General features: G+C 34.8%; 3 protein-coding genes and 2 long non-coding RNA genes across 6 annotated transcripts; 2 read left to right on the top strand and 3 right to left on the bottom strand.

Moving 5' to 3' along the window:
* Positions 1-614: 614 nt before the first annotated feature.
* Positions 615-2,725, bottom strand: AHP2 (Tat-binding protein 1(Tbp-1)-interacting protein (TBPIP)). The gene is made up of 6 exons (XM_079068150.1): positions 2,620-2,725; positions 2,503-2,528; positions 1,411-1,678; positions 1,256-1,326; positions 981-1,169; positions 615-901 (listed from the first exon to the last, which is right to left on the bottom strand). Exons 1-6 carry the CDS (start codon positions 2,645-2,647, stop codon positions 806-808), a joined length of 678 nt encoding a protein of 225 aa, XP_078924276.1. The 5' UTR covers positions 2,648-2,725; the 3' UTR covers positions 615-805.
* Positions 2,726-14,393: 11,668 nt separating this feature from the next.
* Positions 14,394-18,473, top strand: LOC145129368 (uncharacterized). 2 transcript variants are annotated; one of them, XM_079064065.1, is made up of 13 exons: positions 14,394-14,535; positions 15,080-15,488; positions 15,578-15,824; positions 15,914-16,026; positions 16,117-16,196; positions 16,288-16,429; positions 16,503-16,583; positions 16,670-16,774; positions 16,849-17,031; positions 17,293-17,385; positions 17,628-17,767; positions 17,849-17,915; positions 18,268-18,473. In XM_079064065.1, exons 2-13 carry the CDS (start codon positions 15,096-15,098, stop codon positions 18,373-18,375), a joined length of 1,752 nt encoding a protein of 583 aa, XP_078920191.1. In that variant the 5' UTR covers positions 14,394-14,535; positions 15,080-15,095; the 3' UTR covers positions 18,376-18,473. The 2 variants fall into 2 exon arrangements, with proteins under 2 accessions (XP_078920191.1, XP_078920192.1); XM_079064066.1 differs by having other exon boundaries at positions 14,405-14,535; positions 15,075-15,488.
* Positions 18,474-42,048: 23,575 nt separating this feature from the next.
* Positions 42,049-43,175, bottom strand: LOC145133284 (uncharacterized). The gene is made up of 2 exons (XR_013718521.1): positions 42,802-43,175; positions 42,049-42,335 (listed from the first exon to the last, which is right to left on the bottom strand). It is a non-coding gene; the product is annotated as an uncharacterized LOC145133284 (long non-coding RNA).
* A 944-nt stretch (positions 43,176-44,119) lies between these two features.
* Positions 44,120-49,397, top strand: LOC145131199 (RNA polymerase II C-terminal domain phosphatase-like 4). The gene is made up of 9 exons (XM_079065925.1): positions 44,120-44,335; positions 44,737-44,987; positions 45,213-45,298; positions 45,383-45,501; positions 45,592-45,772; positions 45,845-46,134; positions 46,221-46,406; positions 48,678-48,716; positions 48,814-49,397. Exons 2-9 carry the CDS (start codon positions 44,749-44,751, stop codon positions 49,129-49,131), a joined length of 1,458 nt encoding a protein of 485 aa, XP_078922051.1. The 5' UTR covers positions 44,120-44,335; positions 44,737-44,748; the 3' UTR covers positions 49,132-49,397.
* On the bottom strand, positions 46,952-47,809 carry LOC145131200 (uncharacterized). The gene is made up of 3 exons (XR_013717775.1): positions 47,720-47,809; positions 47,450-47,630; positions 46,952-47,380 (listed from the first exon to the last, which is right to left on the bottom strand). It is a non-coding gene; the product is annotated as an uncharacterized LOC145131200 (long non-coding RNA).
* Positions 49,398-72,089: the final 22,692 nt, after the last annotated feature.

Below are 72,089 nucleotides of genomic sequence, written 5' to 3'. Positions count from 1 at the left end.
TTATTATTATTATTATTATTATTATTATTATTATTTAGGTTTATAATATTTAATTTTTCATCAAGACAATAAAACAAGATACATAAATCCAATACTATAAAAGTTAAATTCAAAACCAAAACTGAAATTATGTACGTAATTTATCTTTCATATTTAAATATATATTAGTTTGTTTATACTCAATAAAAGACAAGGACATTTGATCGGGTCTTTTTCCAATACTCTTATGACCATAATTTTGCATTTTGATCTTATCTTCGAGACACAAAGGAATCAATACAAGGAGCAAAATTTTGCAGAAATGGTCCCTGTGGTTTGCTTAGAATCGCAAGTTTGGTCCAATCTTAAAAAAGTTGATATAGATCATGTCTTTGTGGTTTAAAAAATTTACAGTTTTGGTCCCTAGTCCATATCAAAAGACTATTTTACCCTTTAAAATTGAATTAGTGTTAGGAATGGAACCCGCTGTCAGTTTCTGAAGGGGTCCAATCTTTTTAAAGTTGATAGATCATGTCCTTGTGCTTTCAAAAAATGGCAGTTTTGGTCCCTGGCCAATATCACCACTGCAATGTAGGAATAAGTGGACTACAAGATTGAAAATGAACAAAAAGGGGTTTCAAACTTTTAATATAAAATGTTTACTCTTTTCTGTGTTTTTCAAATTATCCTGGGGACCATTTATATATTTATATAATACTAAATGTCAAAAAGTCAAGATCATTAACAAATAACAATTAACAATACTAACAAAACTACTAATTTATAAATCTGATTACCTCATAAGCATGCAATACTGGATAGGATATTAGCCTCTAAGACGTTTCTTTCCATGTGGCATTAAAGTAGAATATGTCTGCAAACTCACACCAATATCTTCATCATATTCAACACCAAGTTCCTCCTACACAAAAATAAAAACCACATTAATAAATAATATTTAGGCTATTATTTAATATCTATATTTTTTAAAGAAACAAAACCTTGAATTCGTTTGGGGTTTTGGGTGAATTTTCAGTAATTGTATCCCACACATCTTTAAACATTCTCTTCCTTTTTCTCCAATGACTTATTGCATCTGAGAAAGTTTTCTCAACAGCTTTTCGTTCTTCTGGACTCACTAAAGTTACCCCTCCCCGTAATTTTGCCAATCTTTCTTCCATTTCTTTAACCTAATACAATTATAAGTATTAAAATCCAAATTTATATAAAAGTTTATCGGATAAGAAAAAGGTCAAATTAGTCATTTAAAGAAAACCTGGTTTCTTAGTTTTTTATCATTGGAAAGTATCTCTTCCAGTGTTAAGTTTGACTGCAAAGACTTTATTTCTGCAATAAAAAAGATTATCATGTAAATTAAATATACCAAATTATTAATTTAGAAGGTGTGGAATTGGAAAGATAAAAGATTACCTCCTTCAAGCTGACTGTTTGCTTTCTTTTGTTCTTCCAAGATTTGTTGTAATTTGGAATTTTCTTCCTTCATTTGATTAAGTTCTTCAGTGTTTGGAATCTGAAACTGATCTTGCCTAGCAAGGTATATTTTCTGTTTTCCATATTCTTTAAATGTTATTTTTCCACTATCAGCAAGAGTGTCAAGAGCTTTCTGTATTGCAGTCTTTTTCAGGTTGAATTTTTGCAAGAAATCAGCAACAGTTTGAGAGTTCAGTGGTCTATTTTGCTGTAGAAATCAACATCATAAAAAGATATGAGAGAAAGAATCAAGAAATCAACATAACAGTTTGAGAGTTCAGTAGTCTATCATTTCATCAGTCAATGCTATCCTATTTTAAATGCCCTTTTGAACAATTCTTTTGGATATTCTCATAGATTCTTACATGTGATGTGACACGGTTGAAATGCAAATTGTCAATTCATAGAGTTCCAATGTTAACAAAATTACACTGATATCAGACCTTAGTTTGCATAAACTATATTGACCAAATTGGATTATCCATTTAGATAACTTTTTCCTTGAGTCTGTACGTTAATGCCCTTGAAGCTAGGAAAGTAAAATGGTTAAACATCAAATTCATGTAGGGAAAACGCCTTGTATTTTATATGAAACGGATCTACAAGCTAGATTGAAGAAATCTTAATTGATATCATCTAAAACAAACTTGTGAAACACTGCCATGTTTGCAGTTCTGAACGTTAATGGAAAACATGATTATGTATTCATGTCCACTATTGTAAATGGTTCTTCGCAATCTAGAAGAACATCTATGCATCAAAAGATCATGACAAATCACAAAAATGTTGTAGCTAGAAAAATTCAACCGATAGTATAATATATCCGCAATACTTGCACCTCATGTCAGAAAGTTGAAGATATCCATATGGAAACTAAAACATTTTGTGTTAGTTGCAAAAGCTCTGAAGCAATTGTAAGGGAAAATACTTATTTTAGAACATGCAGATTGAAGGGATCCGTTGCAGTGCTTATAAAAACCTCGATTAACGAAGTTGTAGCTACAAAAATTAAGCTCGGATATTGAATTTTACCTCGTTGACGAAGTTAAGCACGATTCCTGCAAATTATACAACGGCGCAGGGTTTAAAAACAAATGGATGAAAATATGAACTCGAAGATTGAATTAAAAGAGATGAGATGTAATTAACCTTCGGCACTATCAGATTTGGGAGCCATCGGATCGATGTAGGGTTTAGAGTTTAGAGTATCGAAGAAGATGGAATAGCGCGGGAAAGTTTTTTGGGACACCTTAAATAGCACATCCGAAAATGGAAATGAAGGCGATATGGATTCGGGTGGATGGGGCTCCAAGGATGGAAACCATTTCTTCTAGGGTACACTGATTTTTTATTTATTTTTATTTTTTTATTGTTTGTTAGGACATGACTTTTTTTTTTTTTTTGAACAGCGGGGGTTAGTGATTAGCAGTTAATGGCACGGAATTGTTCACGTCAGAGTTAGAACTCGAGACCTCCAATCTAAGAGGCAAAGTCTCTACCAAGTGGACTAGTCCCACATTGGCTTGTTCGGACATTACTTGTTTTTATTGCAACTAAAATATTATTTTTCTACAATAATAAATTTTTTTATATAATAAAAATTAGTTATTATCGGGATGGCAAATAGACAACAATATGAAATTTGATGAAGTATTTATGTATATGAATCAAAATAAGTGGGATAGTAAGTGTTTCATCAAATTTCATATTTTAAATAGTTTATGGAAAATATCAAATATTCTAATTAATTATGCTTGTTGTCTTAAATTAGTCATGAGAAAAAAAAAATTAAGTTCTTATGACATATCATAAAAAATTTACCGGTTAGATTAAGTATTTGTGTTCTTGTTTTATTGGTCAATAAACTGTTTTGGTGCACTTTAGATCATCTTCAAGGCTACAACTAAAAATTACCGTATTTTTGTATAAAAATTCCAGAAAAATTATTTTTATCTCCAACTCCATACTAAACTTTACATAAAAACATAATTTAATATTATAATATTTATAAAATAATCTTATTTTTTATATTATATGATTTCATTATGATTATTATAATATATAATTTATTAATAATAATAGCATTAATTGATTAAATAATTAAATTTACAATATAAATATGGTGAAAATTAAAATTTAAAAATAAATTGAAAATATATAAACTATAAATAATAAAAGAAAAAAAAACATTAAATATAACATTAATATAAATTAGTTGTGTGAGTTAGTATGTTCATTCCACAAATATTAATTTAATGCATTTCAAAGTTCGTTATAAGCGTCCTTATCTTTGATGTTTTTATGTCGAATAAGAAATTCTTGAAATCGTACATCAATATCAACCACCATTTTAAACTCAATAGTTGGCATTTCACTTAGTTCTTCGATTGTTGCACTAACAACACGTTCATCTTTAATGATCATATTATGCATAAGGACACAAGTTGTCATTATATCATGCAATATTTATTTTCTCCATAAACGTGCAGTCGTACAAGTCCTGCAACAATTGTAAAACGTGATTGCAATACGGCAAAAATACGTTCTACATGATTCTTGTTTCATTGCAAAAAAAAATTTATTTGGGCCACGTAGATCATGAATAGTCGGAAGAGTATCCCATTTTGGATATATTTCGTCTGCTAAATAATAGCACATACCATTAGATTGATGGTATAAATAGGAGCATGTATATTACCTTCAATAAGATTGGCAAAAAGATCTGATGTCTCACGCACATTTATACCATTATTTGATACTAGTATACCACAATATGCATGTCATATCCAAATATCATAATCAGTTACTGTTTCACGAATAATATTCACACATCCACTACCCAACCCAAAGTCGTTGGACAATTCTTCCACTTCAAATGCATACAATCTAAACTGACCAACATTCTTAGGTCACCTCGTTGATCAAACAAAAATCTTATTAGCGCAAAATCCAAACTACAAGAAATGTTTTGTATTTGGACATGTGTGGAACATCCTCAAAGGTGTTGGAAAATTCATTGATGCCACTCCAACCCCAAGTACCGAAAAGGTGGTAATTTCTCTCGTTCTCAATCATCGTCATTTGCATCAAATATACTATCTTTGGATCTTAACGACAACGTAGATGTTAATCTTACCGAAATACCTATTGGTGTGAAAAAAAAAACAAAAAGCAGATCTTCATAATGATTAAAATATACATAATATATTGGAACCCAACAAAAAAATGCATGAAGTCTTAAGGATCGGAAATGAAATCACTTTAAAAAACCTTGAAGCTAAAAAAAATCAGGTAACAAATGAAAAAATCGTTTGGTAACATGACAAGTAGGAAAAACAATTATTTAACGATTTAAATAATATTTTTTATCCTAAGTTTCATGAGTATATTCAAAATGAGAAAAAACGAATAATGAGGAACAGACAAAAGAATATCAACAAGATGAACACGGTTAAAGATCTCAATGCCAACCACATCAATACTCATTTTAGCCTTCCAGGATGCGCTATCTTGATGCATTCTAGGTGGAGTAAATGTGTTCCATATATGTGTTGGTCCTTCTAAACGTGCTCTTGATGATGTCGAATGCGTTCTCAACAGCTCAAGAATGCACTATAGCATGGTAAATGAACTTCTTGCTTATGAATGTGTTGGTATAACCATTTTAGGAAGATGTTTGATTGTGCCAATGTGCACGGCATGTTTACATTCACATTCCCTCAATGTTGAGGATTCTAGAAGCGGTTCCATGGTGTCTTGTGATTGGTTGACATCCATTTTGGCGTAAGAATGGATGAGCCTAACGTAGATGCCTTTTATGGAGGATGCTCATTTTATAAATAGGGGCAGCTATGTAATGTCCCAAAATTCAAGACCAAAATTTTCATTTTAATAATAATAAAACCATATTTCAAAACGTATTCATAAAACCACAATAAAATCGGAGTATAACCAAAACATCCGAATACATCATAGTCAAATAAAATGCGGAACAATATGGGGTGTGTATGTGTGATGCGATCACCCCGAGCTCTTCCCCTTCGATCTGGATATACCTGAAACATAAACTGAAAACCGTAAACACGAAGTTCCCCAAAATACATCATACCATACACATATCAAACACATAATGGGCCCCACCCGACATCCCCCCCCCCCCCCGAATAGGATCTATCAGTAAATAATGGGCCCTTCCCGTCATCGGGCCCCACCCATAATACATACAAACACCTAAACACATGCAAGAATCACAAAGATAGATAGCATACAAGATAGTCATCAGGCCCTGCCTGGCATACATAACGTATATCATACATGCAGTGTCACACATACAACTAGCATCCTAAACATAATAACCCATGGGCCGGTATTGGTGCCTTCGACCCGCCAAACACAGTGAGGAAACTCACCTCAATCCGCTGATAATCAAATACCCATCGGGTCGCTGAACCAGATAATCTTGCACCAACTAACAAATAATACAACCTTAATTATTAAATAATCCAAAGTCTAAAATCCAAGGCCCAATCTATAATCCATCTTACTAAAGGGTAAAAGACCATTTTACCCTTCCCAAAACTGGTCCAACATCTCATGGCCTAATCCCTAAAAGGTGAGGGCACTTATAGAAGCTAAGTTATAACCTAGTAAAAACTTGGAAACAGATAGAAATAATGGATGGTGTACTTAGATTTCACATTGATATGTGAATTCTATAACTACTTAACTGTAGAGACTACCTATATTCGGGTCACTCTTTGACTCAAACACCTTTTCATGAATCATATACACACATTATGCACTTTACCTAGTAGTAGAAATTAGGTTGGAGCCTCATAGAAACTTAAGTCAAAGTTGAAAACTAGGACTAGTATACTTGATTCCTCAATTTCGCTTGAATCTCGAAACCACTACATAGAATGCCAATAAACCGATAAAATAAGTTACAAATATTATTTATAACTATAAAAGAGTTATAATACCATAAGATAAATTGAAGTCTCAAAGATTCTATTGATTTTGATATCTAAAGATTTACAAACTCTCAAAAACCCTAAATGCCCCAAAAACCTAAATTTATTAAATTTAACCCTAAAAATTCTATAAAATAGTTATGAACCTTATAATTTGATTTTATAATAATTAAAATTATGAAAATGCATTCAAGGAAAAAAAAAATTTAAGTCATTAACATTCACACTTAATTTATAAGTCAAAAAATCAAGGTTTCATGAATAAAAAGTAGGTTAGGGTGTATATTTTATAAAAAGATTAACATTTTTACAAAAGAATTGAAATTTTTATAAAAGTAAAAGAGAAAGAGGGTTTTATACCTCAAAAATTCGGATCCCTCTCTCCCCATATCTCTCTCTCACACTCAAAAGGCACACACTACTCATTTTCACTCACTCTTCACTCCACCTCTTTACATCCTTCAAGAACAAGTTTTTCTCTCAAACTCTCTCTTCCTCTCTCTATACCCACGAAATGTTATAGAAAAATGGCCCCAAGAACACACCTTAAACTCTAAATATTCATCATTTGAAGTAATCTTGAAGGTAATCCCGAATTTTCTTTCATTCTACTTCACTTTTCCTTCATGTTTTGCTATTTTCTTCCACTTTCTCCTTCTTCTACTCCATTCTATGGTGAAATCATGAACACTTGCTCATACTCACGGTTTTGATGATGATGGTGATAGGATTTCACCCAAAAACAACATGCATGTTGTAAATGGTGAAATCCAAGGACCAAAACCTAAGTTAAAATCAACATAATGCACTTTTCTACAAGTTTTGGGTACAAATCACCACATGCACCCTAAGCTTTCTATCAAAAACGATTTTTGAACATTTAAAACTCATTAATGGTCTTCAAAACAACATGCATGTGATGATCTTCAAGCTTAGATGCTTGATGATCAAAGTTTGTTGTTAAAAGCTTTCAAATATGTTCATAAAGGATTTATTCCCAAATAAATATCTAAAACAACTTTTCTGATCACATCCGATGTTTCCCAGTATTTCCATAACAAAATGAGATGTTCTACAAATTTTCAGAAAATAATTCATTTTTATCGAATTATTATAATTATTGCAAGAAAATAGGGCAATAATTAATATAAAACACTTTCTGAGGTCTATAAATCCTAGGTAAATTCTTGGACGACCCTTAACGTTAATGATGGCATCTCAGTGAGTTTCATCGTTATTTGTTACTGTTTGCTATGGTTTTGAATTTTCTATTTGTTTAGTTCAAATAAATCATAAAACCACTTTAAGGAATGTGAAAAGGCTATATACGATTTTTCTCAGATCCTACCTAATGTGGAGTACTCAGAAAAATATTTTCAGAATTTTTCATAATGCATTCCTATTTTTCCCTGATTTTTGTATTTATAATGGACTAAAAACGGGAAAAATAGTTCTACTTATCCAAAATTCATGAAAATTTACCAGAAGGCCTTATAATATATTAGAACTCTAAATAAAATTTTGGATGAATTTTATATTCATTATGCTATTTTTCTTCTATTTTCTAAAATTAAATACACTTAAATCCACAAAATCGGATTCCAGTAGATAAAAACCACCTTTGGTATTTTTCCCAGACTATTTACACTGTAAATGAAGTTTACAAAAATTTTGGTAATTTACTTTAACTGTTTAATAATTATTCTCCAATTAATGATTATTTAAGAGGATAAAACCAAAGAAAATAGCAAGACTAATTGAAAAATATCTTTTATATTTTTCACATCTTCTACATGTATAATAACAATGGTAAAAAAAGTTTGGTCAATTTTGGAAATAATTTTCTATTTATTTAAATTTTTATTAGAATAAATGAACAAAAATCATAAAATCGGGTTAAACAGTATATAAATCCATTTTTATATTTTTCGCAGCTTAAGTATGTCTAATGGCAGTATCATAAAAAGTTTGGGAATTTTTATCATTTGGATGATATTTTTTCACGAATTTATATTTTTATGAAGGCTTAAAATTTTGGAAAAATAGTTAATCACATCAAAAATTCAAAGGAAAATTCATGGAAGACCTCTACTGTATTTAGAATGAAAATGCAAAGTTTGACAATATTTGGAAACTGTTTGATAATATTTTTGATTTTTAGGAGCTTAAAACACCTTTAAATGTGTTGAAATACCCTCAGTTAATATTATAAAAATCTAGAAATTAATATCCAAAATTGTCTTAATCACATGAGTTATAAAATTTCACAATTTCAGAAAAATGTTTGTAACTTATCAATATTAAATTTTGACACAATATTGGCATAATTCTATTGTAGTAGTAAGTATACTAGTGTTAGATTTCGATTAGAGACTCACTAGCGAATACCATTATTGTAGGAATCGATAGTGGTACGAGTGGAGCGTAGTCAAGGCACCATTTGCATCATCTCAATGTATTTGAGTATTCACGCACTCCCCTATTTTCGGTTTTTATGTTTTGGGGTGGAAAAGAATGTCCGAAAATCTATTTATTGTTCGTTGTATTTAAATTGATTTGTATCAAAATTGATTGCTATATTTTGCTATGTATGTTTATGAAACTTGAAACATGAGGCCTTATCGTCTTAAGTCCCTTCCCTTATACTTTAATCCAACCATTAACTCTTTGAGCCAATGGTCATTATGGACAGCGCTATTAGGAATTGACAACTCCTCACTAGCCCGATTGCTTGAGTGCATGATACCATATTAATCTATGGAACGATAAGCATAGAGCTTGATAGGGCATCAGTCATAGGCTTGGTTGTGAACTCATTGTTTGCTCATGCACATACAATCTTGTTATTTATTATAGCAATAAACTTTGTTTCTTGTTATAGCAATGTTCTTGTATTTATGGAAAGTTTTATACCAAATCTTGATTTTGTAAATCTGTGAGTACTCACCAACTATTTTTATAGTTGACGCTCTTTTTACATGCTTTTTCAGGAATCATCTAGTAAGAGGCACGTAGAGACACATCACTTTTTGGAGCATCCGCATGTGTTGTATTTCAATTTTCATTGTAATTTCTTTTAAAAGTTGTTCAAACCCATTGTAAATTTGTAATGATTTTTAATACTATGGTTGGTGTTGTCTTTTAACTTTTGCTATGAAACCCTTTATACTGCCACACCTCGTGTTTCCGCTTTAGCGGGGTGTGCCAATAACCTAAACAGGTCATCCTATCATTGACTAATCAGTACTAGCATGCAAGTCTATAAGCTCATACAACAAGCATACAAAGGCATATCTCCTAGATATTTATCCGTAATCTAGCATGCGATTCACAAATTCACAAATCAAACATATCATAAAACATGTATGAGTATTTTGGGAAAACTTACTTGAGCTTGGTCGATTGCATACACCACACCCTTCCTTTTATTAGAAAAATCTATTTTTATAAAACATTTCCTTTTAAAATTCTACTAAATCCTCAGTTTAAGTTCAGACACACTCGAGAGTATGCCTTAATCCCTCAAACCAAGGCTCTGATACCAACTTGTAACGTCCCAAAATTCAAGACCAAAAATTTCATTTTAATAATAATAAAACCATCTTTTAAAACGTATTCATAAAACTACAATAAAATCGGAGTATAACCAAAACATCCAAATACATTAGAGTCAAATAAAATATGGAACAATATGGTGTGTGCGATGCGATCACCCCCAACTCTTCCCCTTCGATCCGGATATACCTGAAACATAAACTGAAAATCATAAGCACGAAGCTTAGTGAGTTCCCCAAAAATACTTCATACCATACATATCAAACACATAATGGGCCCCTCCCATCATCGGTCCTGGTTGGAACAGATCTGTTAGTAAATAATGGGCCCCGCCCGGAATATATACAAACACCTAAACACATGCAAGAATCACAAAGATAGATAGCATACAAGATAGTCATCAGGCCCCGCCTGACATACATAACATATATCATACATGCAGTGTCACACATACAACTAGCATCCTAAACATAATAACCCATGGGACGGTATTGGTGCCTTCGACCCGCCAAACACAGTGAGGAAACTCACCTCAATCCGTTGATAATCAAATACTCCTTGGGTCGCTGAACTAGATAATCTTGCACCAACTAACAAATAATACAACCTTAATTATTAAATAATCCAAAGTCCAAAATCCAAGGCCCAATCTATGATCCATCTTACTAAAGGGTAAAAGACCATTTTATCATTCCCAAAACTAGTCCAACATCTCATCGCCCAACCCCTAAAAGGCCCAAATTGGACTTTCTAGAAGTACACCCTGCGTGCCATAAGTGTACGCACCACGTACTCACCCCAAAGCACAGAGTACAAGTTGTTGATGCACGAAACAAGAATTACGTTGAGCGTACGCCCAACGTATTCATCAAAGGCCCAAAATCCATAATAAGCTCTTAATGGTTAAGACAAAAGCATCCAAACACATATATGACCCTTAAGGGGTGTCTTAACACGTAAAGCTGGCAACTTTACTCCTTTGCATGACTCAATGGGACACAATCCTTGTTTTTATCCATAATAAGAACACCAACTCATGCATGCATCAACAAAAACCCTCAAGATGATATTTTCATGACTTAACCACTCAACAAGGACTGAATACGAGGCTCAATGGCCCTGGAGTAGCTTCTACTCTCAAGATCAACAACGTTGGGACCAAAACATGATAACATACCACCTAATACTATATCTACACTAGAGAACCATAAAGTTTGAAGTTTTATACCTCCAGAAGGTAGATCAAGATGCACAAAGTCTGGATCCACAAGCTTCAAGCAATCCCACACTTCTCCGAGAAGCCCCTTCTTTTTCAGTGAGAACCAAAATGCATGAAATCACACTAAAAACTCAAGAATCACACCAATGGAGACTATGGGTTCGTTCCTAGGGTTTAATGGGATGTAGGCTGAAAGTATAAGGGTTTGGTGTTGAGTTAGGGCCATTAAATAGCGTCTAAGATCCTAAATTAGGGTTTGCACCAGGCTTAAGTACGCCCTGCGTACTCCTGGCATGCCCTGCGTACTCCTGGCACGCCCAACGTACTCAAGAGGGCATCTGCGATCCGACCGCCTAGTACCCCCCAACGTACTCCTATGTACGCCCCGCGTACTAGGCTTAACCCTAATACTACCAAACTTCCGAAGACAATAACTTCTTCGTTCTAAGTTCGTTTTCGACGATCCTTATATCCCCGAAAAGGTAATGAGAAGCTCTACACTTATATCAACTCTTCATTGCCTTAAAAAATTTCGAACTTAAATTCATAAAAGGACCAAACGGTTATTTTACCGATATACCCTTGGGAATCCACAACACAAATCGAACTCCCAGGTCATCTAATCTACATTTTCCACACCCAAAATGGGCTAATTCTCTCTATCCTAGAGGCGCTAAGCCTTATGAAAACTGATCTTCGGGTCACGACCCTGAATTAGGAAACGATTCGGAACAGGGTGTTACAAGCTAGCTAGGATTCTAACGATGTTTTTCTATTTATTGTACCAATTATCTTTGTTTGAGCTCACGAATAAGAATCATCATATTGTGTGGACGTAAGTCACATTGACCGAACCACATTGAACATTGTGTCTTTATGTGTGTTTCTTTCTTGTTTATTCCTGAAAATTATAATCATTTTTGAGTAACAAAACATACATTCATGAAGATCGTATATGTAGGAGGCATAGACATGACCTTAGACATGTCACAAGCAGCATGAGTAACCCCATACATATTTATCTTATAAGTACAATGCCATATCCGTATTGAAAATTTTGTTAAACTCTGAATAACAAGAGTAAAATTACATCTCTTCACCATTGTAACAAATATTATTTTTATTTAGGATATAAAAAACCTAATCAGTTGATCTATTTGTCAATTGATTTTTTTTTATGATAAGACCAAATCGTACAAAAATAATTACATTTTAGTTTTTTTTTTCAATCTCGACATCCAATGTCACGTCATCATGCTGCATCAAGGTCATTCCATCATGTTTTGTCAACGACACATCATCAAAAGTTTTATGTAAACGAGTAATTAGATTGACCGGTTAAATACTCAACATTGTAATAATTAAAAAACTTAATGACTATTAAAATAAAAAAATAATATAATATCAAAATCGAACTTTTTAGAAACTTAATAACCATCGTACAATTTACCCAAATCATATTTATCGTTTTGTTCACATTTAGACAATTTTTTTGTACATATTTGACCATTTAACTTGTTATATTTTGTTCACATATTACAATTATCACCTGCTATAGCCGGTGACAATTATAATATGTGAACACATTTAACAAGTTAAATGATCAAATGCGTATAAAAAAAGAAAATTGTTCAAATGTGAACAAAACGAAAAGTTAATTATCATGATAAGTCATTTTCTCCAAAATTAATAAAAATTTTATTTTACATATTTGTTTGTATTATTTTTTTTCAAATGATATTTTTAAGGTATCCATAATGTCCTAAGTATTAATTAAACATTGATCAATTCTAAATTTTACTTTTTAATTAATAACTATGTTTTTGTTTTGTAAAATATTTTATATAGCTTCTTATATATTTTTTTCTTTTGTTTTTAAGCATATACAATATTTTTAAAATAAATAGCATCTAACAATAAAATTAAATAAACTAAATATGGAGGGTCTTTTAAAAAAATAAAAAAATATTACGTAGCAAATAAAAAAACAAAAAATCCTATATAATATAGATGTTTTAAAATTATTACAACTTTTAATAATTTTTAATTAGAAGTTTATAAATTTAATTTTTTTAATACAACGTTTTAAACTAGTATTAACGAAAGTATTTTAAAATGTTATAAAAAATATTAAATTGTCATACAAAATTTGTGAAACACTTTAAAATGTTATAAAAAAATATTAAATTGTCATACAAAATTTGTGAAACACTTTAAAATATTAAAATGTTTTAAACTAGTATTAAAAATATTAAAATGTTTTAAACTAGTATTAACGAAAGTATTTTAAAATGTTATAAAAAAATATTAAATTGTCATACAAAATTTGTGAAACACTTTAAAAATGTTGTAAAAGAAAATTTAGAAACAATTTTATGAAAATTATAAAAAAAATTGTATGAAAATGTAAAAAAAAAAGTTAAAAACTTTTAAGAAAAATTTAAAATATTTCTAATGTATTTGGTTTAAAAATACTTTTATTAAAATTATATGAAAGTATAAAAAAAATTATAAGTAAAGTTTAAAACATTGTATTAGAAAAACCTATAGGAAAAAATATCATAAAATTGTTGTAAGAAATATAAAAAGTTTTAAGAAATTAAAAAAAATTGTTTACATTTAGGTAACTTTTTTTTTTTACATATTTAACTATTTAACTTGTTAAATGTATTCAAATATTATCATTGGCACCTATTATAATATGTAAACACATTTAACAAGTTAAATAATTAAACATATAAAAAAAAGAATAAACATAAACAAGACTAATAAATGTTAATTACCTCATTTTCACTTGAAAGAGGCGTCTTCAAATATTTTTTTTATAGATTTTAAGAGATTGTTTTTAAAACAATTTTTCACTTTTAACTTTTCTAAAAAGTTAAAAATTGGCCAAAAATGTTTGTCTAATGAAAAAGATATTTTAAAATAATTTTTTGTGTGAAGGAAAATCTGACATTCTATTTTTTTTTTGATTTTTGGGACTTTTTAACTGAAAAGTTGGTTTTTACCCTAAAAACAAATACAAATTTTCTTTTAGAAAAAATTCTCCTTAAAACAAATACAAATACAAATACATTTTAAAAATTTTCTTTTAAAAAAAATCTTTTTACAAAAGAACTTTTAACCTAAAAAATAATCCCACACACATCCTAAATCCAAAATTAATCAACATGAACAAAAATCTTTGCCAACAAGTTCCGTTTTGTCAAAAAAGGCGTTCGGTGCGTTTGATTCAATACGTTGACACCGGCTCTCTTTCCCCTTCGAGTCTTCGAATCTGACGAATCAAAGTGGGAAACACAGTCCTTTCCGCCGGTACGTTTCTCCGATATCTCTCGGTTACTTTCCTCACTCGTTACGTATATATCTGCTCTGTGGATTCATTCGAATTGAATCCCTTAAATTTTGATTTATTCGATTCAAACTATATGTAAATGAACACAACCTGGTAAGCCCTAGGTGTTAAGTGCTTGAAAGCTTGATTATGCAATTTCATTTACGTTCGATTATTTTCAGCTTCTCGATTTGTAATTCGAGATTATTTACGGATCTCACATGTCTTTACGTTTAATCTTTTTTCAAGTGTGGCAATTTAATTTAATGAACTCAACTAGCCAATCCGACATAGATTTTATGTCATTATATATTTATATGTCTGTATATAATCTCTTTGCTGTTGTATTCCATTTCAATTTTGAAGAACATACATTGGTTCCAGACTTCCATCGAACCTATATTTTTTGTCGAGTTACAAATTAAGAAAACCTAGATCATCCTTGTTGAATTTGGTACTGAATTTAACATGCTATCATGTGATGAATGACTTGTAATCCTATATGAATTTGGCTGAAAAGTGCAGTAGTTTTTGAACTACAATGTCGATGGTGGATGAACCTTTGTACCCCATAGCAATACTGATAGACGAGCTGAAGAATGATGACATCCAATTGCGCTTGAATTCCATTAGAAGGCTATCTACAATTGCTCGTGCTCTAGGAGAAGATCGGACACGAAAGGAGTTGATTCCTTTCTTAAGTGAAAACAATGATGATGATGATGAGGTTCTTCTAGCCATGGCAGAGGAGTTGGGTGTGTTTATCCCTTATGTTGGTGGAATAGAGCATGCCCCTGTGTTGCTTCCCCCTCTTGAAACCCTATGTACTGTCGAAGAGACATGTGTGAGGGACAAAGCTGTTGAGTCACTTTGCAGGATTGGATCACAAATGAGAGAGTCTGATTTGGTTGATTTCTTTGTACCTCTTGTTAAGGTTGGTTTATTTTTCAGTAATCTATCATTCTATCTCTTCTTCATTGGTGAACATCTGTTTCTTGACATGATTTTTGATCTATGGTTCAGAGGTTGGCAGCTGGTGAATGGTTTACTGCTAGAGTTTCTGCATGTGGGCTGTTTCACATTGCTTATCCTAGTGCCTCTGAGGCATTGAAGACAGAATTGAGATCAGTTTTTAATCAGTTATGTCAAGATGACATGCCCATGGTTAGAAGAGCAGCTGCAACAAATTTGGGAAAATTTTCTGCTACTGTGGAACCTTCACATCTCAAGACTCACATCATGGAGATCTTTCAGGATCTTACAAAAGATGGTAAGTTGTTTATCTCATATTTTATATAACTTACTCAAGTTCATGATGAAATTGAAAGCAACTAATTACTTTTTTTTTACTTTCTATAGATCAAGATTCTGTTCGTTTACTAGCTGTTGAGGGTTGTGCTGCTCTTGGGAAGTTGCTTCAACCCCAAGACTGTGTTGCACATATTCTTCCTGTCATTGTTAATTTTTCTCAGGTTAGTTTCCAACAAGTGATTTTTTTTTTTTTTTTTTAAACAAAATGAGAATTGAAAACAAAATTTGAATGTTTTCTCTTAAAAAAACAGGACAAGTCTTGGCGTGTTCGTTATATGGTTGCTAATCAATTGTATGAACTATGTGAAGCAGTGGGCCCTGAACCCACCAAGTATGTTCAATTTTCAAATCCAAAACAATTTGTTTTCTTTTTTCTATTTCTATTTCCATTTTTTTAACATTTTTGTTCTAAATTATAACAGGAGTGAGTTAGTTCCAGCATACGTGAGGCTACTTCGTGATAATGAAGCTGAAGTACGCATTGCAGCTGCTGGAAAAGTCACTAAATTTAGTCGTATTCTTACCCCACAACTTGCAATTCAACATATTCTTCCATGTGTAAAGGTATGATTTATAAAAGTTTATTTATTTATTTATTTATTTTTTTAATTCTAATTCTTCTAAGAAACATTTGTAGGAATTGTCATCGGATTCTTCTCAGCATGTTAGATCTGCTTTGGCTTCTGTTATAATGGGCATGGCTCCTGTTTTAGGAAAGGTAACAACTTTTTTTTCATTTAATTTTATAAAAAGATATAATATAAGTATATAACTATATAAGTGAGGTTTTATAATGAATTGCAGGAAGCAACAATTGAACAACTTCTTCCTATTTTTCTTTCACTTCTAAAAGACGAGTTTCCAGACGTACGTCTCAATATTATCAGCAAGCTAGATCAAGTAAATCAGGTAATAAGATTAGATGATACTTGTTACTTTCATTAATAAATAATAATTATTTTATAACACAAAATAAATGCCAGGTCATCGGGATCGATCTTTTATCTCAATCTTTACTTCCAGCAATTGTTGAGCTGGCAGAAGATAGACATTGGAGGGTTCGTTTGGCAATTATAGAATACATTCCACTATTGGCTAGTCAATTAGGTGTAGCCTTTTTTGATGATAAACTTGGTTCTCTTTGCATGCAATGGTTACAAGACAAGGTTACTCTTAGACTCTTTTGAATAAATTACGGTTTTGGTCCCTGAGTTTAGCTGATTTTTTCATATTGAACCCCAAAAGATTTTCTTTTCTCTTGCAATTTTGGTTTTTTGTAACGTTTTTGGTCTCTGTTCCAAGTGAAATGACTATAGACTTTGGGACCAAAATTGAAAAAGAAGTTATACTCAGGGACCAAAAATGTAACTTACTTTTTATTTTAAGAATGTTTTTTTTTTTTTTTTTTAATATTATTACTTTTTCAGGTTTACTCCATTAGAGATGCTGCTGCTAATAACTTAAAGCGATTAGCAGAGGAATTCGGTCCAGATTGGTCAATGCAACATATTGTCCCACAGGTTATTATTTGTTCAGTGCATAAAGTAAATTACATTTTTGTCCCTGAGTTAACTGATTTTTTTTTTCCAAAAAGTTTTCTCTTGCAATTTTGGTCTCAAACTGAATAAGTAATGACAATATATTACAAGAATCTCAAATAAGGACCAAAATTGTAAAAACAAGATATACTTGGGGACCAAAAGTGTAAATTAGTCTTGAATTTATTATGTTTTAATTTGGGTGTATCTTTTATTTGTGGCAGGTGTTGGAGATGATTAATAATCCGCATTATTTATATAGAATGACAGTTGTGCGTGCAATTTCTCTACTTGCTCCAGTTATGGGCTCAGAAATTACTTGTTCTAAACTTCTTCCAGCACTTATTACCTTATCCAAAGACAGGTAATTATTTAATTACATTTTTTTTAATGTCTTTTTATTCTCCTCTTTCTGTTTTCTATTTAATTTATTTGTTTTCTTCAGAGTGCCGAATATCAAGTTTAATGTCGCAAAGGTCTTGCAGTTGTTAATTCCTATAGTCGACCATTCAGTAAGTAACAATATGGCGTTCCAAGAAAATGGAGCAACTTACATTTCTAGTCCTTGAGTATAGGTGATTTTTTCAATTTTGGTCCCAAAACCATTACAAAAACCTCAAAGTTGCAAAATTCACCAATACACAAGGACTAAAATGTAATCGACTCAAGAAAATGATTACTTTTGGGACTAAAATTGCAAAAATCAGATATACTCAGAACCAGATATAGTCATTTTTTCGAAATAGGGACCAAAAATTTTGGAAGAACATCAAATGAGGACCAAAATTGCAAAAAATAGCTATACTCAAGGACCAAAAATGTAACTTACTCTAAATATTGTGGATTTACTTTTTTGTCCTTCAGGTGGTGGAGAAAAGTATTAGGCCGTGTTTGGTTGAGCTGGCGGAAGACCCAGATGTTGATGTCCGTTTTTTTGCAAATCAAGCTCTTCAGTCTCTGATGTCTAGCTAAAGAAACAGGTCAAGTATTATTATTAATATTATTATTTTTCATTAACTTGTCACTTTAATGTGAGTTATTGTAATGTGAAAATGCGTTTTTTTTTTTTTTTTTTTTTTTATAAATTAAAAACTAGATAGTGTTCACAAGTTTAGCATGATAATATTGTGTTAGAAATTGATGCTTGAATTTGGTTTTGTAGTTGTTTCAAAACCTTAAAAACACCTGAGATAACAGTTAGATCTTAAAACTTAAAACACGTAAAATGACACAAATCAATAAATATATTAGCCAATATATTTATATTCCACAGAATAAAAAGAAGGAATGGGTACACCTACACGATATAAGATATTAATTACATACCCTTGCTCTAAAAAGGTTATATTAATCTTGTATATACTTAACCATGTATCTTTTGTCCACCACCTCTATCATTATTTTTCCTTACTTTATTATTACGCCTTCTCCTACCGAACTTCTTTCCACCACCACTGTAGGCGGCAACAGCAACACCGCTAGGTATGAACACTCCGGTGCCACCGCCACCATTAGCCCACAAACTTTCCATCCAACCAGGGACCGGACTTCTCACACTCTCCGACCAACTATAGTAGTTCCTAGCCACCGGTCTTGATCCAACACCACCATGAACCACCGGTCTCCGCCGTGGCTCCACCGTATACCGATCATCATCTTCATCTGTAAGCATCAGTATCTGTCGAGTGAGTTCTTGATAAAGTGCGGTGTCTTCTGCATCAGCCGAACTTGAAGAATCCGAATATGAATCCATTTGTGTGTGACAAAAAAAAGATGTGTAAAAGTTTTGAGTGTGGTGTAAATGGTTTTAGAGGGGGTGTATATATAGTCAAAGTAAATGGGAATAAATGAATAATTGGTTTGGATATGATATGGTCAACGTGAGTGGTTTCATGGAAGGTAGATGTGGGTGAACGTTAAGTTTCCAAGTGGGGTCATTCGTTACTTAACGATATCAAAGTTGGTTGAACCAAATAACAAGTCCACAATACTTGGGCACGACCTAGACAATGCCACTTGTATCACGATATAATGTTTTGAATTATAAAATAAAGTCAACAATCTATACATCCAATCCAAATAAATAATATATACTATTGTAGAATGAGTTTGAAGGGTATAAGGACGGTTTTTTTCTATAGGTAGAATGAGTATATTTTTGGTAGAGATTTAGAGAAAAAATTAAATTCCAAACGTAGCAATAAATTAATTGAGAAAATAGCATGTTACTTGCGGAGTCACATTGAAGTTTTGTTTGGGAAACTAGTTTTACCAATAAACTAGTTTAAGCTAAGCTTATCAATAAACTAGTTTATATGAGCATTTTCAATGGGTTTTCCTATAGATTTTTTAACCGGCAAATTAACCTACTTCTAAATATCATTTATATCTTCTAGTGAGACTGGAATTAGGGATGAGATTTAGAACCGGAAAACTGGACCGGAACCGGAATCGGACCGGAACCGGAACCGTTAGAATCAGAATATATAGAATCGGTTCGGGTTTCGACTCCTTCGTGTAACGCCCGTAGATTCGGGCTGGTAAATTTAGAGATAATAAACGTTAAAAATGATTTTTTGATACAAGATTATTTAACATAAATAATCTTAAACAAAGTCATAGCATATGTCACAAGGATTTCGTACATATAAAGAATGCTGAAATCTGACTTATAACGAAGAAGTTATGACCCGTTGAAGTTTCACGATTGTTTGGCACGGCTCCATACGGATGTAAACGAACTGAACGTTCAACAAACTGTTCGTGAACCGTTCGGCGGGAAGTTCGTTTATTTAATAAATGAACGAACATGAACACAAATTATCGTTCGTTTAGTTAAATGAACGAATATGAACAATGATCTCGTTCGTTCAATTATGTTCGTGAATGTTCGTTTATGTTGTTCGTTTATGTTCATTTATGTTCATTCATATAAGTTCATTTTATGTTCACATATTCTTAATTGTGTTTGATTATATTAGTGTATTATATGTTCATTTATGTTCATATATCTTAAATTATGTATTTTTTATCTTTGTTTATTTATATTCGTTTGCTTATATTCGTTTAGCATGTTCACGAAAATAAACGAACGAACATGAACAATGTAATCTGTTAAACGAACGAACATGAACAAGAAAACTTGTTCGTTTATCTGTTCGTGTTCGTTCATTTATTCGGCTAACTTAAACAAACGAACATAAACAAGCCTCGTTCGTGTTCGTTCGGTTCGTTTACAGCCCTACGGCTCCGCGTATAGTAAAAAGTAAATTTTTGATAAACTACTTTTTAGCCTTAGCAATCTAAACGAAAGTCGTAGTATACATTAAACCGAGTTCGTGCATATAGAGAACGCCCAAATCTGACTTCCTTTGAGGAAGTTATAATTTTTCTAAAATTCAGCGTAGCAATGCACAATCCGGAAATCGAATTTTAGATCGATCGATTATTAGCCGACACAACCTAAACGAGAATTGAAGATCTCGTTAATAGGAGCTCAACGATATAAAGACAGTCGAAAACGTACATCGGATGACAAAGTTATGAATTTTTAACGGACTTTAACTGTCTAAATCTGTTAAAATATAACTTTAAAAATAAAGTCAAAATTAGCCGACGGAGTCTAAACGAAAGTTGTAGATCCCGTCGATACCTACGCGTGGATATAAAGAACGTAAAAAACGGAGCTGGTATGCGAAAGTTACGGATTTTAGAAGATACTATAATTAGTTTTTGGAATAACCAGCGAGTGACAAGTGACACGATCTGGGCCGCACCTTCTTCCCCACGGTTTGCCACCAGATGGCGATACGTGGCACATTACGCCCAACGTAATGTTGGAGTACGCCCAACGTACGTTGTTAGGTGCATTTTGTGCACCTTTTTGCACACCTTTTAGTCCCTTTTATGCATCTATTTAGCATAGTTGTTATTCATTTTTCGTGCATTTCATCAAGTTCATGCTAGTCTCTAGAACAACCTTATTTGCACGCTTTCATGTTTTTCTCAGGTAAACCGGAGGTTAGAACGCGCTTTAGGAGGTGCCAGGAAGCATTGGTGAAGATTTCGGGATGATCGGGCGAAGAACGGAAAAGTTGGAAAAATCAAGTTTGGATTCGGAGTCAGAGGAGTACACGGGTCGTGTTGGATTTACACTGAAAAGTGGACACGTGGCGTGTTTGACCAAGAAGAAGCTGTTGACCATGTTGAACACGACCCGTGTCAGTTTAGCCTATTTTAACACGGGCCGTGTTGACCATGCTGAATACGACCCGTGTCAGTTTAGCCTATTTTGACACGGGCCGTGTTCGACCCAAAAACTGCCTTTTGACAGTTTTTCCTATCTTTCATATTACGGGGTTAGGGTCATTTTTACACACACACATGATATCAGAGCACTATTGGTGAGGGGATTTCGAAGGTTTTGACCCTTTATCATTTGGAAACATTATTTCTCTTATTTGTAAGTTGTAATTACACATTATTTCCATCTTTTGATTTGTGATTTTGTTCTAGCTGTGTGTGGCTAGAACCCTAGTTTCTCCAACTTCATGTTTTGACTTCTTGGTTGTGATTTCAATCATATGACTTGATGTTTGCTTTTAATTTCTATCTAGTGAAATTGATTTTGCTTTAATCGAATGTTTGATTCTAATTGTGATTCTTATTGGCCATTTGAATTAGGGTTAGGTCATTCAAGTTATCCATTTTGCAAAATCCGTAATTGTTTTGTGAATTGGACTAAGTAACAAGCATTAATTGATTTCCATTGAATGAATTTAGTGTAAATCTTTTTCACACACTCTTACACTCCCGAGCTTGTGAGGAGTTTTGGGTGTTGTTGGGAACATTCACATAAATCTTAATGCAATCTTTTAATCTAATTCTAAGAGCTTGTTTATATTAGATTAGTAAGGTTAGGGTTAATCAAAGAGCTTGTTTTGGTTAATTAATGTGGTGAATGGGAAGTGTTAGAGCTTGTTAACACTTCTAAGTACCAACTTAGATAGAATTGAGCAAGTATCATGTCATTTTGGAATCGCATTGCTAAGTTGTCATACATAGAGTTCGAGTCCTTACAATTTCTGAATTTAATTCACTTATTTAGTCGCTTACTTTTGTTTTTAATTAGTTGTTCTAATCATTGCATCCAAAACCCCCCCTCTTTACTGTTGGTGACTAAAGTACCTTGCGCAAAGAGGTATAGACTGATTGTTCTGTGTCTCTGTGGGTCGACCCTACTTGCCTTGTACTACCTTTTAGTGCAATATTGTAGTGTTCTTTTGGAGTATATCGTACCCCTTTATTTTTTGGATTTGACACGCCTAACATACGTGCCTCTCACACCCTATAAATAGAAGGCGCAAATCACTCCATTCTTCACACCTTTCTCAACCATTCTCTCTCAAACACCCCCAAACCAAGCCTTTACCTAGCACCTCCTAGGTGTTAGTAGCGAGTCCCGGAGCGCCGAAAGGCTCCGAGAAGAAGAGCTTTCAGCTCAGAAGTTCTTCCCGCGCAGAGATCGGTTCCTCGCTAAACCTCATTGTAAGTGAGTTATGCTTACCATACTTTAAGTATAACTTATGTTTAAGTTCATTATCATTATTACGAACCTATAAACAAGATTTATAAGTGATTCCAAGTCGTTATACTGATTGATCTACTTACGGGGATGATGTATAGGCTGTGGTTTAGTGAGGTGTTTAAAGTGGAATTTCCAAACAGTATACTTCGTATACCAAACGGACCCTACATCCGATATGATCCTACCTGGTTGTACCTTACTTGATAGATCATGAAAGTAGACTTTGAGTTAATGATGAATCTAGACTAATAATTAGACGCAATAAATAATAAACTAAAACTTAGTAATAATGATACTAGGTTTCGTCAAAGGAAATGACAATTGCTAGAAGCGAAGCGTTGTTCAAATTTCAAGTCGTCACTTTAACAAGTGAGTGCATAGTTACTTTCATCTTACACATAGATATGAAGTATTTAATATTAATACATGCTATATGTGCTTATTATATGTGTTCCTGATATCTATGCTAAATGAACGATTTATACATGTTTTACTTGATTTAAACTGTATATGTATTTTTATACCTATAAATATATTTGGTAAAGATGGGTAAATGAATGATGAGAGATGAAAGATGATATAGATGATGAGAGGTGAAAGATGCTGAGAAGCCTTTGACTTTAACGATGATTCATTCATATAGCAGAGTATAGATGACGACCACAGACTATTGTAGACAATCCAGTGGAACGCTAGCAGGCTCGCAACCTGTAGGTGTTTGTGAACGATGTGTTCACCAGATGTACTCTAAAAACCCTGACAGCTATGGACTTAGTGCCTTACAAATGAACATTGGCTGTTGTGCCTAATAGATAACATTGGCAGCTATGGACTTAGTGCTTCATAGATAACATTTGCAGATATAGACTTAGTGCCTATTAGATAAACCCTGACAACGATGGACTTCGTGCCCATTCCTTAGGAATAAATATTGAAGAATAGATGATTCTTAAGGTAGATCCTTACAAATAAAAAAGATAATGGGGAAGGGTAATCAGGTTAATTGTTTGACATGAAGTATGTGAAGAAACAAATTAACTATATGATTGTGGGTTGAAAACCCTATGTACTCACCAGGTTTCCCAACCTGACCCACTCAATTTATTTGTATCACATGTATCGATGCGAAGATACATTACACCGAAAGATTAAAGGAGATATAGATCATTAGTATAAATTAATGTAAGGTCTGTTTATGCTTATGTTTCTGTATTGACGATGACATCCCAACGGTTTAATATAAATAAAATACATTTATTTGGAAATGCTTTGATAATATATTTATCATATTTTTGGGGACAAATTTTGCAATATTATTCTTCAAAAAGGATACTCTGATTTTAAAATAAGTATAAATAAATTTTTTAAAATGACCGTGAATTTGGGGATGTCACACTTCGGGTCCGGGTTAACCGGGTTTAAGAACCGGAACCGTGTTAGGAACCGGAACCGGTTTTAGGGGCTGCATCTGGTTTTTATGAAAAGTTTAAAACATGAATATCTCATTCGTTTGAATTCAGATTGACATGAGGTTTTTTCCAGAATGTAGGTTATAGTTTGTATATGATTTTACACTATAATTTTGTCATTCATGAGTTAATATTCATTGACTTACAGTCCCCCAAAGTCGGGATATCAAAGCTGTGAATTTTCTGTTTTTTCAGCTTTATTTTTATATTTTGTGAAATTTTAAAAATGCATATCTAACTCGTTTGAAGTCGGATTATCATGAGGTTTTTTTGCAATGTGTAGTCTAGAGTTTGTAAATGACTTTAGACTATAATTTTGTCATTTTTGGTTTCATATTCATTGACTTACAGTCCCCCAAAGCCAGGATATCAATGTTGTGAATATTCTGTTTTTCAGCTTTATTTTTATGTTTTGTGAAATTTTAAAAGTGCATATCTAATTCTTTTGAAGTCGGATTATCATGAGATTTTTTGCAACATGTATCTTAGAGTTTATAAATTATTTTAGACTATAATTTTGTCATTTTTGGTTTCATATTCATTGACTTACAGTCCCCAAAAGTTAGGATATCAATGCTGTGAATTTTCTGTTTTTCAGCTTTATTTTTATATTTTGTGAAATTTTAAAAATGCATATCTAATTCGTTTGAAGTCGGATTAGCATGAGGTTTTTTGCAACGTTTAGTTTAAGTTTGTACATGATTTTAGACTATAATTTTGTCATTTTTGATTTAATATTCAATGACTTACAATCCCCCGAAGTTGGGATATCAAAGTTGAAAATTTTCGAAGTTCAACCACTAAGTAATTACCAAAAAATTCCGGATTTCCCAGGTTTTCCGGTTGTAGACCTACTTTACCCGGTTCCACCTGACTCGTTTTAATGTTTCCGAGTTTTCTGGCTCTAGACCTACTTTACCCGGTACCTTACCATGAACCGAATCGGAACCGGTTCCTATATACCGGTCCGGTTTCCGGTCCTACAAAATCACGTTAACCGGTTCTCGGATTTTCCGGGTCCAGGTCTACCGGTCCGGGTTTGGACCACTCACATCCTTAACTGGAACCCATGACCTCTCATTTGAGAGAAACACTTTACCGCTAGGCGGAATGCCCTTTGGTTTTCTCATAGACTAGGGTGTGTTTGAGATTGTTTTTAAAACAACTTTTGACTTTTAACTTTTCCAAAAAAGTCAAAAAAATAACCAAAAGATGTTTGGCTAATGAAAAAGATCTTTTAAAATAACTTTTTGTGTAGAATGAAAAGATGAGTTTTCAAAAGTCACAAATCCCGTCTTTTTGTAACTTTTGAGACTTTTTAACTGAAAAGTTGGCTTTTACCCTAAAAGCAAATACAAATACATTTTAAAAATGTTCTTTTGGAAAAAGTCACTAATCAAAAAGTTCTTTCACAAAAAAAACTTTTAACCTTAAAAAGTAATCTCAAATACCCCTAGATAGTTTATTTGTTTTATAACCATTAAATATATATTGAATGGTTATATTTTAATAACTTGTACATATAATCCCTTCTAGTTTAACCATATTTCATTTTACATTTTTAATTATAATTTAGTTTTAAATATATATATATTTTTATTTCTTTACTAATTAATTATTCCTATTAAATATTTAATGACATATTATTTATAAAATATAAATTTTATGACGATATTATAATATTTTCAATGTTTTTATTTTATTTTTTGTAACTACAATATAATAATTTTTCATATTTTATATATATATATATATATATATAAATAATGAGCCGATATATTTGTATTTATACGTTTGTATTAAAATTTTATTTGAATTTAAACATGGACCAATTAAATGAGGAGGTTTTATATAAAAAAAATAGATATTTGTGGGTAAATTAGTTATATTTATATATAAAAAAAAACTATTCAAATAAGCTTTAACCATTTGAGTGATAATTTATTTAGATGTCAAGTTTAATGGAATGATGATGTGACATTTATTTTAAGTTATAACATAATATTACTAATTGGAGACATTTTAAGAGTATCTCCAATGAGAACTTATTTTATATCTTATTAATGTTTTCTTTGTCTTCTTTATTTTCTTTATAACTTATTATCATTGGAACTAATAGACTTTTTTTTTCTATTGACAACTCAATATATATTGAGTTGTCAATATACTTTAATATTTAGTATATTTATCCCTCGTATCTTCTAATCATATTTCATTTTATATTTTAATGATATTTTAATTTTAAATATTTTTAATTTATTTACTAGTTAATTATTGCTATCAAATATTTAATGAATAGTTATTTACGAAATATTAATTTATAATGATTATATAATATTTTCAATCACTTTTTATAACTATAACATTATTTTTTTTCTTATTTCATGTTTATAAAATAAAGACCCGACATAGTTTTTTTCGTTTGTTTGTGGCATTCAACGTCTACAAAATGTGATGTTTGTTTAAAAAATGACTAATTAAATGGAGGAGATTTAATAGAACATTTTAAATAGATAATGATAAATTATGTAAAATTAAAGAAAAAACTATTGGAAGAGGTTAAACATCGGAGGTGTTACTTAATTATAGGATAAACTTAATGGAATGATGAAATGACTATAGTTTTAAGTAATAGTATATGTTATGAACATCTCAAAAATCACAACAAATTTAAACTTTTCAAAAATAACCCATTTACTTAAAAAGTGTTTACATAACCATTGTTTCCAAAACATTATTCAAAATCAGAGTCTCCCAAGATCCAACAACATAAAACCAAGGATGTGTACGGTCACGCCTTCTCCTTGTCACGGTCCTCAGAAGTACCTGAAACAAAACTAAAACTGTAAGCCAACGCTTAGTGAGTTCCCCCAAAGTACCACCACATAAACATAACAAGCAACAACATGCATACAGAGCCTTCAACATGACTGGACCGCCTCACCGGGCCTTCAATCTATCTGGGCCTTCGGCCTGACTGGTCCGCCTCGCATGCCTTCAGTCTATCCGCACCGTCATGGGTGTCTTAGCCTTTAGTCTCTGTTGGTCCGCCTCAACCCACTAAACCATCACATATCAACATACACCATAACAATCAATAGCTAGCATATACATGTAGTCATACAGATCTAACAGATCACTACATCATAACAACATCCTATATACCAGGATACAGATCTAACAGATCACTACAGCATAACAACATCATATATACCATGATACAAATCTAACAGATCACTACAACATAACAATATATAGTAAACCAGGATATTAATCCAATGGGCCGGCCTTGGTGCCTTCGACCCGTAAGTACAGTGAGGAAAACTCACCTCTCAATCTGAACACAGTCTGAATGAATTTCTGCTCCGACAACCGGCATTACACGATTCCTAGTAATCAAAACATTTCCCATTATAGATTAATAACGATTCCTAAAATACCCTTGGTCAACCTTGGTCAAAGGTCAAAAGTCAAGTCAACACCCAGCCGAGTCAACTTAGCCGAGCTAACTCAGCCGAGTCGATCCAGCCGAGTACGTTGGCGTACTCATTGGTTGACAAGACGACGGGGCTCTGACCACGTACGCACAGCGTACCACCTGGTACGCCTAGCGTACGCACCTGATAAGCTCTTTTCCCATTAAGAGCTTATTACAGCAAGTCCTTACGTCTAAAGTCAGATCCAAGCCCCAAATAACGCTCTTAACCTTAAAGTTTCCAACTTTATGGTCTTGCATGGCAAAAAAGTGCTTAATACTAAATATCTCATATACTTAACCCATTAAGACCAGTAGCACTTGCATGGAAGGATATAAGTGATCAAGTCCACATTTTTATGCCTCTGGGCACCTCAAAATGTCTGAAAGGACATGTTAAATGGACTGGAGTAGCTTATACTCAAAATACCCAAATTAGGGGACCAAAAAGGACACAAACTCCATTGCTAACTAAGATCTATGCATAAAATCATCAAGTTCATAACTTTATATCTCAAAGTGGATCTTGAAGGTGAGATGTTCCTAGATCTAGAAGGTCTTGATCTGCCAAGATGATGCTTCTTTCTTCACCTTGCTTCAAAGGCACCTCAAACACACACTTTTAAGCTCAAAGGATCACACACAATGGATTAGGGTTGCAAATAACGAAATGAAGGTTGGAGTCTGGAGAGGGAATGAGAAATGAGGAGTTAATGATGCTTAAATATGGACCAAACCCTAAAAATTATGGTTTGAGGATTCTTCACGTATGCCCTGTGTACTGGGTGTACGCCCAACATACTCAGTCTCGTGCATGTACGCTCATCGTACACAACGTACGCCTAACGTACTAATCCTCAGCCCGAAATTATAAAAATGCCACTATGGACCATTTTGCGAACTTTCTTATACACAAGGGCTAAATACTATAAGTCTTGATAATAAAGGGGGAAATTTGAAAATACCTCAACGTCGGGATGTTACATGTTAACCATTAGAGATGCTCTAAGTTACTTTATAACCTATGATATATTACTTTTATGGTTTTACCAAACACTAAATTACAATAAGCTAGTTTTTTTTCTAAACAAGGACTAAGAATGAAATACTAAAAATCTGATGTTTTTCGTACGTTGCGACTCAAATTGTTGTTGCTGGAAAAATCGGCTAAGATGTCCATTTGAATTAGATGTCACAAGGGGTGGATGTGTTATATGCGGGTGTTGATTCCACAACTGAGGATTGTGGAGGCCGTTTTTGATATTGATGGGAGGTCGTTCAAATCAATATGCTCTTCATGGTATTTTTTTTTATCTTTGACGAGATCCTTCTGTTGGTGTGGCAAATTAGGACAACATGGATAATCTGTTCTAAAGAAAAGATGGTTGGACGGAGGTGGATAGGGGGAATGAGTGAAGGGATTATATATTTAATCGTGTGGGATCACTGAGTCATCCATTTGTTCAAGATTGAAGTAATGCTAAAACACTTTCTTTTACTCTTTATGTGTCAATTTTCCCTCTTGATAATGGGAGAAGAGAATTATGGAAATTGTTTGAGACATATAGGGTGGTAAGCGATGCGTTTCTTGCATCTAAGAAGAATAAGTTTGGATCGTTTGGTTCTTAAAGGCAGGGCCGGTCCAAACATATTTTGGGCTCGGGGTGAGAAGAAATAAAAATTCCCCTTAAAGACATAAATATAGCCAAACAACCCATAGAAGTCTAATAATCTAAAGAAAAAGAATGCTTCTTGTAGCTTTTTAGATACAAATCATTACTAATAGTATCGATGTAAGAAAATATTGGTTTAGTGGTTGTGTCGTGTGCCTTATATCCAATTGGTATGGAGTTCGAATTCAAGGAAGTCGATTTTCTTTTTTGTTCTAAAAAGTTATATCAAGATTAATCTCTACTAGCATATATTTATCCATATATAAAGTAGTAAAAAGATTTGACATTTCTTGTGACATCGGTGACCTTAAGTAATTCTTTAATAACTTCAACTTTGAAAATTTTATCTCTATGGATGCTATAGAGATACGAATGGTTAATAAGATTCTCTATGAAATGAGATTCTAACTGTTAAGACTTAGAAATTGAGGAGACATAATCGACTAATCCATTCTATCATTGCTTGATTCCTTCATAGGCTGTCAATTTACAATTCATCAATTTGATTTCCTCCATTTTGGTTGCACCTACCCACCTTCTTTATGAAGAAAGATAATTGTACGTATGCAATAGTTTCTTTGTTCTTCCACTAATTTTCTTTGTGTAATCCTCTGGGAACCTTTTATATGGTATTCCCGGACATATCTCTCGAGAATGTCCTCTTTTATGACACACACTACATCGTTTGTCTCCTAATGGTGGTCTTTGGTTGCATTTCCACATTCTATGTCCTTCTTGTCCATACTGAAATATAATGGTACGCTCCAACATGATATTCTCCAGATTGTTTCCCTGACCTTGTTCATCTTCTCCCCAGGATTCACTTTCCTCCTCGGGTTTGTTTTCCTCTCTTCCAAGATTTCCTAGGGACAAGGCTATTCTCATCACATCAATTAATGTAGAGGCTTGTCCTACAAATTGGAAACATTATTTTGGTAATCATTTCCTATAAGAATATACCTCCGCTTCCTCGGAGAAATGTATATTACTGAGTAAACCTACCAAAGTAGTGAACCTCTCAGTGTACTCGTAGAACGATACATCACCCCTTTTTTATATGAAGGATTTCCTTTACTTTTTTCTATACAACTGTGCAAGGGTTTCTTCCTAAGGAACCTCATGCCTATACCTTCTTTCGATATAATGATTGATAGGTGCATTTTATGCACCTATTTTGCATGTATATTTCTATCTTTTCATTGCATTCAGGGCCGATCCAAACGTATATGGGGTCCGGGGCGAAAAGAAAAAAAAAAGGCCCCTTAAAGACAAATATAATAAAGATTAAAAAAAATATCATTTATTCTTCACTATAAATGCGTTCAATTAGCAATAACAAGCAAACCAAAATTGTTTATCTTTTGAGAGAGTTTGAGTTTGAACAATCTTTAGGCCCTAAAAATCATTTAGGTAATAATTATATATATATATATATATATATATATATATATATATATATATATATATAGACACACACACACACACTACATAGCCAATAAATTTGGGGCCCCTGGAGACGTGGGTCTTGGGCGATCGCCCGGGTTGCCCACCGTCTGGACCGACCCTGATTGCATTTTACTTCATAATTCTTGCATTTAGTTAATTATTTGGGCACTTGCATGTTTTTTTCAGAATGCCTGGTATTTAACTACTTTTGATTAATTTTGTAGGAATTATGAAGCTTGGAGCATTGGAGCATGAAGAGAAGATAGGCCAGTCATGTCATGGAAGAAACAATGAAGACATAACCCAAGTCGTTGCATATCATCATAGCGAATGACTACGTTTGAAACGCGAGCTGTGTCACACCGACACATGTCGCGTTTGTCCTTTTTTATCACATATTGAGCAACATGACTCATGGTGAAGCTATACCGAAAACGGAGCCAAGTCTGAAGACTTATTAGAGTTTTAGCAAAAAGGCATGGTCATGGTCAAAACACATGGTCATGCTAAAAACACATGGGCAAAAAGGCATGGCCATGCTAAAAAGGCATGACCATGCTAAAAATGCATGGTCTTATGGCAAGCACGTGAGCAATTAATAAAATAAAATAAGGGAAGTCGCCATTTTTCATCAGAAACGGTTTTTGGGAGCAGTTTTGGGCGATTTTGCTAAATTTCTTGGAGCTTTTGAGGAGACCAAATCATTGCAAACATTTTTTATTTCCATTTGTAAGAATTAAACACTTCCATTTCCATCTTTTTGTTGGTTGATTTGTTCTTAGCCATGTGTGGCTAAGAAGCCCTAATTTCTAGTTCTTGTTCAAAACATGTTAATTGCTTGACTTGAAGCATATGGCTTGGTATTTGGTTTATGATTCTATTCTAGTGATTATGTTCTTGTTTAAACTAGAATCATTGAATTTGATTTATGTTTGATTGGCCACTTATATGAATTAAATTCTTGTGTAGTTAATTAACTTTTAGGAAACCTAATCATTTTATTAAATTAATGATTGGTAACAAACAATAGGTTTCCTTATTGTAGAACATATATCACATGTTTTCACACTTTCAAACATATGTGAAGAAATGAACATTGTAGGGAAGCTTGTACAAAACTTAATGCAGTTTTTCAATACAAGGAGATTGAAGTGATTTGTTTACTACAACAAATCAATTGTATGTAACCCTAATCCAATGATTTCGATTTCATTAGGGTTTATGGTAGTTTTGTTGTTCATAGTATGTTGCCTTCAAAGTGTTGTGACATAGATCTTGTATAGGATGCATGTACCCTATTAATTGTTAATTGTTTTTCTGCATTGTACATGATTCTGTTTTCTATAAAACCCATCAAGTATAAAATCGCACCGCACTGAAAAATTACAGTTTTTTGAAAATTAAAAAATGCACCATTGGTTTTATGTTCGGTTTCGGTTTGCGGTTCAGTTTTTGCTCACCCCTAGTATAGTGGAAAAAGTTTGACTTGATTATTCAACTGTGGCTATTTGGAACTATTTCTCAAAACCTTCTCAACATGATTTGGAAGGATAACTAATTCGCTAGGGATCTCTGGGTTAACCTTGAAAACCTTTTTCAATCAAACAAGTATTCTCGGGCAATGTAATTGGAAAAAGAATTGCGTAACATCACAATGGGATACCTCTCCGCGTTGGCTTACTTCTTAAGATCAAGACCTTGTCCGATAAACTAGAAAACATTGGCTCCAAGGTACTAAAAAAAACTACACATGCATTCCATCAACGGTCTTTTTTCCAAATTTCAACATGTTGCTAGTATTGTATGACGTCGAACTCCCATTCCAACCTTTTTGGAAACCCGCAACATCACCACTCTTGAGGAACAAACTCTTCTTCAATCTTATGCCACTTTGGTCACCTATCACCAAGAGCATGCCTCCTCTCCCATTGTTCTTCACACCACTGGTACCAACCATAGAGAATCGAATCGGAACCAAAGTTGTTGCTTTTGCCATACTAGCAAAAGCAGTGACGCCGAAAGCCGGACCAACAACCACAATATGGATAAGTGTATTTTGCCCCGCCAACTGGTGGTCAACAACATCCCCGTCAATGATTTGGGCCCATTATGGTTGGTTCTTTTTTGGCATAGTGGTAGGTTATTTTCGGTGTAACATCCCAAAACAACGATAAAATTTTTCATTTTTAAAACCAACAATTCCAAACATCAACCTATTCCAAACATTCACAATACACAATATCAATCATCAGAGTAATAATATCCATAAAAGTGCAGAAAAACATGAGGGGAGGATGTTGTGCCATCACGTAGGGTCCTTCCCTTTAGTATCGGAAGTACCTGAAACCAGAAACATAAATGTAAGCACAAAACTTAGTGAGTTCCCCCAAAGTACCACATGCCAAACATACGAATATGGGCCCTGCCATGGGGTGTATTTCAACTCAATAAAAAAATATGGGCCCCGACCTGGGGTTTTTTTCAACCCGAACATGGCATAGTGGGCCCCGCCCTAGGGTATATTTCAACCCGACATGCCATAGTGGGCCCCGCCCCTGGGGTATATTTCAACCTGTTCATACAAACAAGTATACATCACATAACAACTAGCATTCTATATAACCAAAATAATGGGCCGACATTAGTGCCTTCGACCCATGTATACAGTGATAAAACTCACCTCACAGACAAATGAGAAAACGAAAATAGCACGTTGCTCCGAAACCAACTCTACCAGTCACCTTTACAAAAATAGTAGCCAAAACTCAGAATATATGTTAAAATACCTAAAATACCCCTAGGTCAAACCGTGGTCAAAATCCAGGCCAAAGTCAACCGAGTCAACCGAGTTAACTTGGTGAGTACGCTGGACGTTCCCAAATCGTACGCGAAGCGTACTGCTTGCTTGACCAAATGTCGAAGGGCTAACCTTGAACGTGTAACATACCCTTTGGTACACCCAATGTTCGTGGCTGTCACTCACTCAATCCATTAAGTTATTTAATCCTTAAGCACTTACGTCCAAAATCCAGATCTAGACCCTAAAAAGTGTTCTTAACCATAAAGTTTCCAACTTTATGGTTTTGCATGGCTAATAAGACCTTATCCCTAAAAACCCTAGCCTCTTGACCTATTAAGACAACCTAGATCATGCATGGGAAGGAACTAATGCCCAAGATCATATTTTTATGGCTTAACACACCCTATAACATCTGAAAGGACAACTCAAACATCTTGGGTGCTCCATACTCATAAGGATCAAGATTTAGGACAAAAAGGTGCCAACTTTAAGCTAAAGTAGATCTTAATGAAATATGCATCAAGGTTGGAGCTTTATACCTCTAGAAGATGCACAAGAGAGAGTAGTTGCTGGATCCAAAGCCTTGAGTGAAACACCACAACTTCTAGGTTCCTCCTTCACCACCAGGAGCACTAAAATGGCCCTCCAAGCTTCAAAACACACTCACACACTTTAGGGTTTCAAGATAGGGATGAAGGCTGAAGATAAGGGAGTGTATGGGGCTATAATGATGTTTAAATAGGGTCCAGACCCTAAAATTTAGGGTTTTCACCCTGGCCACGTACGCCCAACATACGAAACGTATGCCCAGCGTACGAGAGCCCTTCCCAAAAATTACGAAAATGTCCCTTGGGACTAAATTTGCAAACCAAACTCAAATCAAGGATCAAATTTGAAAATACCTGGAAATCAAGATGTTACATTCGGTCCACAACAATAGGCTCAATACTGGCTTCCTTCAGCCAGCCTACTTGGTGCTCCTCCTTTTTGACAACACACTTACCGACCCAACTCAACACCTCCTCAAGTCCACTCCAATGCGAATTAGTCAAGCACCTCTAGCTCTTTTCCGCAACAGGCCAACAACAACGAAATTGGTAGAATTTTGAAGATTAAGCAACCTCTTTGCCTCAAATGTTTAGTACATTCTCATTAAATGATTCAGGAAACAACGGGTGGATTATGGATACCGGTGCTACAGATCATGTCCATTCAAACAAAGATATTCTCAAAGCTATTTCAAATTATCATAATAACCGTCTGCCTTTTATCCGATTGGTCAGGATTTCGAATACAAGGAAGCCGATTTTCTTTTTCGTTCTAAAAAAATTATACCAAGATCAATCTTGTCTAACATATATTTATCCATACATAAAGTAGTCAAAACATTCAACATTTATTGTCACATCGATGACCTTAAGTAATTCTATAATACTTCAACTTTTAAAAATTTATCTCTTTGGATGCTATAGTGATAAGAATCGTTAATAAGATTGTGTATGCAATGAGATTCTAATTGTTAAGACATATGAATTGAAAAGACATATTCGACTAATCCATTCTATTATTGCTTGATCCCTCCATAGGTCGTCAATTTACTTTTCATCGATTTGATTTCCCAAATTTTGGTTGTACCTACCCACCTTTTTTATGAACAACGATAATTGTACGCCTGATGTTGTTTATTTGTGTTTCCACTAATGTATCAAATTCGGGCTTAAAGACACAATTACTTTTTCTTTTTTCGTAAAAATAGATTGATGTTTACATATTAATATTACATAGCCCAAATTTTTTGGGCCCCTTGGAATGATGAGTCTTAGGCGGTCGCTCCTATCGCCCATCGTCTAGGCCGGGCTTGCTTGTGATTGTTTAGATTAACTACTTCCATGTGATTGTTTCACCGACAGGGAAACCAGGAACATGAGGTAGTTATAAACCTAACATCTCAAAACCTAATGCTTCAAAATCAATAGAAAATGAAAGGGGTGGAGTGATCTGATCCTATGCAAGTTTTCATTGAAGGGGAAGGGAAGAAGGGTGTGGGGATGTCTTCTAAGGTTGGCTTGGATGAAGGAGTGATAAGGTTGCCGTGTGACGGTTTTCTAATCAAACATATGGACAGATACAATCAAACCTTAGAACACTTGATAATAGTTACCCTATAAAACATTCCCCAACTTATTTACGACCTTGTCACATATGAAGTTCACAAATTAAAATCAAGCCCAAAAAATGACATAAATAAATATTAGCCAGTATATTCCATTAAAAAAAGAATGGGTACACCATATATAGACATCATTCGAAGGCCCTTGTACTAGAAATTATTTAACATAAAAAAATCTATTAATCTTATATATAACGTCAATAATCGAAAAATGAACTCTTTCTAATTTTCTATACTCAACCATGCATCTTTTGTCCGGCAACTGAAAACATTCTTCCTCTATCATTATTCTTCCTTGCTTTATTATTATACCTTCTCCTACAGGACTTCTTTCCACCACCACCGTAGGCGGCAACACCATTAGGTATGAAAACTACAGTGCCACCACCACCGTTAGCCCACAAATTTTCCATCCAACTAGGGACTGGACTTCTTACGGTCTCCGACCAACTACAGTAGTTCCTAGCCACCGGCTTTGATTCAACACCACCATAAACCACCGGTCTCCGCCGTATCACCGCCACACCCTTCGTATACATACATGTGTCATCATCATCTTCATCTGTAAGCATCAATATCTGTCGCATGAGTTCTTGATAAAACGCATTGTCTTCTGCATCAACCGAACTTGAAGAACCCGAATATAAATCCATGTATTTGTGGCGAAAAAAGAGATGTATATAATTAAGTTATAAGTGTAGTTTAGATGGTTCAAGATGGGGTGTATATATAGTCAAAATTAATGGGAATAAATGAATTATTGGTTTGGATATGGTCAACGTGAGTGGGTTCATGGAAGGTTGGATATGGGTTAACGTTAAGTTTCCAAGTGGCACCATTGCTATATTTAATGATATCAAAGTTTGTTGAACCAAATAACAAGTCCACGAGACTTGGCACGATGAAGGTAACATTTGTGTCATCATACAATATTTTTGAATTAATAATTAAAGTCAACGAAGAAAACACAATCTGTCCATACATTTTAAATAAAAAAAATATATATGATATCATAGAATGAGTGTTAGGGTATAACGAACGTCTTTTTGTAGGTAGAATTAGTAGATATTTGGAGATATCAAATCCCGAAAAATATTTTTTAGAATGTGAGTTGTGGACATTTCTGACGTGATGTGCAATAAAAATGAAATACGATAAAAACTAAAAGATACATATTAATTATAATAGTTTAATACATATCGATCGAAAGCAAACGGGCAACAAGCTGCGCCGCTAGCCCTAATTGCTCTCTTGTCTTCAAGATTTCTACCGTTGTAGAATGTGAGTTGTGGAATTTCTACCGTTGTATGAGTGAGCCGATTTCCATCTTTCATGAGAATTAATTACGTAGTTATCAAGTTTGCTATTCTTATGTCATTATTTTATTATTATTATTACTATGAGTTTAGAAGTCATCCGATTTTTATTAGGATTTTTGTACACTGCATTATAAATATAAACATTTTAGTCTTTAAAATAAATAATTAGTTTTTGCTCTTCTCCATTCTCCTATTGTCAAGTAAGCATGAGCGACTCAACCAGTTTCGAGGCACTAAGCAAACCAAATTTTTGGGGCCCTTTGGTTTAATTGTACTCTTCAATTATATTCACATACAAGTTCACTCTTTATGATTTCTTCAATGACAATTTCAGTATAAGATAAAGAATTTTTCCTATTGTAATAACCTAAATAAACAAGAATTTGATAAAAAGTTATATATGATTCTTATAACACCTAATATAAAAAGTACATAGCAAACTTGTTACTAAAACCCATCATTCACTGTCAATAATTTATGGTATTTAGGACTAGATAACTCAATGATATAAATATATTCTAATTGAAAGAAGTAATTTATAGTTTTTTTATTCTTCCACTTAATTTATTTTGTGGTTACTAGATTTGATGTTTTAATGGACTAGACTTTTGGACTTTGGAGAATATGAGGCCCCTTAGAATTGGGGGCCTTAAGCCCTAGCTTAGAAAAACTCTACATAGAGTCGGCCCTACAAGTAAGAACCTTGATACTTGTACCTCATGATTTTTTTTCCTACTATGGCTTTCCATTTATATTTTGTGTTCTCAGCGTTCTTATTTTTCTTCTTGTGTTTATCGTCATTTATAAGAAACAATATCAATACATTCTGTCCTAAAAACCATTAACCATGATCGGTATTTCCTAAACCGGTCACAATGGTTTTTCTAATCGAATTTAATCTTACTCTTTCATCTTATAATTGCCTCCCCTTTAATCGATTCATTCATGGACTTCCCTAAGTCCTAATCGGATTTCATCCCTTTATGTATCCATAAATCGATTTTATCCTGAACTTGCTTCCATAAATCGATTTTCATCCTAAACCTACAACTTGTTATATTGAGTTTCTTCTATGTCTTCTATGAAGTATAGTATTTCATTTTTGGGTTGTGACACAAGGTTTTCCCTATGATAAGATGAGAACTTTAACAACTTAAGTTGATTGTGATAATGCATTCCATGCTTTTAGAAGCAAGAGACAAATTGATTATTTTGGAGGAGATGGAGTTTTTGAATCAACTTTAATCCATGGGATTTCATTAAATAATGAAGTCTATTGGAGTTTTGGTCCATTTGTCCCATCTTTTGCTTATTATGGACGTTGTTCATGTCAGACCACCTTTGAATGATCATCAATGTTTGGAAGCTACATACTTTTTATAGTCGGTCCAATCATTTTGGTACATTGGGCAAAAGGGAAAAAAGTCCCCTCAAAGACACAAGTACTACTTTTAGAGGCTTCCAATTTTAGGAGTGTTGGATCCTGTGCTCGTATCACTTGTTCTTTGAAGAAAATCAATTCGAGATCGTGGCTTGTTCTAGCATTAAATGCCGCAAAGCCATTTTGACACATTTGATACCATCATGTATTTTGGCGTATTTGATACCATAAGGTATTTGGGTTGCTAACAATTTTTTGTCAAAAGACATTTAAGTTGCATGCCATTCAATTTGAAGATTTTTACTTCTTTTAATACTTCAGAGAAAGCCTTATTTGAGTAAGATATCAATGTATGAGTGTACTCAGAATACTTTAGAAGTTTTTTTTAGGTGCTTACATAAAACTTAAGTTTAAAGTTTCTTATCCGGTGGAATTTGAGGTATTTGGTTTTATCATCATTTTTCCACTTATGCGGTTCGAGAAAGAATAGGTGGAAACCCTTGTTGGGAAAAACCACAAGAGACTAGGCATTTTGTATAGACAAAACTTCAAAAATGGTCCCTGTGGTTTTCGAAAATATCAAGTTTAATCCCTAAGTTCAAAAAACCTCATAGATGGTCCCTGTGGTTTCAAAAATTTTAACATTTGGTCCTTCCGGCTCACTCCGTTACCATTTAGCCGTTAAGTAAGGGGTATTTTTGTCATTTCACTACCCAAGGACCATTTATGAGGTTTTGTATTACTTTTTTTAAAATAAATAAATAAATAAATAAAATGTAATATACAAGGGGTCCCACCTCTCTCTCTCTCACAGATCATAACAAGGGTTAAGATCACAACAATAGCCGATAAAATCAATTCCGTGTTTCAATTGGGTCGGAATCTCATGTCAGAACGACAATGTTACCGAAATCAACATTTCAGGGTTTAGGCGAACACGAGCTGGAAGAAAAAACCCTCAATTTGCAGTCGATTCACTTGCAAATTTAACCAATTTGGTGTCCTTCAACACTTCTCGATTCACTCTACCTGGTTCAATCCCTAATGGATTAAGTCTTCAGCTTTAAACGAAGTAAAATGACTTAATCACTGGAAAAACACAGCATCAACCGGAGTTGCTGCCTCCCGCGACTTCACCTCCTTTCTTCTATTTCGATGATAAGCCGACCCAACCACCCCCTGATCACCACCATTCCCAGTTGAAGAAACCCACCATCGCAACAGGTCCTAGTAAGTTTTGTTCAACAGAGAAGAAAGGTAGCGGAGAACCTCCGACTTCCCTCCCGTTTCCTTCTGTTTTCGAATCCCAAGCAAATCCCTCGCTATATCCTTCTTCATCCATTGAGTTTCAGGTAGAGATTTTCCTGCGAAATCACAGGGTAAAAACCCCTATTGTTTTCCATTTTTTTCACTAATTCCCCACAAACTGAATACATCTCTAGTTTCTCCATGCCCTGTTACTCTTGTACTCCAAACACCGTCTTTTTCTCCATCTTGAGTCATTTTAGTTGACATGGCGAAAGAAGAATGGGGTTGTTGAGAGAAAAACTTGGAGACACACTTAAACAAAAGTTAGAACAAGTATAATGCAGAATAGTTAATCTCAAAGGATCTAAAAGCTCAACAATAATATAGTTAGATAGTTAAAGAGTTAGTTGCGGAAATGTAAAGGAATGGAAATGACAGCAATTGTTATATCAAGAAGACACTTAAGCTGATTCATAACAAGGAATGCATTCACTCCAAGTTAATAAGGAAGATCAAGCTTAGTGATTAAGTCTTAAAGACTTGCTCCGAAGAGAGATTATGATCAGCAGAATTATGATAAGATTTAAGTAAGAAGAGATGAGTTGAAGAAAGATAGAGAGATAACTTCAGAATGTGTATTCAGATAGAATTCATAAGTTATCGGTTCTTCCTATCTTTTTTTTGAATACAAAGAGAGAGTCTCTATTTATAGACTTAGAAACTACACTAGATTACAACTCTATAAGCAGCCGTGCAAGGCATACTGGATAATAGAGTGTATTACATAAAAGACAAATAACGTAATCTAGCTAAGTTGACTGCGGTAGCTGACTCCGGTTGCTGATGAACAAGATTGACTCCGGGTGCTGAACCGGTTGAGTAGAAAGATGGTTGCGGTAGCTGAGATGGTTGCGGTAGCTGAGTTCAAGAGGGTCACTTTTATGATTCAACAGGGGTGTTGGTGGGTATGGATCGATGAAAGGTTTGATCAGACTTGGTTCTCCAGAAATGGCGAAGAGGATGAAGAAGGTGGGTCAAGTGAAGGCGATGTGGAGGAACATTTGGAGGTGGATAGGAGTCGATGATAAGATACACATATAGCTCAACTGGAAGAGCATCACTGATTTTCATCATCTTCATCCATTTCTGGTTTATTGATTGGTTTAATTTTGGATCTATCTAATGTGATTGACATTTGTTGTATTTTCTAAAATGTTGGCCATTGATATGATATGAATTAGGGCAGATTAACAAAATTGGGGTTTTTTTATAAGGGTTGTGGGTAAAACTTTTGATTTCTTCCATGGATTGTAGTTCTGGAAATGCACACACATTTGCTTTGAGAGAGAGAGAGAGAGAGAGAGAGAGAGAGAGAGAGAGAGAGAGAGAGAGAGAGAGAGAGAGAGGTGGGACCCCTTGTATATTAAATTTTATTTATTTATTTATTTATTTTAAAAAAAGTAATACAAAACCTCATAAATGGTCCCTGGGTAGTGAAATGACAAAAATACCCCTTACTTAACGGCTAAATGGTAACGGAGTGAGCCGGAAGGACCAAATGTTAAAAGTTTTGAAACCACAGGGACCATCTGTGAGGTTTTTTGAACTTAGGGATTAAACTTGATATTTTCGAAAACCGCAGGGACCATTTTTTGAAGTTTTGTCTTTTGTATATAAAATTGATGATGAGAAGGATTTACAATGTATATAATAAAAATATACGAGAAGGATAAGAAATGCTGAAATAATCTATTAACTAAAGGTTTATGTTTATAATGATTTACATAAATCCTAATACAAACTATATTTTTGTTAAGATCTGAATTTTTAATATCTGAATTTTTAAGAGGTCTGAATTTCTAAGAGGGTGTGAATTTTTAAGATCTGAATTTTAAACATGTTGTTTGTTTAAACCTCTGAATTTTTGTGCTTAATTATAAAAATGACCATTTTACCCTCCTGTATTATTTTTTGCAAAATTATAAAAACACCATACAAAATCCAAATTAAACATAAATCAAAATTAAACAATCAAAGATAAATATTTGACAAATCTATCAAATTATAACAATCAAAATTGCTTTGTTTTAAATTATATGCTAATATTGATCACATTACAAAAATTGATGTTAACAGATCTACATACAAATGCAACAATCCAAATAAACTTAAAAACTGTAGCAATAAACATCAGAAAAATCACAGTGGAAACTGCATCCATTATCACCCTAATCTTGATAGCATCTTGGTCATTATCAATCACCTATATCAACCAAACAAAGGATACAACAGCTTTTATCATCCACATTGAACATTTTAAGAGAGAATATTAACAGACAGTTTTTATCATCCCAGGTTTCTTTTCTGCAAAAAAGATTCAAGATAAAGAAATTTAAATAAATCATAAATTAAAACAATTTCATTCAAGCATTTCATCAAATGGTTCATATGCATGTAAAATAAACATGGGAATATCATAAGTTGAAACAATTTCATTCAAGCATTTCATCAAACGGTTCATATGCATGTAAAATAAACATGGGAAAATCACCAATATCTCATCAAAGTCAAACCAAAATCAGCAACATTTCATCAAAATCAAACCAAAATCGGCAACATTTCATCAAAATCAAACCAAAATCAACAATATCTCATCAAAGTCAAACCATATTTCAAACCAAATAAATAATTTCAGCAACATAACCATAAATTCGACAATTTTTAGAACCCACTACAAGCATTTAAGCAAGTTTTACAACCGATTTCAAGGCCATTTCACCGGTTTCAGCAAGAAAATCAAAAGAAAACATGAGACTATAAAAAAGAATACCGATTTCAGAAGATTAGGTGTGTTGCGGCTGTGCGAAGTGCTGTATGACGGAGATGCTCAATGGCGGAGGTGTGCGTCGACCTGAGGGAAGCTGACGCCGGTCCCTTGACGTCTGACATGCAACGTCAGAGATGCATGTGTGCAGCAGCCGGAGCCGACGACGACGGCGATTGCAGGGAAGAACGAAGACGACACCGGCGACGGAGATGGCAGGGAGGAACGAAGCTTCAACAGATGGTGATGGAGGATTTGGCAGTGTGCATCGATGAGAAAGAAAAAGGTGGAGGCGCGCTGGTGATAAGAAAAGAAAGAAGTGAATTAGGAGGCGCGTCGGTGAGAAGAAAAGAAATACGTGAATTAGGGTAGTTTCGTCATTTTTTTTTCAGACGCGTATACAAGTCTGAAAAATTAAGAGTTTTTTATCCAATTCAGATGTATTTTTTTAAGAGGTTACCAAACGAGCTACATCTGAATTTTTAAGAGGTACCCTCTTAATTTTTCAATTAAGAGGTAAACAAACGGGGCCTAAAAGTAAAAAAAAATAATGTCATGAAAATACCAATTTGAAAATCAAGTAACTATTACCAAAGCAGGTTTATACAACATGTGTAACCATTCAAAGTTTCTTTTTATTTTAATAGTTTAACCATTAAAACTTTTACACCATGTTTAACCATTCAAAGTTTTTATCTTTTTATTTTAATAGTTTATCCTTTGATTAAAAAACAACAATTACTAAAAATTATTCTTTTGATTAGAGGTGCGCAAATGTAGGATTCGATCCGATCCCTTTTTGCTTAGGTCTGGCCTCAATCCGATCCAATCAAAATCCGATCTAGATGTCATAATCCAATCCCGGCTCCAGCCAAATTCCGAATCAAATTCTTATCCGATTTCAAATCAGTTCCAACCAATTTTTGTTGAGTTTTACCATATTTATGCCGGTTTTGGATCCATTTTTTTAGCAAATCAGGTTTATGATCCGGTATCAAATCCGATTTTACCCATAGGATTCGGGTCCAATTGTAAATCGATGGATCGGATCAGATTTGATCCAGTTTTGTAAAAACTGGTTTTCAGACCAGATCGGTTTCAAATCGGTGATCCGGTTTTCGTACGGATCGCTACTTTTTTTTTTTTGCTAATCATTATAGAAAACACACATTGGTATTTTTTTAAATAAACTTTCCATAGTTAAAAAAATTCTTTTAATGGCCGAAACAAAAAAAAAAAAAACTGTATTATATCGATTTTTATGGAATTTAGACTTTAGAGTCTGTTTGGTAATTTTGTTGCCTTAATGGGTCCAAACTTATTTGGTTATGTGAGAAAGTATCTGGAAAAGAAAAACGTATTTCTCTAACCAGTTTTCCCTCTTCTCAATTCTCGCCTCCATCAAACATCGCTGCCCTCTCCGACCTCGCACACTGCCTTCTACCATTGTCCCTCTGCTCCGACTTCTGCGGCGTCGGGGACAACCTCTGCTGTGCGTCGTAGAACACCAGTGTTTCAAAGACAGCTGCATCCTTCTCTCGTAAGTTTCCGTATACTGAAATCTATTTGTGAGATAAAAATATCGAAGATTCACACCGTTAAGTTGATTTGTTGAATGTGATGCTGAAGTTCTTAACTAATGCGCGAGTTATTTCATGAATTTGGTAGAGTGTATGTATTGATGTACATTGAAATGCGAAGTGTGGTTTTGTGGTTTCGATAAAAGCCCTAAGTGAACGTTGATTGATGAAATAAGTTAAACTCAAACTATTAATGACGAAGAAGACTGAAATCAGATTAGGAACCCTTTCTTAGGAAAATATAGCAGTGTAAAATAGATTGTTGAAACGATTTAGGGTTTTTTTTAGTATTTGTATTCTCCTAATTCTATCACCGATTGTGGCAACTTCTGATTTGTGCTTCTTAATCTTAATTGGATAGGCTGAGGTTTAGATGAGTCTCATTGACGATGCTTCGGTGAGCTCATCAAGCAGCGATGATTTTGCATCTTTTCTGGATGCAGAGTTGGATTCTGTCTCTGATACATCTCCTCAATCAGAAAAAGAAGAAGAAGAACAAGAAGATGATGATGAAGATGAAGATGAAGATGATGGCGACAACAATGATGGTGATGATGATGATGATGATGATGATGATGATGATGATGAGAATTATAAGTACCTTGATGAAAGGTACGTACTGACATTGTTTTCCTCATCTAATCTTGCATCAAACATATGTACCTAAAGATATGTAATATGTTTTTTAAGAGAGAAGGTATCAAGAGGCTTACTATCAACCTAGTGAAGCTCAAGTTTTCCATGGCTTATGATGCTTACTGAGACTCATGGAGTTATTAATTTATGTTCAGAATTTCAATCATTTTGGTTGATTTTAAAGATTTTGATCTTCCGCAGGACAAAGAGGAGGAAGATTAGCGAATCAGAAACTACCGAAGAACCCAATGGTTCAACATCTCATACAGAACAAGAAATCATCTTAGGTATCCTATTGTTTATACATCAGTTTGAATTATGTTTCATCTACAAAATTTCTAACTCTTGTTAATTATTATTATGTTCTGAAGAATCAGTGAAGGAGGGAGCATGCACACATCCTGGTTTTATTGGAGGAATGTGCATAAAGTGTGGAGAGAAAAGGGATAGTGATGATCAGTCTGGTGTTGCATTTGGGTATATACACAAGGTTATTCTTCTTTCATAAATCACACATATCATTACCTCTTGTCATGAAGTGCTTGAACTTTTGTAACCAAGAAATCTTATGATATTGCAGGATCTTAGACTTGCTAATGATGAAATTGATCGATTGCGTGATAGAGATATGAAGAATTTGTTACGCCACAAAAAGCTTTACTTGGTTCTTGATTTAGATCACACCTTACTAAACTCAACCAGGTTTTCTGATATAACTCAAGAAGAAGGATACTTATTGAACCAAAATGATCCCATGCAAGGTATTTATATCCCATACAATACTGATATTTGTTAGAAACAATGTTTTAACTTTTGATACTTTGTAATGACAGATGCACTGAAAGGTACTTTATTCAAATTACCCTCAATGCACATGGTAACAAAGTTGAGGCCTTATGTCCACACTTTCTTAAAAGAAGCAAGCAAGTTGTTTGAAATGTCTATTTACACCATGGGTGAGCGTTCTTATGCATTAGAAATGGCAAATCTTCTTGACCCTGGTAGGGTTTACTTTGACTCTAGAGTAATTGCACAAGGTGATTGCACCCAAAGACATCAAAAAGGACTTGATGTCGTTCTTGGGAAAGAAAGTGCTGTTTTGATCCTTGATGATACAGAAGTGGTAAGCAAACACCCATCACTTACTAGTATTACTATAAAATTACCATTTTGCCCCTACGACATAAAGTTGATTGTATTTTTTTTAAGGTATGGAAGCACAAGGATAATTTGATTGTGATGGAAAGATATCATTTCTTTGCATCAAGTTGTAGACAATTTGGGTACAGATCCAAATCACTTTCTGAATTAAGAAGTGATGAAAGTGATGTTGATGGTGCTCTTGCTACTGTTCTTAAAGTGCTTAAACGAGTCCACACTATGTTCTTTGATCCGGTATGTCCTCAATTTTTGCAAATCATAATGTGTTTTGATAGAGTAAATTACTGAAATCGTCCCTATGGTTTGGTCAAAATTGCACTTTTGGTCCCTGTGGTTTGATTTTGTTGCGTTTTTCGTCCCTTACATTAGCATACATAAAGTTAGGGACCAAACGTGCAATTTTGACCAAACCATAGGGACAAAAAACGCGACAAAATCAAACCACAGGGACGGTCCGAGTCCAAAAAAAAAGTTAGGGACCAAATGTGCAATTTTGATAAAACCATAGGGACAAAAAACGCAACAAAATCAAACCATAGGGACGATCTGAGTGCAAAAAAAAGCAAGGTTGCAGAAATCGCTCGACGGTAGCTCGGCGGTGGACTGGGGTCAAGGGATTAATCGGCTAGGCGGGGATTAATCGGGGACCATTAATTATTAAGAAAAATGTTCAAATATTAATAAATCTAACTTTAATCCAAATAATATAAGTAAACTCATAGCCACTGATGTAAATTCACAAGTGTTACAACATATCAACCAAACCCAAATTCACCTACATCTAAATATGTCTTGTAATACCATTCACTACTAGGATCCATATATGGTATAAACAAGATAATTTAACAACTCTTTTATTGACAAATTCTACAAACCATCCTATAGTGAACAGAAAGCATGTGATTTCCGATATGTATAAGCTTCTTTTGAGATCAAATCTTTTCTGAACAAAGGTGAGGTGAAGACAGAGTATGTAAAAGAGATTTGATGAAATGCACAGAACATGAAAATGGTTGAAGGTCCAAAAAAACCCCTGTTCTTAAGCCAAGAACAACAATGAAATCTTTGAGGATTTTCATCAAACAGCTTATGTGCGTCAATCTGAACTCCACTTGTCTTTGTGTTTGTGTTTCTGCTTTATCTTTCCCATCTTTACCCTTCTCCTTTCCTATTGTCTTATCATTAATGGATGTAGAAGATGGATCATCCTAAAGTCGAATAACAATTTTAGTAATAGCATAACAAAACAAAAACAATTTACATGGACAAAGACGAACCTGAATTCCATTAGATCTGCCATTTAGATCCGGTGTCAAAACAAATTTCCTGGAACTCAAGGCATTAAATCGACCCAAACACGGTGAATATGATGACTAATGGCTAACAGCAAGATACGATGGGAGAAGTCGGAGACGATGGCTAACGGCGGTTGCAGGGGAGGAGTCGGAGTCGTCTTCGCTAAAGGAGTTGGAGTCGAGCAGCGTATAAATAAGATATACGCTGAAGAAGAGTTGAAGTCGGAAGAAGAGTTAGAAGTAAAAACGAACCTGGATAACTCAATTAGTGTCGACGAAAGGAGCTGAAGTCGGAAGAATAGTTGATTTTGGAACCAATAAACTTCAAGAACTGCAATCTTTAAACTTCATGAGCCCAGAAACTTCGTGACGGGAGGAGCTAAAGTCGTGAACTGAAGCTTGGAAGGAGACTGCACGTCGTTGCTTGAAGGAGATGACGAACCGGGGGCCAGAGCTAAAAACGGGCATGAGACTGTCGAAGGTGAACGGAAGAAGAAGATGCGATCGATGTCCCTTGTTCGTTCTCGTTCGTGGTTCAGAGAGGCAGAGAGAATGCGATTTTTTTTGACTTCATCGAATGAGAAAACGGATGCAACCCTAGAAGCATTTCTTACATTTTGACAATTTTGCCCTCAAATTCTTTTTAAAATTGCGCTGACTTTCGTTGACCGATTTGGGCGCCTAGACCCGCCTAGACCCGTTTTTGACCGACTTTGACCACGTCCGATTATATAGCCTGATTAGCTATAAACGTCGACAGTCGAGGACCGCCAAGCGCCTAGGCGCCGATTAATCGGCCGCCTAGGCCGATATTTGCAACACTGAAAAAAAGTTAGGGACCAAATGTACAATTTTGACCAAACCATAGGGACGAAAAACGCAACAAAATCAAACTACAGTGACGATCCGAGTGCAAAAAAAAGTTAGGGACCAAATGTGCAATTTTGATAAAACCATAGAGACAAAAAACGCAACAAAATCAAACCATAGGGACGACCCGAGTGCAAAAAAGAAGTTAGGGACTAAACGTGCAGTTTTGACCAAACCATACGCAACAAAATCAAACCACCGAGTGCAAAAAAAAAAAAGTTAGGGACCAAACATGCAATTTTGACCAAACCATAGGGATGATTTCAGTAATTTACTGGTTTTGATATTTGAGAATTCGGTGTTTAAGTTTTAATGATTTTATTCTAACTTCACACAATAGGAACTCGGGGAGAATTTTGATGGGCGTGATGCAAGGCAGGTGAGATACTCATTGTATTTAGTTATTTACTATTTTACCCCCCACAACTATTTCCTATTTTTATTATTAATTTGTAAAATTGTTATTATTATGTCAGATGTTGAGAGCTGTTCGGAGTGAAATATTGAAGGGGTGTAAAATAGTGTTCAGTAGGGTTTTTCCGACACAGTTTCAAGCGGAAAACCACCAGCTATGGGTGGTGGCTGAGCGGCTAGGTGCCACCTGTACGACTGAGGTTGACTCGTCAGTGACACATGTCATCTCTACAGACATTGGAACTGAAAAGTCAAGGTGGGCTGTTCAAGAAAAGAAGTTTCTAGTGGAACCACGGTGGTTGGAAGCTGCGAATCTCAGATGGGAGAGACAACCTGAGGAGAAATTTCCGGTGGTCAAAGAAGTAAAAGAAAAACACTGAACTTTTTGTTTCTCTCTCATTTGACTAGTTGTTGTTGACTTGATAGAGAGTTGTGGTTTTTGTTGGTATAGTAGTATAGGTGGTGGTTACTAGTTAGGTTAGAAGAACAAGATTAGAAATATCATAGTATCTCATACATTTTGCATCTGATTTGTCTGATTAAGATGTACAGGATTTTTGCTTGTCAAAGATGTTTTGACTCAATGGGCTTAATGGGTTAAGCACTTAATCTAGATAGCTATATATAGCTGTTTTTGTTAGCCTAACTATGGACATAATGACTTCATGGGTTAAGCCAAAAAACTTGCTATTTTTTCCTCACAATTCCTCTTATGTTAGTATTGATGAATATTGTAAAATTTGTTCTTTGGAATGTAATGGTAAACTAGTGCTTAGATTTTTTATTCATTTGGCCTAGAAAATTGATTAATGTTGTTAAAATGATAAATTTTGTGATTTTTTTAGAAGGGTAAATTAGTCATTTAATCATCTAGTTGTTTGGATGTTTTATTTGTGAAATTTGTTTTTTAGAATGTAATGGTAAAATAGTGATTTAGTTATCTATATTAGTAGCATTACCCATTCAATTAATTTATGCATGGCTTAACGGGGACAAAGACAGATTAAACAAAATTGGTATTATTAAATAATTGTAAAAATATATTAGTATATTATTCGTAATAATTATTGTTTGATTATATAAGTAAAGAAATATAAAAATAGTGGTATTGAAAATTTGAAATACATCAGATACAATTGGAATTTAATTCTATTAAAATACTTTAAGATTCCATCATTAATTTTATCAAACATTATATTAATATAAAAAATATTAATATCTTTAGTTGGGAATGTTGTCAGAGCACCTAACTTTTTTATAATGGAACAACTTTTTTTTTTAATGGAACAAAATACTTTGGAATTAGATTTCTGTTATTCTTGAGATAGTAAGTTCCACTAATTATTGAAGACCCCTTTTTAATGCACATAATATATACCATATGGAAGGATTTTAATCTTGATCTTGATTTTGGATTTTAGTTTTAGAAAAACCATCGTAAATGGTCCATGTGGTTACCCAAAATCTGAAGTTTAGTCCCCGTGGTTTAAAAACCTAATAGATGGTCCATGTGCTTTCAAAACTTTTGATGTTTGGTCCTTTTTGTTAACTCAGTTAGCTTTCTACCGTTAAACGAAGGGTATTTCCGTCATTTAACTATCCAGGGACCTTTTATGAAGTTTTATTTTATTTATTTATTTTCTTAAAATAAATTTAATATCCAAGGGTCTCTCTCGTGTCGTCTTCTTCTACCTGCACCACTAAACCATCTCCACTTCCTTTCTTCCTAGATGCAACAATCTCTCTATCCAATTGTGATCCCTAACCTTTAAAGCTTCGTCTACAACCTAATCCTCCAAAAACGAAACCTACATTCTTCGTCTTCTCCATCAGGGTCTGCTACCAGGCTCCGACAAGTGAGATCGAGGTGTCAATGGCAGTTGCCCATCAATCACCGCCGTATGACCAGATCCACGCCGTTGAGCGCCGATCGGATCATACGAGTCAATGATTTCACTTTCCCTTTTTTCAGGAATCATAACAATCAACAACTTGTATGATCGAACACAAAAGAAAACTATTTCCACTCACTAACAGGTGTGTGAGTGTGAAATTTCCAATCGCTTCTTGTGTAGTTTCTTCAGACTCTTTTTTGTTCACTTTCGTTCATCATTCTACTTTCATGTTACTTTTTATAATTTGTCGCATGTAGATTGGATTTGGTTATAAGGAGGCTGTGATGATTTCGTTTTTTGTAGTTGATCTGAGCATCAGATTGGGGGGAAATGGTGAAATTTCATCTTGTATTTTGGTGGGGAAACCATTGTTGCAGCCATGACGATGCTGGTCCTTAATTTCTAGCCCTCAAGGATCTGTGGCAAGAGAAAGACGCAATAGAAAGATTTCAGGGAGAGAGAAGAGGCCGTACAAGCAATTTCAGTCTTCTTCATGTTCCGTTGATACTGATCTGTATTTGATTATAGTGAATACATTTTCAAAACAAATGAGAGAGAGATTCTGTATCTGGGTTTGATTTTCTTGCTCTGTATTTGATTCCAAATTTGAGTATCTGTATCCTTGTTTTTATCATTCTATGGTTTATCAAATGGAGATATGAGTCATACCCTTTTCCAATCATCTTCATGCTGCCATATCACAGCCAACACCACCACCTAAAATCGATTACAAGGGGAAAATGAAAGAGAGAGTATCGATATAGGGCTAGGGAGAAACAAGTGCATAACAAATTTTTGTTTTGGTGAAATGTTTTGCTTGATAATTTGGTTAGATAACAAAGGAAACATTATTGGAAATTTCTTTGGTTAAAGAACATATATGGAGGTTGTTGGATTTACACACACACACAGAGAGAGAGAGAGAGAGAGAGAGAGAGGGAGAGAGACCCTTGGATATTAAATTTATTTTAAGAACATAAATAAATAAAAGAAAACTTCATAAAAGGTCCCTGGATAGTTAAATGACGGAAATACCCTTCGTTTAACGGTAGAAAGCTAATGGAGTTAACAAAAAGGACCAAACATCAAAAGTTTTAAAAGCACAGGGACCGTCTATGAGGTTTTTAAACCACGGGGACTAAACTTCAGATTTTGGGTAACCACAGGGACCATTTATGATGTTTTTTCTTAGTTTTAATTATCTTTCAAAGTTAGTACTGATTTTTTTCATAGGAAGATTTTGAGAACTTTTGGTATGAATGCCATGAGAAGAGGATTTGAAGTATACATATACCAAAAGTTACGACTTAATTTGATTTGAAGGCGCAAAACAACATACGTGCTCTTCTCTTAGCTTCTTCTTCTGAAGAGCCCACATAATCCCAATCATCATTCTCAATAACTTTTACATCTTCAAACATACTCATATCTACATCATCACCTACACTATGTTAATTTTTTTGGAAACCCATCCATTTTGCATCCATTTCATCTATACATTGGAAATAAACCATATTTAATTCTATTTCATCTACGAGGTTTGACTCATCAAGTCATCAACCATGAGATCACTATCATTACTCGAGTCATCATTGTCTTGTTCCATTGGTACAAATAGACCCTTCTCCCATGTTACTTTTACGTGAGTTCTTCCCAAATAATACATTAAAATCTTGAAAACATTGTGCAAATTCTTCATCAAATCTCTCTTTATCTACCACTTGCTCAATCTTATCAAACATAGGGTCATTATCCAATATCCATAACCATTTTCTCTTCAAATGGATTAGGTTCAATTTCCTCATTAACAAACGGTTGGTCTTCCACTTGCATTGGTTCACCACTTCACCTTGCTCAATTTATTCATATGTATATTGAGCATCTTCTTTTGTGGCTTCTTGTCCATTAACATCTTTTCATGTACCTTCTTGTGTATCAATATCATCAATACCAATTTCTTGCTACAAGATGATGTTCATCCCCTAGACGTTGTCCTTCTACACCTTTTTAATTCATCCCTCAATGCCCATGGAAAATTATCATGCTTAGTCACTCTCCTCAACTACCATCTCATTGTCATACTCTACTTGTAGACCTTCAAAAAATGAATTTCCTTACTCTCATCTAACTCTCTAATAATCATATGAGAGGAGTCACTAGGAGACATGAAATAGGTTAGTAAACATGTTCTCCCATGCTCTATATAAACTTTTTTTATGCTTATTTGCAACAACATATGTAGATAGGATATAAACATCATCATCATTTCCTAGTTCTCCTAACCCAAAATCCACATCAGCTCTATGTATCCTAAAATAATAGTAGCAGATGACTAGGGGTATGTGATAACCTATTTCTTCCAAGGAATGTGGATTAAAAATTTATCGATGTCTAATAGGTCAATAATGTGAAAATTCAATATCAATTCCATTAAAAAAACTTGTTGCCATCCAGAAAGGGCTAGCGGCGCAGCTTGTTGCCCGTTTGCCTTCAATCGATATGTATTGAACTATATTAGTGTTTATCAAAATTCAATATCAATTCCATTAAAAAAAACTTGTTCTTGTGCGTATCTCCTTCCAAGGAATGTGGTGAACTTACCTTTGTGATGTAGTTCTATGGAGGACATTGTGGGATGACAATCTATCGAAGAACAAGAAGAAAAGGGCTTCAAAAGATTTATGTATTGATTAAGAGGTCTTAAACTCCAAATATATGTTACTTTCTAACATAAGAAATCATGAATGTATATATAAAAAAAACAGAGGCATTACCATATATTTTCTCAACCTCGATGTATTGATTCATAGGTCTTAAACTCCACATTATCACTACCATCAGCCTTCCATAAAAGTTTATAAGCTTCAATGCCAACTAGTTCGAAAATAGAAACGATAACTAAAGTTTGAAAACACAGAAGATGAAAAGAATTGAGATGAAATTTTGAGTGACAACTAGTTAATATAGGTGATCACTTCAAAAGCCTAGAGGTGATGATTTCTAAATGACGATAATAGAGTAGGCAAGAGAAGAGAGGTAAAAAGACATAAATACCCTCATGCACGAGGCACATGTTTGAGCTAACGACTTAGTTTTAATGAACGTTAAAATTAAGTACTAAAACCACAACTAAACATGTACATAAGGATTTTCTATGCAAAATTCAAAGTTGAAATTGATCCTTATTATTTTTTTTTTTTGACAAACAAGGACCAAAAATTCAGTTTTTTCTAAAAAAACTAATGATTTATCGTTAATAACCCTAAAATATAGAAACTTTTCTCAATAATATTGGTTAAATCGAAATGTTTAAATGAATGCCGATTTCTTATCCTTTTATGTATATAATTACCAATATTTTTTTTGTCTAATTGAGTTAAAGAAAATAAATCTATAACTTTTTTATAAATATGGAAAAGTTTTGTAACTTAGATTTCCCTATTTAAATAAATCATCAATTTTTAACCACATTTAACAAAAATCAAAATAAAAAGTTTAATTTTATATAACAATAACGATCAAATGATCGTGACCTTTTGTTTTCTTATCTTTTTGACAAAAAAACCTAGAATTAAAATAGATAAATTCTTAAGTGATCCTCTTCTATTTTCATTTGGTCAATGGTTTTTTGTACTATTAAAAGAAATTTTGATATAGAATCCAAGTTGCCTGCTAGTTGACAAAAAAATCCCCCTTTGTTTTATTATAACAAATTCGACACTTTAAACCACATAACGAACACTGTACTTTAGTATGATATTTTTCTCAATTCGGCCAAGTCACTTTTTATATGTTTCACTAAAACCATGAACTTAAGTACAGTTTTTATTTTTTTATTTTTTATTTGATTATATATATATATATATATATATATATATATATATATATATATATATATATATATATATATATATATATATATAGGCTTAGGTTATTTTGTTTAGAGTATCTATTGTGTTATTGTATGCATAAATGTAGGCCAATCAAATTTACTTATTTATAGAAAGTAATTAATATATATTATTGAATTAAATATAATTGAAAAATATCATCTTAATTAATTACAAGGATAATTTAGTCAATTAATATAGATTTATTAAAGGAAAATTGCATTTTTTAAGGGATCATAGATTTTATTAATTTTAAAAATCCGATTTTACGAATTATAATTTTTTTAATTCGGACATTCTGACAGAATATGTTTATGAGTATATTTCAAAATAAAAATATTCTTAGACCATAAATAATAAAAATATTCTTGAACTTATTTCTTGATCATTTAACAACTTGTAGAATAACAAATTTTTGAACAATCAATTGAATAATAAAAACAAAAAATACATAATTTCTTATAGAATACGGGTAACAATTGTTAAGAATTACATGGGAATGTTACACTTATTAATAACAAAAAAACACAATTATAAATCATTCTACCAGAATATACTATTACATATATTTTTTTCAATACATTCTATATTATTATGGTAGAATAATCCATTCTTTTTGGAAGATTGGTGGTCATTGTTCATCTTCATCCCATACAATGTTTATCTTCAAGATTATATTCTGACAGAATCAGAATTCAAGATTCCATTCCAGTAGAATTGGAATTCGTGATTCTATACCGATAAAACTGCAATCATAGAAAATACACAAATCACAAAGGAAATATCGAGATTTAATTCCCACAGAATCGGAATTCGCCACCATCTGTAGCAGTGCAAATATGATTAAGTTCTTCCAAATTGCTCTTTACTCGATTCCTCTGAAATTAAACAACAACAAGTAATAAGATTTGAAACTAAAAGATCTAAGCATTACCAAAAAACGTATAAGGATATTGTATCCTGAAAGCAATAATCTAAGAAAAGAATCTGACACTTTACGACAAATAAATTATTTCTCTCAGACAAATCGTCAAACACCTGGTGCTCACACACCTATACATCAAATTAATAACTGTACCACCATTCAAAAGCTTGTAATTCACTTGTCTTGAACAAATCAAGAACTTATATAGAAACACACCTGTTGAAATTGGAATTCATCAAGAGAATATATCAATTACAAAAAAATTACCTGGAACATAAATCAATTTCTAAAAAACTGATTCCAGGAACAATCAATCTCATAACAAGTTTGCAGGATATAATCGAGATTCAACAAGAATTCAACAAGAAAGAAAAACAAAAAAAAAAGGTGAAGCAACTATAAGCGGAAAAAGAAACATACGTGATGAAGGGCGGCTGATCCCCCACCTGCTCTCCGATCTGCCTTCGATCCATTCTTCTTCCCCTTGATTCGACCGCCGATGATGAACAATGGACCAAAGAGGAGCTCATCGTTGTGTCTATTAAGCTGTTTTGGGGAGGTCTGGGACCCAACGACAAGGGTTTATCCAGGAAACATATCATAGAGAGGACTAAAGCTTCTTTGAAAAGACTGGATATGGAGTATGTCGATCTGATTTATTGTCATCGACCGGATTTGCAAACGCCGATTGAGGAAACAGTTAGGGCTATGAATCATGTGATCGATAAAGGTTGGGCGTTTTATTGGGGAACTAGTGAGTGGTCTGCGCAACAGATTACAGAGGCTTGGGGGATTGCGAATCGGATTCACTCAAGATCGATTTTGTAGTCCATTCTAATTTTGCAGATCGGGAACGAGATTTAAATTGGAGACATTAGGTCAATACCATGATTATAGGGATTAATTTTGGAAGTTACTAAACAAATTACTAAATTACCCTTATTTATTTATTTAATTATTTAATTTTTTGTTTAATTTTGATTGGCCCACATTTATGTATACAATAACACAATACTTACTTTAAACAAATGAACCTAGCTCTCTCTCTCTCTCTCTCTCTATATATATATATATATATATATATATATATATATATAATCATACAAATTTCAGCATAAGGGTATTTTAGTCAATTAACCTATATTAGAAAAGGAAGTTTTCGTATTTTAAGGGATGATTATTTCCATTATATTTAAAATATGAATTTTTTAAATTAATTCAAATTTAATTTTAATAACCGATTTTATTCTGTCAGAATGACATAAAGTCAACCATAAACTAGTAAACATATTTTTGATTTTATTCTTGCAGAATATGGTTAAACTCAATACATTTTTTTAAGACTAACATGCTTAAAGAATTATACAACATATTATCAATAATAATATTTTCTAAAGAATTTGGATTTTATTTTTTAAGAATCACTAATTACATTAATTCGTAAAGAATAAGACTATAAACAATTATTACATTCATTTTGAAAATGTTGGAACAAAGTTCTATTAGGATCGTTAGATTCTATGCAAGCAAACAATTATGAAAGTAATTAAGAACACGGGTATGGCTTTGAATATGTCGTATGATTAATGCTTCAACACCTCATAAGAGCTCGATAAAGAACTTCAACTGTAGAGGTGTTTTAGGGTTACAAATAATCAATGTGATAATCGACTACATATAATGCATACATGCATGCATATATATAGTATAACTCTACCAGCTAATCTAGATAATCACGGATGGACAGGCCCAATCCGGATACAAAACGTAAGGCCCAGGACGCAACACAAATGGACTCAACAATCTCCCCCTTTGCGTCTTTGGAGCCGAAACCTCAATTCTGTTGAACAACAGAAGTCTTCTTCACAGTTTTAAACACCTTCGGTATAATGGCTAAAAGATGGTAGCGAAATGTAATGTACCACCGAAGCATGTCTGTAAAATTCTTCTTGTCAGCCTCTAAATTCTGCTTGCACCGATGTATTATATTGATGATGTGCTCCAAGCAGTCTGTGGAAAATAAGTGCTTATCAACCAGAGCAAACAAAAATCTGTGAGCTTCACCTTTGGTAAACATCACAGTGAGATGTGTTGAATCTATTTGACCCATCTTCATCTTGTTCACATCCACTGGCTTTGGTGTAGGCTTGACTGTTGGCTTCTTGTTCATGACCTTTGCTATCTCCTGATCCATAGCAGCAACTTCATGGACGTAGGAGGCTAACATTCTCTTCAAATGTTCTAGAATGGGCTCATATTCCTTAGGATTAGTGAGCAGAATGTTATATAGCAGAATCCAATCATGAGGATTGAGATTAGGAAGGTCTGCTAGAGAGATAGTCGACACCGTGTTTGCAGTACCACGAGTGATCTTGAAATGGACATTGATAAATCTCCCAGCAGGTGAAGGTTTCAGTACCTTGACTGTAATGATCTTCTGGGCACTCCAAGTCAAGTACTGCGGTTGCCCATACTTCAAATAGAAGTCAATCAGTTCACGGTCAACCTTCGAATGAGGAAAAGGAACCTCAGCAGTCGAATCAAAGCAATGGAACGTGAATGCTTTTCTTGTAATTGGCATGTCGAAGTGCGAGTCCTTAGAGTTATCACAGTCAAATGAAGCAACAGGTTCCAACCAATAAATACCTGGAAATTCTATCGCCTGATTGACAAGTGTCTCTTTCGTCCACAAGGGAAACAAGGCCTTTTTACAATTCAAGGCTTCTTCTACTTCCTTGTTTCTCCTTTCCCTCTCCTCTGCTTCCTTAGCAACTTTCAAATTTTCATCCAGCTCTCGCTCTCTCTTCTTTCTCTGGAGAGCTTCAGCAATTGTTTCTTCCACATCACTTTCACTATCATCATTGATATCCTTTCGCTTCATTTGTGAACCAGAACCTGAAGCTATATTATCCTTCAGTTCGGTTGAGACTTTCAGTTGAGCACCTTCTGTCTTTACAATTACTCTCGGTTGAACAACACGAGCACCTTCTCCCCCTTGTTTCGGAGGTACGAACCTCTCAGAAACACCCTTCATTTCATGGAGCATTGCAAGGACAGGAAGCAATTTGGTTGTTAGATGATTTCTGATGGTGAGAGTTAGAATGGGATCATGAGCACCAAGGAGATTGGTCAACATGTCCTTTACATCTCCTGCACAACTTCGAAATACAGCCCGTTCTGTCTTTAATAAAGAAATTTCTTTTTCAGCTTGGGCTAGCTGCACCTGCTGGACTTCAATAGTAGATGCTTGTTTGGCCAAATCTGCCTTCAGAGCACTTTCAGTTGCTAGGTCAGCGTGAAGAGAGGCAAAACGAGAATTCACTGAACTCAAAAAGGAAGTGTTCTCGGTTTGGATAGATGAACGCACAGCTTCAAACTTAGTGCTCTCTTCCTGAAGGGACTTAGAAAAGGAATCCACAGAGGCTTGTACTTTTGCTGCACTTGTATCAGCATGACCTTTCAATGATTCAAGAAAAATCTGAGTTGTGTGAACAATCTCAGTAACATCATCTGTTGCCTTTTTGCAGGAAGAAGTAGTCGCATCAATGGCTTTAGTTGATTTTTCAATTGACGATGTGTATTGTTCTATGGCAGTTTCCAGGAAAGCTTTGAGAACCACACCACTATAAGCCTTGCTGTCTTCAAGCAAACGATCCAACTTTTCATGAATACCCTGCAAGTGTTGGCTGTTGATAGGAGCATCATGATCTTCATCAGTGGGAAGCCGGTATGGACTGAAGTATGTAGAGTCATACTCATCATTCTCTCCACCGAGAGTAGCAACAGAATCGGTTGAGTTGGTAGGTGAAAGAGGTTTAGTGATGACTGGAGTTTCTGTTATAGTAGTTGCCCCCGCATCAGATACGTTGACTTCTACTGTTGGGTCAGGAATAGTAGTAGTGGTCGATTGGGAAATTATGGGAGGTGGTAATAGGAATTGAAGTGACTGGTGGTGGTGGTGGTAAAGAAGTGGTTTCTTGAGAAGTAATAGGTGGAGGAACAATAGGAACAGAGACTGGAACAGTCTGTTTTGGTGATTGAGGTGGGGTAGGAGTTTTGTCATGAATGGCTTCGGTTGGGGTAGGAGAACGGGGAGGAGTATGACCTCTCGGTGTTGCATGACGAACTTCCTCTTCTTCGTCATCCTCTTCATCGTGTTGAGAACTAGGAGGAGTAGGACTCTTGGACCTTCTTGCCATCCTTTTGATCTTCTTTGGCTTGGAAGACTCTTCCTTATCAGACTTGCGCTTCTTTGACTTAGAAGACTTAGACTTTCCCTCCTCAGTTGGCTCTTTCTTGGAAAGTCTTTTCCCTCGGTTGTTAGGCTTATCCACAGCATCCAGGGCAGCCTGCTGCTCTAGAGATAGAACTCTTGGTCCAGTAGGAGTAAGTTTTCGATAGTCAGCCATGACGTGACTCTCGGCTGTGACACACCGATACATCGACTCAGGAATTGAGCCATTGTGAGGGAACTTGTGTGGATCCGAAATAATGATATTCTTCGTGTGAAAGGTAGCAATAGACGCAAGCAGAACATCTTTCATAACCGGAATATCCAATGAATTGATCGCCCTTCTCGTAATAAGAGTCCAAAATCTTCCACATGATACTTCAGAATGCCTCGTAGAAGTATTGAGGCTCTGCACCACCTGAGACCAGATAATCGTCCCATAATCAAGATTAATTCCGTTGTAAAGACCATAAAGAAGGGTCAGGAAACCCTTGCTAGTGCCATCTGATCCACCACTTCTTTCTGCCAAACCCTTAATGAGTAGAGTAAGAAAACCATTCCACTGAGATGGCAAACATGACTTCTTTACTTTGGTAATGGTGGTGAGCACATCCGTATACCCCATCTCGTAGAGCATCGAGAATAATTGAGTCGTCGTGATAAAATCTGGTGAGATGACAGAGGAATCTACGACAAGATGCACTAATGAACAAAATCTTCCCTTGGAAATAGAAGTCTTTTTATCATGGATTTGAAAGTAGATGCGCTCTTTGTTCTTGTCATATTGCGCAGTAGAATAAACTTGGGATAAAAGCGACATTGGGACAGCTTCAACTTGAGTTAGGGCTAAAACCAACGGTGAGTATTTCAAACATTCAACGACGTGCAGCATATATGAATCATACAGAAACGGGTTAAGTTCGATGATCATATTTTGATTTGGCCTGATTGAAAGCAATGTAGACGACGCAGTCTGATCATGAATTGAGGAAGAGGTCGCCATTGTTGAACGAAGAAGGAAGATGAACAGTTGATACTTGCCTTGTAAGTTTGAGAGAATTTGTTGCTGGTAAAAGACAAATAAAACAAGAAACCCTTTATATACCATCGCCAGGAGAGAGAAAAATCATGATGATAATGACGCGATCACTGAAACGTCGCCTGAAAAAGCGCGATGTGACAGTGTGGTTACTCCTAGGTATACATCAGCACGCATGGGTATATAAACCGTTCAAATTCACGCGCCCAAATCTTATCGTTAATAGTCGTTTGAAATTTTGAGTAACCCCTCTTTTGACTTCAATAGAGAAACAAAGATCGAACCAAATAGTGACCAGAAAGTGGGAAAACAAAATTTTCGTGCATTAGAGTGTCAAAAGATAAAGAAATAAAGCAAATGTGTATGGGATGTGAGTGATGTCTCATTATAAGACAGAAAGCAGAAGATTCCGGGCAAGAATTGCTTCCTTCAAAGTCAAGAGAGACTTGAAGTGCTTGTGTGGTTTCCCGAAAAATACGATCAAGTGTTTGTTAATAAACATTGAAAGGCTTCTTTTAATTATCAGGTTTAGGGTAGCTTATCTTCAACCGAATATCGAGTCTTAACATAAGACAGAATATTGGAAGAAGTACTTGTGAGACCGATGTGGTCTGTTGAACAAGTAGGTGGGATATAAGTTGGAGTGACAAATGAAGTATTAGAAATCTCAAAAACAAAATTAAACTGGATCTTTTTGGGAAGAAAAGCCTTGGTTTTAGATAATTTCATAAAAGACCATGCAAAAATAAAAAGAGATTTCATTGGGTAACCAGTAAGTTCTTGAATATAATAATTCATCATCAATTCATTATAGGTGTCGGATTTTGGGTTTCACTCAGCACGTGGTATACGTATCTAAGATCACTAACACAGATTTTGTGCAACCATAAACCTCAGTGGTAAGGACCGAGAGTCTCAAGGATTACAATAGTGAACCGAAAGTAGATGGAGAATATAAGAAAGATGGCTAGAGAACCGAAAGTACCTTCTGCTATAAAGACGTGACAGGCAGAAAAACTCTTAACTCATATGAGAAGAGTAAGGTAGCTCTAGACTGAGTTGATTTTAACAGCCTGATTGGGAAGATACGATAGGTATAGATCGAATCATTAAGGCCTACTCAAAGTCGTAGAGGCTTTGGTCAACATGCAACAACATGCTTTTAGGGACATGTAACTAGTTCTCTTATGGAAATAATTGTACCTGCCTTAGCTCCAAATTCAGTTGTACTGGTACTCTTGTGACCTAATGAAAGTAAGAAGAAACAAACATACCACACAAACAAAACAAACAAAACGAAAAATAATAATAAAAACAGAAATAGAAAATATTTTTGGATTTTTGAAATTTTCTGAAAAAGAATAAAAACAGAAATATAATTTTTTTTTTTTTTTTTTTTTGGATTTTTGAAATTTTCTGAAAAAAATTAAAAACAGAAAGAGAAAATAAATAAGCATAAACCATATTAAAGACAAGAGAAAGAAAAATGTATATACTTTACAACCGAAACCTTATCTTAAAAGAGTGAAGCGAAATAGACCGAGCGATCGGTTCATTTCGGTTCCTTAAATTTCCAGAGCCGAAATAGACCGAGCGGTCGGTTCATTTCGGTTCCTTAAATTTCCAGAGCCGAAATAGACCGAGCGGTCGCTCCATTTCGCCTGTCTAATTTTTAGTGAGAGATTTGAGGATTCGGTACCGACTCTGCTTCCATCATACCCAAGCCTTGTAAGATTTTGTTAAAGAGTGCTTCAGGTAATGCTTTAGTAAATATGTCGGCCAGTTGATCAGTAGATCGAACAAAATGCACTTCCACGTTCCCATCTTCTACATGATCTTTGATGAAGTGATATCTAAGTGCAATGTGCTTAGTTTTTGAGTGTTGTACCGGATTGTGACAAATCCTTATTGCACTTTCTGAGTCACAGTAGAGAGGAATCTTCTTCATAATCAGCCCATAGTCTCTCAGTTGGCTTTGAATCCAAATTACTTGAGAAGTGCAAGATGCTGCAGCTATATACTCAGCTTCGGCTGTGGATAGTGACACGCAGGTTTGTTTCTTGGACTGCCAGCTCACTAGTTTTCCATCAAGAAATTGGCATCCACCGGTAGTGCTCTTTCTGTCCAGACCACATCCTCCTAGATCAGCATCAGAAAAGGCTTGAATGAAGAATCCAGATCTTGCAGGATACCAGAGACCGAGAGATGAGGTTCGCTTCAGATAACGAAAAATGTTCTTTACAGCTACCATGTGAGGTTCTCTTGGATTAGCTTGAAATCTAGCACAATAACAAACAGAAAACATAATGTCCGGTCTACTAGCTGTTAGATACATAAGGGACCCTATCATTTGACGATAAAGAGTTATGTCAACAACAGGTTTTTCCAGAGATGGTGTTAACTTAGTGCCAAAAGCCATAGGAACTTTCACTTTTGAGTCTTCTGCCATGCCAAATTTTTTTAGTAGGGTCTTTGTATACGCCTCCTGGTTGATAAAAATACCTTCTGGTCCCTGTCTAATATTCAAACCAAGGAAAAAATTAATTGGACCCATTGCGCTCATTTCAAATTTAGTCTCCATCAACTTCCTGAATTCAACTGTTAAGCTAGGATTCGTGGAGCCGAAGATGATGTCATCGACATAAATCTGAACTATCATAAGATGTTCGCCTTCCTTCTTTCGAAAGAAGGTTGGGTCAACCGAACCTTGCTTAAATTTCGACATTTTCAGAAAGCGAGTTAAAGTTTCATACCAGGCCCTCGGTGCTTGCTTTAATCCATAGACAGCTTTATCTAGCACATAGCAATGATCAGAGAATTTCTCGTTTACGAATCCGGGCGGTTGCTCAACATACACTGTTTCTTCTAATTCTCCATTCAAGAAAGCGCATTTGACATCCATCTGGAAAACTTCGAAGTTTTTATGAGTAGCATATGCCAAGAAGATTCTTACTGATTCCAACCTAGCTACTGGAGCGAAGGTTTCTTCATAATCTATCCCTTCCTCTTGACAATATCCTTTCACCACCAACCGAGCCTTGTTGCGAATGACATTCCCTTCTTTGTCCAATTTATTTCTAAATACCCATTTCAAGCCGACCACAGAAGCATCTTTTGGTGTAGGAATCAACCTCCAAACTCGGTTTCGTACAAACTCGTGGAGCTCATCCTGCATTGCTTGAACCCAATCAGAATGATCAAGAGCAGCATCAACTGTTTTCGGTTCTATCTTGGAGATAAACGAGTTAAACATACAAAATTCCACTTTAGAGAATAATGCTGTTTGTTTCGCTTTCAGTTGAGAACGAGTAAGAACTTTCTCAGAAGATTCACCAATGATCTGTGCTTTGGGATGGTCTTTGGTCCATTTTGCTAACGGAGGATAGTTTGGATCATATGCTGGATCCAGTTCAACATCCACTTCTACTTCAAATTCTGATTGATCGTCATCACCTTCGTCAGTTGTATCTTCTTTCTCCCCCTCGACTGGCGAAGTGTAACCGGTGGCAGCATCAGAGTTTGCATTCTCTGTGGGAGTTGAATTCTCCCCCTCAATTGGACTAGTATTGGGTGGTTTTGGAGCTGAATTATCCCCTTCGGCTGGATCTTTATGAGTTGGGGAAGGATTTGAATTCTCCCCCTCGAAAGATACTTCAGTTGTTTTTGGTGCTGTTGAACTCTCCCCCTGGAACTTTGAGCCATTGCTTGGAGAGGCATTAGAGGATTGACCACCTTTAGCTTTAGGAGGTTCACTTTCCATTTCTATGGCAGCTTCATTGATGATCTTTTTGAGATTATCAATTTGGTTGTCTGCTTCTCTCGCCTCTGAGTGTGTCGCTTTCTCTGGTTCATCAAACAGCCGAATGTACTCTTCAAACAAGTTGGATATGGAAACCGAGACTTGTCCAGATTCTGGAAATATTTCACCTAAGTCACATTCACTTCTTTGAACTTTCTTCATATAATTATCATCAAAGGTGACATAATAGGTTTCTTCAATTCGTTTAGAGCGTTTATTCAACACTCTGTATGCTTTTGATGATAGCGAATAACCCAGAAAGATGCCCTCATCGGCTTTGACGTCAAACTTGTTTCGGTTCTCCTTTGAATTGAATATGAAGCACCTTGAACCGAACACATGGAAAAATTTGACGTTGGGCTTTCGGTTGTTTATGATCTCATATGGAGTTATTGAAAATCTCTTGTTAAGCAATGATCGGTTCTGAGTGTAGCACGCGGCTGCAACTGCATCAGCCCAGAAGGATAGAGGAAGAGAGGCGAAACTAAGCATGGTTCTGGCAGCCTCACACAAAGAACGGTTTTGTCTTTCAACAATCCCATTCTGTTGAGGTGTATAAGGGGCCGAAAAATTGTGAGTTATCCCCTTGTCAAGCAGAAAGTTCTCAAACTCGTTATTCTTGAATTCCAGACCGTTGTCACTTCTGATATTCCTCACCGTCTTTCTCAGCTGCACCTCCACTTGCTTGATGAATGTCTTCAACTTGGGAATTGCATCTGACTTCTGTTAAAGAAAGAAAACCCAGGTGAAACGTGAAAAATCGTCTACAATAACTAGAATGTATTTACTACCACCAATGCTCTCAATAGCAGAAGGTCCACATAAGTCAATATGTAGAAGTTCAAGAGCCTCAACAATCTTCGTATTGATTCGTGTAGGGTGGCTCTTCCTGCTTTGTTTGCCCATTTCACATGCTGCACACAGATGCTCCTTGTCGAACTTGAGAAGAGGGAGTCCTCGAACGTGATCACCAAGCACCAACTTATTAATGTCTTTGAAGTTCAGGTGCGATAATCGTCGATGCCATAACCAGCTGTCATTTGTGTTCGCCTTTGACAGCAAACATACTGCTGGTTTCCCTCGTATTGGGTTGAGATTCAAAGGATACATCTCTCCCTTACGTTCAGACTTTAGCAGAACCTTTTTCGATTGCTTTTCAATTATTTCAGAACCCTCATCATCAAAGGAAACTTTCAAACCTGTGCCCACAACTAGTTGCGACACACTAATGAGGTTATGTTGTAATCCTTCCACATAAGCCACTTTGCGAATTCAGAAATCTCCATTGGTTATCATTCCATATCCCTTAATTGTTCCATAAGAATTATTACCATACTTTACACACCCACCATCTTTTAGGGACCGAAACTCCCTCAGCTCTTCCTTCCTTCCTGTCATGTGATGCGAGCAGCCACTGTCTATATACCATTCATCATCGAACTGCTCGTCACTGATTACCTGCAATTTCAAGCAGATTTAGGAACCCAAAGTTTCTTGGGTCCTGGTGAGTCTTTCACAGAAAAAGGAATTACAGCAGAAATATCAACCAAATATGTTCTTTTTACTAAAGTGGTTTGATCTTTTCTTTTAATGGTATACACCTTGATTTTAGTTTTATCTTCTTTAATTTTTGGTGCATTGGCTGGTGTGTTGTTTGATGGTTTAGAATTCTTCTTATGAATCCTAGGGTTAGCTGACTTTTTCCTATTATAATGCTCAGAATCTGATGTTAGCTTTCCCTTTCCTTTGATGTCCTTCATAGAATTTGTTTTGCATCTGAGTTTGGGACCAAAACTGGGTTTAGGACCGAAACGGAACTGGGGACCGAAACTAGACTTTCGGTTCTGAGTGACGGTGTTGGAACCGAAACTAGACTTTTGGTTCTAGGACTTGGAATAGTAGGAATTTGGACTGAAATTTTCCTTTAGTTTTTCCTTTCCTTTGTCCGTTGGTTCTTTCTTAGGAGGCTCATAGTTGGAATTTTGAGAATTCCAGTGCCTTTTTCGCTAATTCAGATTCTTGGCATATCTCTGATTTCTTAAGCGTTTCTGTTCAGCTAACTCCTTCTGAGATTTGTGGATATTGAAGCTAGACTTTGGCTTTTCCTTTTGACTTTCGGGTGTCTTTGTTGGAACATGTGGTTCTGTTATAATCTTGGTTGGAACTTTCGGTTCTTCCTTTGGTTCTTCAGGGATTTCTTTGGTTCCACTTGTGCTTGGTTTGTCAAAGCTCGAGGGTTTGTTGATGGGTTCAGCAACATATCTTCCTTTAACCCTCCAAGAGGTCTGCTCAGACAAGCCTACGGTTTCGTCTGCGTTGTCAATAGGGGCTGACCAGAAGTAGTCGTCGCACCCTTCAGCATTATCTTTGTCGACCAAGATCCTTAACTCTGCCGTTTGCTTTGGAGTGACTCCTGTAACTACATAAACCTGATTTGGCACAGTTTGAACCTTTTGATAAACCAAAGCTTTTTCTTTGAGTTTATGTTTCTTGTCTTTGGACAGACGAGCGAATTCAACTGAGTTTTCAGAAATAAGGGGTTTCTCATGCTCGGTTTCGCTCTTCATAAACTCAGAGCAATCAACAACGTCTTCTACTGAGATTTCACTCATCTCACTTTCCTCATCAAATTCAGACGTGTTTTCCAAGTTTATTTTATGTTCAGAAAGCAATTTTGCATTAGACGAGTCAAATGATTCAATGGTTTCAGACTTTAATTTTAACCTATCATTTTTATCTAAAAGATCTTTGAGCATACATTTATGTTCCTTAGAGTCAATGAAGGATTCTATTTTGTCCAGTCCAATTTTGTAAGACATGGATGTCTCTTCTGAAGACACTACGGATTCACATTCTGCTATGACCTCATCTTCCTTAAATTCAAGAAAGGGCAGAATCATCTTGTGAATTTTCTTTCCTATCTCACAACTTAAATGCAATTGAGAAATATTAGTATGTAAACGCTTAGCAATTAAACAAAATACATTCCTTTGTTTTAAAAACTTTAAGTTGTCTCTTTGCAAATAAATACTTTCATCCCTAGCCCTAACTAACTCCGCCTCCTTCAGCTCAATCCACATCCTTCTCTCCTCACTTTTTGAAGATACCCTGCTGAGTTGGTCAGTTAGGTTAGAATTCGCTAAGCGAGTTTGCATGAGACTACCACTTAAGTTATTAAATTTAAATTTTAATTCATTTAATTCTTCTTCATAATCTGTTATTGGAAGTTTAAGTGATTCAAGGATGGATTGTACCTTTTTGATCAATCGATCGCAGTCGTTGATCTTTTCACTAACCGGCTTTGCTGCAAAACACTTGTTCTCGGTCAGGTTCGGTTCTTCATTTGTGCTTTCGGTTGATGAACCAACAGTGACAATTAAACACTTTCCAGCCGAACCCACTTCCTTTGCCACATAAGCCTTTCCATGAGTGGGCTTTCTCACCTCTTCATCTTCAGAATCGGTTGACCAAACTTCAACGCCACCGAACTCATCTTCATCAGCATTCTCCTGTACAATCAAGGCATTCATAGAATTGTTAGTCGCCTTCTTTTTCTTGATCTCTTCCAGCTTTCGCATATAATACGCGTCATCGTCTTCACCATCTCTTTTCTCAGACATTTTTCTTAACATGCAATCTTTGGCAAAATGGTTCTTGCCGTGACAATAATTGCAGTCATATCCAGAGTCTCCTGCAAGCTTGCTCTCCTTCTTCTCTTCATCCTTTTGAGAGGAGATTTTCGCTTCATCCTTCACTTTCTCAGAGCTGTAACTTCCATGCCAGTTTCGGTTCTTGTTGACAGGAAATTTTCTCCGTGCAAACTTCTTCGGATTGGATACCATCATAGCATACTCCTCGTTTGTTAGATCACACTCAGACATATCTGACCCTTCTTTTTCTTCTGCAACACTTTTTCCTTTTGAGACAAGTCCCAGCGATCCCACACCAGAAACTACTTTCGCTTCTTTGGTTACAACACTTTCATGGGACTTAAGTATTCCCACCAGTTTCGCTAGAGAATAAGACTTAAACTGTTCATGTGCTTTTACAGTTGAAACCACAGCCATCCATTCCGGTCTTCGCCCGTTCATGAAAGTTACTTTCTGCTCGATCAACTTCCTCTCTATTCCATGCTTGATCATCTTACTTAGGAGATGATTGAACCAATCGAAAGTCTGTATGAGCTTCTCCTCAGGTTTCTGTTCGAAAACTCCAAATTCTGACAATAGCAAGGTTTGAATGGAGTGTTCTAGATCTTCATCGGTCGAATAGAGTTCTTTCAACCTATCCCATATTTCTTTGGCCGTCGAGCATGAACCAACCAACCGAAAGGTGTCAAATTGTAAGGCGAATCTGATCATCCTCATGGCCTTCACATTACATAGCAATTTGTCTTTCTCGTCCTGTGGCATCTTGTCTACATCCGCCACCAGCTTGTTGTATTCCTTTTGGGACTTGACAGTTGTGTTCGTTGCTGAGTGAACAAATGGCCCAAGTGTGATAGCTTCCCAAATGAGATAGCCATTATCTTCAGATCCAACCACATAGTCTTCAAAGTGATGAGCCCATACTTCGTAGTCTTGAGTGTAGAGAATGGGTATTCTGGTTGTAGATCCAATGCTGTTTGAGATGTTGATGGGATTTGTTTGCGAATCTTCGTGAGACATGGTGGGCTGCTAGAATCAAACCTGTAAACTTGAGATTAGGGTTTTATCAGAAACAGAGTTACCGTCGATATGAAGAAGACGACCTCTGTTTATACGATAAAAGCGGAAACCCTAAAGAATTCTGAATACAGAGGAATGTGTATTGACCACACAGTTTCCTGCTCTGATACCAATTGTTGGAACAAAGTTCTATTAGGATCGTTAGATTCTATGCAAGCAAACAATTATGAAAGTAATTAAGAACACGAGTATGGCTTTGAATATGTCGTATGATTAATGCTTCAACACCTTAGAAGAGCTCGATAAAGAACTTCAACTGTAGAGGTGTTTTAGGGTTACAAATAATCAACGTGATAATCGACTACGTATAATGCATACATGCATGCATATATATAGTATAACCCTACCAGCTAATCTAGATAATCACGGATGGACAGGCCCAATCCGGATACAAAACGTAAGGCCCAAGACGCAACACAAATGGATTCAACAGAAAAAATATGATTAATAATGGTTTCAGAGTTACATTTAATCTTAAAGATTAAAGCTAAAATGGTTACAAAAAAACATCAAAATCTAACAAAAACACTAATCCATTCTGAAAGAATATTATTGTTAAGAAACACATTATACATTGTGGCAAAATATATATACACTCTCGTGCTTTATGTTTTCTTATTTTTCCACATCAATGACAGCCTCTTCAAAATCTAAATCCATAAAGAAAACACAATCAACTTTCAAATATTAAAAAATTCAGTGCATTCTAAGAAAATAAAAACTATAAATTCTGACAGAATGTAGTAGAAACTATAAAATCTGACAGATTGTAATAGAGAATAAAAACTATAAATTTTGACAGAATGTTGTAGACATTAAAGAATTATAATTTATTCCAATAGAATGTAATCCTAAAACTGCCATGAGAATAACCGCCACAAAGTCGAATAACATTATGTGAGAATGCTTTTATATGACAAATAATAAAACAAACTTTCGTAATTCAGACATAAATTGGTTAGTTTAAATTGTATTGTAACGCCATTTTTTGCCATTCCTCTTCTGGAATTTTAAACCCAATGGGGACTGAGGGTCCACAATTTATAAGGTAAGCAGTTGTGCTCACTGCGTCTGCCTAAAACATTTTTGGCATCCTTGCATGTAACCTCATGCTTTTACCTCTCTCGTTTAATGTTATGTTCATCCTCTCTGCAACACCGTTTCGCTGAGGTGTTGTTGACATAGTTTTCAACATTCTGATTCCATCATTTGCATAGTAATCAGTAAACTCCTTGCTGCTATATTCATCCCCATTATCTAACTTTATACATTTTATGTTTGTCTCGTTCTCCACAACAACTTTGAACCTTTTAAACGTAGAGAAAACGTCAGATTTATTTTTCAGAAAGTAAACCCATACCTTTCTTATAGCATCATCTATAAAGGTAACGTAACACCGGGAACCTCCTGTTGATGAAATTGATGTGGGACCGAAGACATCAGAATGTATCAGCTCAAACTTCTTTGATTTTGGTGGCTGACCCGTCTTCACGAAAGTAAGGGTCCGTTTGATAGTGAGTTTGACTGGTTCCGGTCAGGAGTTTTGGCTGAATCGGTCCTAGTCAGCCCCTTTGATAAAGCCCAAAAGTAATTGACTCGGTCAGAAATATCTAACCCAACTCCTTATTCGACCCAACTAAAAATTGTGACCGATCGAAACAGAGAGACAATAATCCCCTTTGTTCCCTCGTCACCGCTTTCACACTCGTTTTCTTCCTTAATCGCTAAACTAGAACTCAACCATGCCGCTCGTTCCTCTAGTTTAGCCATACTGTAGTCCTCGACCTTCATCGACGTCCGACGACCCACCATCGCCGCCCAACAAGCAAGCCCGCCGATTACAGATGTCCTAGGCGACTTCTTTGATTTTGATTAACCGACAAGAATCTTGATTTCTCATATTTTTCATCTTTGAGTTCGATTACAGTTCCATCATCTTCATAAGAAATTTTATTTACAACGTATGAGTCCATCAAATCTTATAAAAGTCAGACCTTCGATTTCAAATACAAGATTAATATGGATTTTTTTTGCAAGCATACAGTTGCCAGTTTCTACTTGTAGTTCGCATTCTACACTATAATATGTTCTAGTTAACTTTTTTTCTTTTCGCCTTTGTTCTGAGCTGCTGATTGTATTCGTGTGATTATGTTAACAATTTCAGGCTAACTATTAATTTATGATCACTTGTGATTGAAGCACGAACCATTGCAAAAAAAATCATTAGACTATGACCAAATTAAAGAGAATGTCAAGAAGGCCCATTATGATATGAGTGGTGAGTTGTATCTTCGTGCTTTAGAACTTCAAAAGGAGGGGAAAAAAGGTAATTCTAGTCACCCCAACCATCTCAAATAAATGAAAAATGGTCAATTAAATTCATACTATTGTCGTTAAATGTAATTCATGAGTGAATGGTATTTATTTGCAATTCATACTTTATGTGAAGCATGCTATTGTTTAATGTGTAATGTGATCATATGTTTGTTACACTTCTGTTGTTGACCATAATCAATACCCCTCCCTCAACACCAATTCCAATATTTCCCTCAAAGTTGAAATGTGGACACTTTCGTGGTGTTTTGTTTTAGTGTTTGGAACGGCTTTAATTAGCTTATGTTTTCCTATATTTTCTAGTAATATCTCTAAATCTAATCATTGATGTTTACTATCTACATCTTTTCCGATGCTAGTTCTTATAAAAGACGGTTAATTTTAAAGTCAAGCCAATACTACTTTTTTTACGTAACCCAAGGAATTACATTGGATTGGAGTCGAGATGGACACACAAAGTAGCTAAAGTAGCATCAGGTGGCATGAAGCATTAATACA

Source organism: Lactuca virosa, chromosome 8 (assembly GCF_052849685.1).
Source record: "Lactuca virosa cultivar CGN04683 chromosome 8, Lactuca_virosa_CGN04683_v6, whole genome shotgun sequence".
In the NCBI taxonomy this organism is placed as follows: Eukaryota; Viridiplantae; Streptophyta; class Magnoliopsida; order Asterales; family Asteraceae; genus Lactuca; species Lactuca virosa.
The sequence above is the reverse complement of the archived record's forward strand: the minus strand, read 5'-3'. Positions and strand labels throughout refer to the sequence as shown.

What these genes read in the sequence shown, in the direction of transcription:
- AHP2 (XM_079068150.1), bottom strand. Translation starts at nt 2,647, where the DNA reads ATGGCTCCCAAATCTGATAGTGCCGAAG. An exon ending in AAACAGTCAGCTTGAAGGAG is followed by an intron (nt 1,327 to 1,410) that starts GTAATCTTTTAT and finishes TTTTTATTGCAG; the next exon opens with AAATAAAGTCTTTGCAGTCA. An exon ending in AAACCCCAAACGAATTCAAG is followed by an intron (nt 902 to 980) that starts GTTTTGTTTCTT and finishes ATTTTTGTGTAG; the next exon opens with GAGGAACTTGGTGTTGAATA.
- LOC145129368 (XM_079064065.1), top strand. Translation starts at nt 15,096, where the DNA reads ATGTCGATGGTGGATGAACCTTTGTACCCCATAGCAATACTGATAGAC. An exon ending in AGCTAGATCAAGTAAATCAG is followed by an intron (nt 16,775 to 16,848) that starts GTAATAAGATTA and finishes AATAAATGCCAG; the next exon opens with GTCATCGGGATCGATCTTTT. An exon ending in TGCAATGGTTACAAGACAAG is followed by an intron (nt 17,032 to 17,292) that starts GTTACTCTTAGA and finishes TTACTTTTTCAG; the next exon opens with GTTTACTCCATTAGAGATGC.
- LOC145131199 (XM_079065925.1), top strand. Translation starts at nt 44,749, where the DNA reads ATGAGTCTCATTGACGATGCTTCGGTGAGCTCATCAAGCAGCGATGAT. An exon ending in TATAAGTACCTTGATGAAAG is followed by an intron (nt 44,988 to 45,212) that starts GTACGTACTGAC and finishes GATCTTCCGCAG; the next exon opens with GACAAAGAGGAGGAAGATTA. An exon ending in ATGGGCGTGATGCAAGGCAG is followed by an intron (nt 48,717 to 48,813) that starts GTGAGATACTCA and finishes TTATTATGTCAG; the next exon opens with ATGTTGAGAGCTGTTCGGAG.